The sequence below is a fragment of the Oryza glaberrima genome, chromosome 10 (genome assembly GCF_000147395.1).
Source record: "Oryza glaberrima chromosome 10, OglaRS2, whole genome shotgun sequence".
Taxonomy (NCBI): domain Eukaryota; kingdom Viridiplantae; phylum Streptophyta; class Magnoliopsida; order Poales; family Poaceae; genus Oryza; species Oryza glaberrima.
The window spans coordinates 7,753,720-7,814,667 of NC_068335.1; the positions used below are offsets into that span (position 1 = coordinate 7,753,720).

Below are 60,948 nucleotides of genomic sequence, written 5' to 3' on the forward strand. Positions count from 1 at the left end.
AAATATATTCACGAAAAATAACGAAATATTGTATGTTATAAACCAAACAAATAATTTATAGCAAGCGGTCTACATAATTTGGACATATTTGATAGCACTCAACCGAATATGGAGTTGGAGTAGCTCTATCATTTCTACTACTACGTATTTTGTGAAACAGATCCACCCATTTCATTCTTAACAAATTGATGATCACTACCGGACAAGAATCTTATAAGCTCGAGTCCGTTCAAACATAATATAAGTAGAAGGAAAATTGTAAGGAACTGTATTTTTTTTAATAAAGTATGTATCAAATAATTCATAAAATAATCTGGTGAATAATAGGTCTAAAAATGTGACTAGAGTAGTAGGGTAAATTGTATGATCGAGGAGTTGCTTTCAGAATACGTTTTCACCCGCTAAGGTAGAAAATAACAAGAAGGATTGCCCTGTTTCTAGCAAAGCGAAGCGTGTGCATCATGGAAACCAGAAATGCTTATAAAATTGTCCAGACCAGCCAAGCTTGCGACAATTGCAGTACAATCCCAACAAAAAATGCTTCCGATGAGTTAGATGACGAAGAGTTGAAACTGCAATGGTTTGGATATGGAAAGCAGAGCATGTGCCGATGGAGGAGTCGGAGTAGCACGGCAAATTTAGCAAGGATCGGGTGCGACTACTGAAACTTTCGAAATTCAGCAGATTTTTGGTGATAAAGAGCGAGTCAGTAATATTGTGCAGAATCTACCTACGGTGACATTAACAAGTAGATATTTAAACCATAAACTCCTACAGGTATTCGATGGAACACCATATAGCTGTACGGATTAATTATGCATTCGATCATGTAGGATCTCACTAAGCCGACTAGAGGGGTGAATGTAGTTGTGATGCCAACTACCTTGCACTCGCCAGTGCGACCGCTGAAACACGAGCAAACACAAACCAAAGATATCTTAAAGTAGATTAAACTTTATTACTTCTATTTATGTTTACAAAGTGCAACCACAGCACCACAAAAATCTCAACTACACTGAAACCTTAAATTTTCTCTAAACTCAATATGGAGATTATGGGTACCATATATCCATATGGCAAGGCTATCCGACTGGTTACAGGGAATATATCACATGGATAGAATAGGGACTCGGGTATTGTATTTAATTGTATATCAACGAAACATTGTAGGATCGAGCAGCAAGAACTAAGCCTACCAAAGGGGGTGGGTGAATGGTTTTAGTACCCCCAGACCAAAACTTTTAGCGGAATTAAAAGTTACCCTTGAATTGATGTTGATCGGTCTGACCGGAGTTGATCCGCCGGTCTGACCGCGCCTATGCCGTCAGTCTGACCGGTGTAGATTGCCCGGTCTAACCGTTCTGAAGAAGCCACAATCGTACGATCTGCCGCCGGTCTAACCGCCACTGTCCCACCGTCTGACCACCGCGATGCTGCTGGTCTGACCGTCGGTGTCTCGTCGGTTAACCACCGAATCCAAGCAAACATAAATCAAAGAACTCTCAAAATAGATGACAACTTTATTGCTTCTCTCTATATTTACAAAGTGCAACAACAGCACTCCTCACGAAAATCTCGACTAAACTTGAAACCCTAACTATTCTCTCAACTCTATGCTCTCTAAAGCGATACCGGGAGGCCACACTCTCTCTCTCTATTTATACATGAGGTAGGTAGCCTAAAGCCACGAACCAAACTTGTACAGGAAGTCCTAATCCCACTAGAAAACCTTCTCGTACAAGAGACCAACTTTACAAACTCCAATTGTACCAAATTTGGACTCCTTTCAAATTCGACTCCGCATCCCATACGCACACAATACCTCCATTGTATGCCATATGGAATCTTCACCAACCATGTGCATTGATCTTTAGCCTAAGTATTCTTGCATGATATCTGATCGTCCGGACGTCATCTTATCTCCAGGTTGACTCCCAATCCATCACTGGCAACACTCTCCCGAGGCATCAAGACAACCTACACGTGAATCAAATAAGAAACAATATTCCGAGTACAAGCTATCTCCAACTTGACTCATTGTGAGCAAACAACAGTATTACAAACGCGTAGTATCCATCTAGAAGTCATAATCACGAGTTATCCACGGATAACCAACGAAACAACCCGAAACCGAAACCGACACAGAGTCGGCCGGTCAAATCGCGGGATGGCCATTCTGACCACACGCATACCTCCGGTCTGACCGGCAACACCTGCCCAGTATGACCGGACCCAACAATACAACAGTCCCTGTTCATCATCTGCAAATCCAATCATCTCCAAAACCACTTCACCAATAATCTCTAAATATCAAAACCAATAACCTTAGATGCCAATTATTCATCATAGAATAAGAATCAAACACACTTTGATTTTACAAACATCTCGCAGTCTTGATTTGTAAAATAGTTATAGAGATTTAAACCGTTAGGAGTAAAATCTCTATCTTGTAAACTTGCCTCCTCCGACTATATAAGGAGGGAAGGTGCCTTTCGAGGGTATAAGTACACTTGAGATCGTCAGATCAATACCACAATCGGCGGATTCAATCCCCAAACAGGAGTAGGGTATGAATTCTCATCGAGAAGGCCTAAACCTGTCTAAACGCTCATCTCATAACCCATCTACTTTCCTTCTTGTGCACTAGCCCCTTTTTATATTGCCGAATTCTAGATTCGACAGTTGGCGCGTCATGTAGGGGTAGCGTCAAGTTTTTCGTTGACTAGTACGATGAGATCTACATCAGGCATCGACGACTTCACTTTCCATCTAGGGTAGGCGTACCGCTTCGGTAGCCTCGACTTCATGGTAGATGATTGTTGGTATTTCTTAACGACATTACTAGAAATATAATTCCCAGCAATGGTGCAAAAATACTCCTGGTATATTATGGTTACAGAGTTCATCCGCAAGCGCACGGATATACTATTGTAGCATTTCACCCGAGAGTATTCCAAGGGTATCGTATTTATTTAATCCCGTGGGAAGATTATAGTAGAGAAAACCGTACTAATAATTTATATATTACTTGTAATAATCATAGTCTAAGCAGGGGTTAATATAATCCATAGGGTAGAGTGAAACACGAGCATAGAACTACTCATTCTCATACTAAATAATGTAACCTAAGTGGAAAGAAAATAGAAAAGAATCTATTCCTATACTTCTAATATACATAATATACATAATATATATACATTCTAGTTATATGATTAATTAGCTAATATCCTCTTTCCGATGCCCTCCTAGTACTTCGAGAAGCCACCCCTGACTGTCGAGTTCCTTATGATAGCCCGTCATGACCATACAATCGAGGCTAAATACGGAGGAGTACCCTCCCTAGGAAATTAACTTAGGACTATATACACGCGTGGAGGAACACCCGTACTGAGCTGTCACCATCAGCGGCCCACCTCTCATCCGCAGCATATAACCCCAAATAATGATACCCAATAATCTAGACACCACGCCTAAACTACCAGATACTACTCTAATATCATCGTCATGACATAGAGTAATTGCATAAGCAAACATTATACCTGTACCTATGCATCTCCCAGATAAGCTAGCAGTATAATCAGTATAACATGAACATAATATAAAGTTGGCATTCATATACTCGGAAAGTATTTCAATACTAGAAATGTATAAAGAAGAGTATTCTAAATAAAGTACAAAGCTTACAAAAGATGAAAGGAGAGCTACTAGAGCCATACCCGAACTCTTCCAAAGGCTTCCAGACTCCGATTTCTATTTTATTCCTACTCCACTAGCTTAAGAACACTAAACTAAACTTGAGAGAATATGAGAGAGCTTTGCTTGAAGTGTGTGGAGGAAGTGAGAATGAGAGCTCTTTTCATCGCTTGAGAATGATGGTTGTGGCGGTTGGAATGGTCGGAAATACCCTCCAACCGTCATAGGGAGTCAATCTGAGCCATCCAGGAGAACCCTAGATCGAATGGTGCCGCGGCGGGTTCGACCGAACCATGGGCTGGGCCGGCATGGCCCAAATTCGGTAGGTGGCCTCCTCTATTGCTCCCATACGCAGACTTGTGAATTTTGGGCCAGTTCATCGTGTCAGTTCTGAGTTCTTGGCCCATTCATGCATAAGTCTGATTTGTGACATCGTCCGATTGATTTATCATCTGATTTGATGTCGATTCCCCTCCACTTTATGTTCTTTCTCTGCAAAAGGTTAGTAAACCTAATACTAGTGAAATATTATTATTCTAACATAAATATGCATTGCAAGCATAACTAGTTCTCCACTAATTTGGTAATATTGACGGTCGAAACTGATTGCTAATGACCGTCAAAAACGATTTCTGGAATATATCTCTTCTTGGCTCGGATTTCAAACCAGTCGGGAAGGGATAATCTCTTAGCTTCGTTCAGTCTCCCGAACACCGCCGGGATATACTCCAAGATTTTATCCTTCGAGATGGCTTCAAACCATGCGGGTGAGATGGCGACAACAACATCTCCTCATGCACCAAGTTTTTCTCAAGACGTGCCGACATACCCTCCGATAACCATGCGACTTCCACCCGTTCTCGCTTCAAATTTTGGATCAAGATCGCCTTCCTCCCGTAGGTCTCGATCCAGTCTAGCCTCAGTTTAGATTGGATCTGGCTCCAGGGAGGTCGGCGTCTTGCTCCAGCCACTTGGATCTTGTTTATCTACTAAGATCGCCGACTACCTCAACTCCTCAAAAGACAGCTTCTACGCTGAATTCCAAGCACGTGACCATGGACTATTTTTTCTATAAGCAATTTGCGAAGCAGTATGTGTCCCAGCTCAAGAAAATATCTGACGGAGAAGCTGGTCCCTCGGAACAGAAAAAGGTTCCAAGGTGCTTTTCAAGATCCGAGGACCGAGCTCAATCATATCTTCGGACTACCACTTGCCTGTGAGTCAAAGAGGAAGCAAAAGCTGACCGATAGGGAGATTAACACAGTTCAGCCGGAAGTACCACAATATTTGTGCTGGTCAAAGATTGCAATCAAGTTCGACCGCTCGAATCATCCTGACAGAGTGGTCCACCTAGGACGGTACCTCCTGGTTCTAGACCTAGTGGTTCGCAATGTCAAATTGAAGTAGGCTCTCATTGATGGCAAAAGCGCGCTCAATACCTCTTCTCCAAGACTCTAGATGAGATGCAAATCCCGAGAATTGAGCAAAAGCCGAGTTCTGCTCCCTTCCATTGAGTTATTCCTGGGCTTTTATCTACACCACTCGGCCAGATCACTGTTCTAGTCACCTTCAGCACTCGGGAAAACTTCCGCGCGGAGAACATCTCCTTTGAGGTCACCTACTTCGAAACTATTTACCACACCATCCTGGGACGACCAGCTTTAGCCAAGTTCATGGTCGTTCCACATTGCACCTACATGATGATAAAGATGTTGGGTCCACGAGGAGTCATATCTCTGCGCAGCGACGTTAAGCAAGCTGTCACTTGCGACAAGGAGAGCTGCGAGATGGCCTAGTCTCATAAGAAATCACTCGGCCAACAAGAGGTCCGACAGACCGCATCCACATCACAAGAAGGAGAAACCCCTCTCAAGAAGCTGCCCAAGTCGGGATAAGGCGACGCGAAGACCAAGAAAATCCTACATCATCCCTCTGATCCCTCTAAAACTATTGTAATAGGCGCCAAGTTGGATTGTAAATAGGAAAGCATGCTCATCAACATTCTTCAAACTAATAATGATATTTTTGCGTGGAAACCATCTCATATGCCTGGTATTCCAAGAGAGGTGATTGAGCACTCCTTAAATGTTAGATATGATGCGAAACCTATCAAGCAACGACTTCATCGCTTTGCACGAGATAAAAGAAATGCGATCAAGGAGGAATTGGCTAACCTGTTGGTGGTTAGATTCATCAAGGAAGTCTATCATCCCGACTGGTTGGCTAACCCAGTCCTGGTTTGAAAGAAAACAGGGCAATGGCGCATGTGCGTCGACTACATGGATCTTGACAATTCCTACCCAAAGGACCCCTTTGGTCTATAGTGTATCAATCAAATTGTTGACTCAACAGCCGGCTGCGAGCTGCTCAGTTTATTTAATTGCTACTTGGGTTATCACCAAATCAGTCTGCAAGAATCCAACTACTTGAAGGCTTCATTTATCACCCCGTTCGGAGCTTATTGCTATATTACAATACCTTTTGGATGGAATGTGGAAGCATATGTCGGCGATGTTATTATCAAGACCAAGCAGGATGACAACTTGATTGCTGACTTGGAGGAAACCTTTGCAAACATTCATGCTTTCAAGATGAAGTTAAACCCTGGAAAGTTTACCTTCAGAGTACCGTCAGGGAAGCTGGTTGGTTTCATGGTGTCTCATAGGGGCATCAAAGCCAAACCTAGAGAAAATCAATGCCATATGCAACATGAAACCGCCGAGTACTCAGAAGGATGTTCAGAGTCTCCCTAGGTGCATGGCGGCACTTAGCAGATTTGTTTCAAGACTTGGAGAGTGAGGTTTGCATTTCTTCAAGTTGCTTAAGAAGACAGACGACTTCTAGTGGACCCCAAAAGCTCATAAACCCTTTCAAGATTTGAAGAATTTCCTCACAACATCGCCAGTATTAGCTTCGCCACATCCACAAGAACCATTGTTGCTTTATGTGTCGGCAACTTCTCAAGTAGTGAGCATTTTATTGGTCGTCGACCGTGAGGAGGAAGGGCACATCTAGAAAGTTCAACAACCAATTTATTTCGTTACCGAAGTATTGGCTGACTCCAAGACGCATTACCCCAAGGTACAAAAATTGTTATATGGTGTTTTGGTTATCGTTAGGAAATTGGCCCATTATTTTCAGAGTCACTCAGTTACGGTGGTCACATCTTTTCCACTCGGAGACATTCTTCATAATCAAGAGGCTACGGGACGTATTGCAAAGTGGTTGCCGGAAATGATGGCGCTAGACATCACATTCAAGGCTCGGACTTCAATGAAGTCTCAAGTGTTGGTCGATTTTGTAGCCGAGTGGACCGAGTGCCAAGAAGAGGCGCCTGCGGAAAGTACTGGACTATGCATTTTGATGGATCGAAAAGAGTTTTAGGGGCTAGAGTGGGGTTGTTCTGATTTCCCCGACTAGGGAACGATTGAGCTATGTACTTGGGATTCATTTTTCTGCGTCACACAATGTGCCCGAGTATGAAGCTCTTCTTCGTGGACTACGGCTTGCTGTGTGTGACGCCTAAGGCCCGAAAACGGTATTGGGTCCATCTCATCTCATCTAGTTGAACCAGCAACTCACTGCGTTTTTTCGTCCTCGCTTTAACGCAAAAATTTCGGAATCGGAGTTGTAGTGGTCGGGCAGCCCTCCTATTTAAATTGCTCTCCATCTCTCCAAACTAGCAAGGTGGGACTAAATTTGCTACAGTGTCACGCTGACCCTGTGATGTTGCTGCTCGCTGCTTGCTGCACTGCTACTCTTGCTTGCTCACCTAGGTCGGCCAAGGCCCAAGGCGTGCTGCTGCTGGGCTGCTCCGTCGAACTCATCTATACATGTGCTTCAAATTTAACCAGAAACTTCCCCTATTAGCACCACATATATATGTACAATTTTTCGACGCACATACGTCATGCCATACGACCACTTCGGGATCATCCCATATGCACCATATGCCCGCGTACATGTTCATATATACATATAGTTGTAAGGGTCAGCTCTCATACCATCTATGACACCCAGTGCCTGAAAACGGTATTGGGTCTATCTCATACCACACCTAACGTTGTAGCTCACTGTCTTTTTTCGTCCTTGCTTTAACGCAAAAGTTGCAGAATCGGAGCTACAGTGGCTGGGCAGCCCTCCTATCTAACTAGCTATCCATCTCTCCAAACTAGCGAGGTGGGAGTAAATTTGCTACAGTGCCATGCTAACATTGTGCTACTGCCAGTCGCTGCAAGCTGCGCTGCTACTGCTGCTTGCTCACCTGGGCCGGCCAAGGCCCAAGGCCTACTGCTGCTAGGCTGCTTGCTTGCTAGCTTGCTCTTTGCCCTTTTTTTTTCTTTTTCTCTCTTCTCTTTTTTTCCCTTGTAATTATTTGCGGGGCATTACACTGTGTGCATAGGGATACGATGTATGATAGTACGAGGGGACACTCAGTTGGTTGTCAATCAAGTAACGAAAGACTGGTTGTGTCTTGATGACAATATGGCTGCACACTAATAGGAAGTTCGCAAGTTGGAAGACAAGTTTGATGGCTTGGAGCTGACTCATGTTATTCGACATAATAATGAGGCAGCTGATCGACTGGCTAATTTTGGATCTAGAAGGGAAGCTGCACGGTCAAATGTGTTCGTTGAACATCTTTACAAGCCGACTATTTTAAAAAAAGAGATTACCAAGGAGGGCCAAGCCAAAATAGTTTCAATAATTGATACCGACTGGAGGGCGGCTTTTACCAAATTTTTGACACAGCAAGAGCTACCTCAAGACTAGAACGAAGCTGAACGGGTTTCTCAACATAGCAAGCTCTCTGTAATGGTTGAAGCCAAGTTGTACAGGAGAAGTCCGTCTGGAGTTTTACAGAGGTGTGTTTCTCCCGAGGAAGGCCAACAATTATTGCGGGATATCCACTCGGGAATATGTGGCAGTCATGCTACAACATGCACTTTAGTCGGCAAAGCATACATACAGGGTTTTTTCTGGCCCATGACTGTTACTGATGCGGAGAAGATCATGCGAACATGTGAGGGTTGTCAGTTTTTTGCTAGATAAATTAACCTGCCAGCTCAAGAGCTGCAAACAATCCCGTTTTCATGGCCCTTTGTAGTTTAGGGATTGGATATGGTCGGTCCTTTCAAGAGGGCTCAAGGTGGATTCACACATCTCTTTGTTGCAATAGACAAGTTCTCCAAGTGGATTGAAGCTAAATCGGTTGTTACAATAATGGCAGACAAGGTTCGAGATTACTTCATAAACATTGTGCATCAGTTTGGTGTGCCTAATCGTAATATCACTGACAATGGCACTCAGTTCACAGTAGGTGTGTTCAAGGATATTTGCGAGGATTTCGGAACCAAGATTTGTTATGCATCTGTGGTGCAAGTCGAGCGCGCAAATGTGATGGTTCTTCAAGGTATCAAAGTTCGTGTCTTTTACAGGCAACGTCCCTACGCCGGTCGCTGCGTAGATGAGTTGCCCTCAGTTTTGTGGTCATTTCGAACCACACCTAGTCAAGCTACGGGTCAGTCGCCGTTCTTTTTAGTATACGAGGCTGAAGCTATGTTGCCAAGTGAAATGGAGTTTGAATCCTTGCGTGTTCGCAATTTCAACGAGGAGCGTCCTGAACAAGATAGGGCAAATGATCTGAACCGACTGCAAGAAGCACGTGAGGCTGCATTAATCTAGTCGACATAGGCATTATCACAATCACAACGTCAAAGCACGTACTTTTATAGTTGGTGATATGGTTATGCACAAAATTTAGATGACCAAGGATAGGCATAAATTATCACCATTATGGGAAGGGCCTTTTATAATCTCCGAGGTCACTCAGCAAGGGGCTTACCGACTGAAGCGTGAAGTCCGAACGATTGTGGATAATTCCTGGAATATAGAACAACTTCAACGTTTTTATGCTTAAATTATTTCTTGTATTTTCTTCATCTCGATTGCCGACGTAAAGTAAAGTAAAGTCGATTTCTTGTGTTGCCAGTCGGGGGCTATCAATAATAATGGAGTGTGATATTATTTTATTTCAATTCATTTTTTATATGGCTTATCATTGATTCTTTTTGGATTTGGATCTAGCAGATGAAGACTGAAAATCTTTTGATGCCTTCAACAAGTTCTAGGCTTGGAATACGATGGAGAGAAATTTTTAAGAAATTTAAAGTTAGATTTAAGACTCAAGGCATGGCATAAATAAGGTGACACTTAACAATTTGTGTTTCCAAAACAAATTCTTTACATCAACAAGACTTCATTCACAGAAGTTATCTAATACATCAAAGGCTATTTTTCCAGCGGACTCTTGAGCTTCATTAATCAGCTCCAGGGCTTGCTCATCGATGGTGCCATCAAGAAAACCATCTCCAGCAACATTTATATCCATTCGGGGATATAGTGACTTGAACATCGCTAAAGTTTGCCTTGCTCCCATGGTGGCAACTTCTTTCATGTTGTCGAAGTATTTCTTAATGATATTACTAGGAATATAAATTCCAGTAATGGCGCAGAAATAATCCTGGTATATTTATGGTTACAGAAGTAATCCGCAAGTGCACATATATACCATTGTAGCATTTCACCCGGAAGTATTCCAAGGTACGTATTTATTTAATCCCAAGGGAAGATTTATAAGAGAGAACTTTGCTAACAATTTATATACATCACTTGTATAATTAAAGTCTAAGTAGGGGTTAATTCAAATGTTTGGGTAGAGTGACACAAAGCAGAAGAACTTTGATTCTCTCATTAATTAATCCTAGGCTATGTGGAAGAAGAAATATAAAAGCAGTCAATTCATATCCTTCTAATATACACTTAATTCTAGTTTACATCTACTAGTATACAATTGTGCAGCCAATACCCCTTAACAGTGCCCTCCTGGTGTTTCAAGAGACCATCCCGGGTTGCTGAGTTTCTTACGACAACCTATCGTAACGAGGCTAAATACGAAGGAGTACCCTCCCCAGGAAATTGTCTTAGGAATATATACTAACGTGGAGGAATACCCGTACTGAACTGTCACCATGAGCGTCCAACTCTACTGTCCCGTAGTATATATGCCCAGATAATGATATTTAATAGTCTAAGAACCACGTCGACATTATTAAATACTACTCTATATCCACATGGATGACATAGAGTAACCAAATAATCGGACATTAAACCCACACCACTGCACCTCTCTGGTAGGCTAACCACACAATTGCAACAACATAGATATAAAGTAGAATCGATACTCAGACAAAGTAAAGTACCGAAAGTATATAAAGAAGAATATTCTATTAATTCCGATACAAATGAGGAAAGAAAAACTACTAGAGCCATACCCGAACTCCTCCGAAGACTTGAGGACTCCGAAAACTATTCTATACTACTCCACTTAGCACTAGAGCACTAAACTAAAATTGAGAGAGAGAGAGAGATCAAGTCTTGCTTGAGTGTGTGTTGAGAATGAATTGAGCTCCACCTTAAATAAGCAAGTATGACGGTTGTAGAGTATGCAAAATGTAGGAAATGCCCCGCAACCGCTATCAACAAGCAATCCTGGACGTCCACGTGTAAGGCCAGGCTGAAGCGATGCTACCAGGGTTCAGCCGAACTGTCCGAACCTGGGCTGGCCTAGCAGGCCTCCAGACATAGCAAGGTCACTGACAGGTGGGTTCTTATGACGGTTGTGGCAGTTATGGTGGTTTCTAGGACGGTTACTCCTGACATGTGGGCAATTCTTATCCTTAAGCTTGCTTAGGAGTGAGTTTTCTTCATTTCTTCTCATTTATGTGTTAATCTCTGCAAACAAATAATACTCTAAGTATAAGTGGAACTATATTACTCTAAAACAAATATGCATTGCAAGCACAATTAGTTCTCCTTTATTTTAAGTATATTGACAGTCGAAATTAGTCTATAATGACCATCAACAGGTAGGCAGCCTAAAGCCACAAACCTAACTTGTTCAAGAAGTCCTAATCCCCTAGGAAATCTTTCCGTACAAGAAACAAACTTTACTAACTCTAATCATAACAAATTTGGTCTCCTTCCAAATTCGACTATGCATCTCATACGCACACAATATCTCGTCGTATGCCATATGGAATATTCACCAACCACGTGCATTGATATTTAGCCTAAACATTCTGCATGATATCCTGATCGTCCGCACATCATATTCTCCTAAGTTGACTCCCAATCAATCACCAGCAATGCTATCTCGAGGCATCAAAACTCACCTACATATGAACCAACAAAGAAACCATATCCGAGCACAAATTCTTTCCAACTTGACTCAACATTAGTACATAATAATATTACATATGTATAGTATCCATCTAGCACTAGAATGGATACCCTCATCTCAATCGGGCGGTAAGCCCCATCTCAATCGGGCACAGCGTCCGTCACAGGCTAGAAGTCACTGATGTGAAGAGTTATCTCAATCGGGCAAACGGCCGTCACGAATGAATATATCTCAATCGGGCCCTAAGTAAAGCCCGTCACCGATAGCTTTGACCCAGACGACCAGTCAAACTATAGCCCGTCACAGATGACCTATCTCTATCGGGCCACAACTAGCGCCCGTCACAGATGGCTACTAACCTTTGTCGGGCCTAAACTAGAGCCCGTCACAGATGATACTCATCTCAATCGGGCCTAAACTATAGCCCGTCATAGATGACTGATGACCTCAATCGGGCCTAAACTAGAGCCCGTCACAGATGACTGCTGACCTCAATCGGGCCTAAACTAGAGCCCGTCACAGATGACTAGTGACCTCAATCGGGCCTAAGCTAGAGCTCGTCACATATGACCTCATCTCAATCGGGCATTTAGTTATGGCCCGTCACAGAAGACTATAATCCACAAAAGAAATAAATTTTATTTTTTGGCTAGCCTCAAGCCTTTGCTAGCCATGCCCGCTGCAAAAATGACAGAAACAAACACAGATATCCAATATCCCCAACTCCCCAGCATCACCCATTCATACATATGCATTCACAGACACAGCCATCAACATATTTCACACAACCACACATTCACAGCCATCTCAAATTTCACATCTATTCACATATTTCACATCCATTCAAATAGTTATCATATTTCACCTGCAAAACCGAGTTAATTGGATCAAATATTTATTTAGCAAGTCTTAACATAAACATATGAAATATATACATAAATATAAGCATCACAGTTACATCATCACAGTTGCATAATAAGTGTTCGTCATTGCCTAAACATAGAAGTTCAACATTGTTCATCATTTTAGTTTAAGCCTAAACATTCCTTTGGGGTTAATTATTTCGCGGAGGATGAAGCTGGCTATCTCCTCGCGAACCTCCTCAAAGCTGGTAGTCAGAGACTTGGTTATTGTGCCCTACATTGTCATAATTCCAGATTAGTTGATCGATCATATATAAGTACTAAAATGTAATTAGTCTATCACAATTTAGACCACCGACCTCAAACTCAGCCAAAGTCTTCACCTTTTCTCTATACAGAAGTCGCATGTTGTGGCACACATGGAATCCGCACTGGTCACCTATTTGTTGTTTCACCGGGAAGTCTTTTTTGTGGATGAGGGTGTCATGTCCTGTCTTCCTGAGGCCTCCTCTTTGCACGTATTGGGCCCACGCTTTATCTATCGCTAGTTGAATTGGGGTCCAATCATATGCGTTCTTATCAATTCTGGAGTTCAGGTAATGACATGTACTCCATTTAGGTGTTATGACCAGAAGGATCCAATGGGCACTGCGGCATTAATATAGTGAAAGTTAATTAAGTACTCAAGCTGTTGTGTATATTTAGTTAACACACTTACTATTGATTGTAGGCACACATAATGTACTCCTTGTCTCGGCGGGACCACAAGGTGTCGTAGATGTAGTTGACCATTCCTTGACGGTCATTCTGGAGATTTGTGACAGTGACCACTTGTGGATCAAGGAAGGCAACTTCCGGTGCATGCTTCTGACACCATTGCCAACTTAACCTACACATAGGATCAACGATCTTGTAAGCAAGTTAAACCGATTGTTATTACCAGAATGAGTTGGGCGACAATACTTACAAGGAGTAGCACTTAGGGAGGCTTGTGTCCACCGCTCGAAGCCTGTAGAGGTCGAAAAGATCCTTGAAGTCGATCACGATATAATTTGTTGGACCAAGGAATGGCTTTCCATCGTGCTGTCTAAGGATATCGGTAGCTTTACTTGGCTTCCTGGCGTTAGATTTCTCCATGTAGTATAAGTGAAGGTCCTTGCAAGCGGTGCCCATTGCGGCAAGCACGTCATCTCCAACCAATGGCATGTCTAGTTGGAACTCCTATGGAGCGACGTATTTCTTCTTGACCTCTTTGCCCTTAGTCTCTTCCTAGCCCTTGCCCAGATCTAGCTTTCTTGGAGCTAGAAGCGAGGCCTGCACCTTTCCTCCCCTTCCTCTCCCCTTTGCTTCGGGTTTATCGAGAGTAATTCTCTGAGGGGAAGAGTGTGCCTTCCTGCTCTTCTTCATCGGTGGGGGTTCATGAATCGCCTTGCTGTCGGCCTCCGTTCGGTCCTCCCCAAAATCCGTGTCGTACTGCAACTGCACATCGTAAGATTGTGCATGACGATCTTGAGCAGGAGGGGCTGAAGGAGCAGAAGCGGGTCTCTTTGGTGGACGACTGCCTGATGCAGTGGTTGGCCTCGCTGTAACACTGATCTCAATGAGGTCCTTGGGCCATTGGATGAAGGTACCACGGGCATTTCCTAGTGAGAGGACCTCGTTGTTCGGTGGATATTTCAGAGGGAATAGCTCGTATTCGGGCTTCACCGAGTCGACTTGAACTTTTGCGCAGTCGGCCCTGAGTTGCGCTCCATGCACTCTTGTCTTTGGGGTCGGCTTGTACGCAAGTCCCTCGGCTGCTGGAACAGTGAAGGTTGGCATCACCCTAACTATGAGGGTGCAGCTCGTTGGTTCCTGCGATAGATTAATCAATTTTTTTAGAATATTATATATCATATGGATTCGTTACGTCTTTCATGTATTGAGTAAGTTCACGGTTACCGTTATGTGGTCGACAGCGCTGTCGACCGATGTTGGATTTTCCGCCAACTCAGTTGATGCGCAACTGCTGTGTTTTTCGGTGGGACTTCCTAACTCTTTGTGCACAGCAGCAGCGGCGGCCTGGGGGATCTGTTGCTCTTCTCGGATCTCTTGCCTAATCTTGGCCCTCATCGACTCGAGCTTTTCTTCGAATTCAGATGTCAGCTCAACTCGTATCGACTCCCGGATCTTGGCTTCAAGGCGTGCATCTTTCTCCACCTTGTTGGAAGTCCGCTTCTTGTACTGCCATGCGTAGTCTGGAAATCCATACTTCCAGGGAACAAAAGACCCAACGCCCCGTGTCCGTCCACGATGTTCCTTGTTGCCCAACGCTTTCGTGAGGAGGTCGTCCTCGCGTCTTTGAGAGCAGGCCTCTTGCGAGGCTTGTTGCTCGGCAACCAACTCCTTCTGCATTACAATTTAGTGGGGTCAAATAAACTGCACGATGGGAAACAATGCGAACATCTAGTTTGACTAGACACTTACTATAGCTTCGTATACTCGTTGATCTTCTGCATTTGGCATGAAGATTGTGCCATTATCATGTTTCTGGTACCTAGCCCTGGCCCAGTTCCTAGCCCGAGGGTGTGGGATATCGCCAAACACGAGCGGTGTGCACGATTCCTCCGCTTCGTCATCCTCACGCTGTCATTCCTCTTCCTTACCGGCATATCCGGCGGTACCAAGCCGGTGCAGATGCTGGTTCCTGGTCTGGAGCAAGCGATATGCCTCACTTCTAGCTCTAGACTCAGGGGTCGACTTCTTCGCATGGAATTCCTCCCAGACCTGTTCCGTGATCCAAGGAAATTTCTCTCTTGGATCTGGATTTGCTGGGTTGTAGACGAACTCGTCGACTAGCTTAGTCTTGAAGTTCTTCCAAGCAATGCCCATAACCTTGAAAGCAGCCTGCCTGAGATGGTCCTCACGCTCCGCAGGATAATCAAAGCTCTCCTTGAACGTTAGCCAAATAATGTCCTTCTCTGCGGTCGGCACGAGCTTGAAGTTGTCTTGCAGAATACTGAATTTCTGCCTCCCTATGACCCCGCAGATAGACCTAAATCAGCTCAATATTTTCCTTGGAGATGTCGGCAACCCTACGGCGTCCACCGCTGTTATGCGGAACCGTTCCTTAGGAATTTTGTTCCCTGTCCTAGGAGTACGTGCCCTTGAGGACCCACTAGTTGTCGTCGACATTGGTTCGCCTTACTGAGACATTGTCTACTTTTTTCCAAAAAAACAAAAAAAACACAATTGAGTGCTACAATCTATTACAATCTATTAACCACGTTTCACAATAATTTCATTAATGCACCACATTTCATCCCAACATGAATAAACCACATTTCATCCCAACATCAATAAATCTCATTTCATCCCAACATAAATAAACCACATTTCATCCCAACATGAATAAACCACATTTCATCCCAACATGAATAAACCACATTTCATCCCAACATGAATAAACCACATTTCATCCCAACATAAATAAACTACATTTCATCCCAACATGAACCACATTGCATATAAATAAAGTTAAATGAACCACATTTCATCAATTACTACAATCATCTATCACAAAATTCATAAATGCACCACATTTCATCCCAACATCGACATGTCTCACTCACAGTTCAATCACATATCATCCACATCCACATTTCAATGACATGTCATTCACAGTTAGCAGAGGACGGCGCGATGGAGGACTCGCCTGAGGATGGCCGGTGGGGCTCGGTGGCGGCGGCGCCCGGGCTCGGTGGAGGGCGGCGCCGGTCGGTGGAGACGCCGATCGGGCAGGTCGGCATCGGGCGGGCGGCGTCGTGCTCGGTGGGGGTCGGCGACGTGGGTCGGTGAGGACGCGAGCGGCGACGACGAGGAAGGCCAACACCGGTTCGGTCGGTGTAAAGGCTCAGTGGCGGCGGCGGCTTCCTGCTCAGGGGGGGGTCGTCGGTGAGGAGGCTCGGCGGCGGAGGTCCGAATGGAGGGCCGAGGAGGCTCGGTGGTGACGGCGGCAGGCTTGGCGAGGGAGGACGACTGCGGCGGCGGCGGGCTCGGTGGCGACGGCGGCGGGCTTGGCGAGGGAGGATGACGGCGGCGCTAGGGTTCTAAGGAGGCGGGAAACTGTAGCGGGACTTAGAAAAATTTTCGATCTGATCTGAGAAACCCTAGTTATATTAGAGTGATGAGTCATCTCAATCGGGCTTTGCCGTAGGGCCCGTCACAGATGACTCATCGGTGACGGGCTCCATACTAATGCCCGATTGAGATGACATTCAGGCCTGTCACGGATGACTCATCTGTGACGGGCCCTAAGATAATGCCCGATAGAGATAGATTAATCTCTATCAGGCTTGAACTAAGGCCCGTCACCGATGACTATTTTTCCATTTCCCAGATAAGTCTTTATATTTGTGAGTACAAAATATATAGCTGTTGTATAATAATTCATTTTATTAGTCATAACACATTTTCGGATAGTAAATGATTTCAAATCGAAATATGATCAGCAACAAAATTGTAGAGGTTATCAAGATCTACAACTTTTATTTTTGTCATTTGTCTATATAACTTTGTTTCCAACAGCTCGAAATTGATTTTGACAATATGACAAATCTAAACAGCATTTGTAAATACTAAATGATTTGAAATGGAAATATGGTCAACAAAAAAGTTGATCCTCTCATCAAGATCTACAACTTTTATTTTGGTCATTTATCTAGATAACTTTGTTTCTAACAGCTTGAAATTGATTTTGACAATATGACAAATATAATCAACATTTGTAAATACTAAATGATTTCAAATGGAAATATGGTCAACAACAAAGTTGATCCTCTCATCAAGATCTAAAACTTTTGTTTTGGTTACTTCTTCATCCGACAAAGTGATAGTTATATTATTCACAAAAATCACATTTCTCTCATCTGGTTTATAAATATCAACACAGATATGTCAATTTTGTAAACATTGGTACTATCACTTTGTCGGATGGAGAAATGACCAAAATAAAAGTTGTAGATCTTGATTAGCTGTACAAGTTAGCTGTTTATGGCTTTCCCATTTAAAGTCATGTAATATTTACAAATGCTGTTTAGATTTGTCATATTGTCAAAATCAATTTCAAGCTGTTGGAAACAAAGTTATATAGACAAATGACCAAAATAAAAGTTGTAGATCTTGATAACCTCTACAATTTTGTTGTTCACCATATTTCGATTTGAAATCATTTACTATCCGAAAATGTGTTATGACTAATAAAATGAATTATTATACAGCAACTATATATTTTGTACTCACAAATATAAAGATTTATCTGGGAAATGGAAAAATAGTCATCGGTGACGGGCCTTAGTTCAAGCCCGATAGAGTTTAATTTATCTCTATCGGGCATTATCTTAGGGCCCGTCACAGATGAGTCATCCGTGACGGGCCTGAATGTCATCTCGATCGGGCATTAGTATGGAGCCCGTCACCGATGAGTCATCTGTGACGGGCCCTACGGCAAAGCCCGATTGAGATAGATTAATCTCTATCGGCCGTAAACTAAGGCCCGTCACCGATGACTCATTTTCCATCTTTCATTTGTTGTGAGTGCAAAATATATAGCAGCTGTGTAATAATTCATTTTATTAGTCATAATACATTTTCGGATAGTAAAAGATTTCAAATGGAAATATGGTCAACAACAAAGTTGTAGAGCCTTTCAAGATCTACTATTTTTATTTTGGTCATTATTCTATATAATTTTTTTCCCAACAGCTTAAAATTGATTTCGACAATATGACAAATCTAATTAACAGCATTTGTAAATACTAAATGATTTCAAATTGAAATATGGTCAACAACAAAGTTGATCCTCTCATCAAGATCTACAACTTTTATTTTGGTCATTTGTAATAAAACAAAATTAGCCATATTAATGACTACACATATCAAGTCTTTGCAATAAAACAAAATACTTCATTCATTACAATAGATAAGTACAAATGCATCAGTCACAAGGTTATGCCTTCGGTATGATCTGAACGAGCATATGGCACAGGCTCTTGGGGATCATCGTCAAGGTCAATGTGAGGTCTTGCATGAAGATTATGGTTGTATTCTTCTTCATCGACGACGTTGTCAACTCCTACAATTCGGCGCTTTCCATCCCTCACGATGTGCATCTTCTTGTTTGAAGGGTCTTTTATGTAGAATATCTGCTCGTCCTGTTTCGCAAGTACAAATGGTTCATCGGCGTATCCCACCTTAGATAGATCTACTAAAGTGAAACCTTCCTTGTCGGCTTTGACACCAGTGCGTAGATTCACCCAACGGCAGCGGAACAAAGGAACCTTGAACTTGACGTAGTTTAGCTCCCAGATCTCCTCAATGCGGCCGTAGTATGTGTTTGACCCAACTTGATCCTGGAATGCATCTATACGGACGCCGCTGTTTTGCACTGTGCTTTTGTCATCTTGTTTGACGGTGTAAAATGTGTATCCATTTATATTGTATCCTTACCATGTGTCTATGGTCCAAGACGGTCCCATCCCCAACAACTGTACTGTCTCATTTGGGACATCCGTGGACATTGTCACACGATTCTTGAACCATTCGTTGAACCGAGAATTATGTTCTCTGTTAATCCATGCATCAGATCGCCCCAAGTTCTTATCTCGGATTTTCGCTAAGTGCTCCTCAAAGTATGGGCCAACTTCTACCATAGCACAGCGTAATGAGCCTGCGCGTACGACGCTTGATCGGGCCTAATTCTTTTCCTTCCGATTGTGCCAACACCTGACAACCTTCCCTCGTGACGAGACGCTGGAACTCTGATAGGATCGGCATCGGACATGTAATTGACACAGAACTCAATAGCCTCCTCGGTCATGTAACCTTCAATGATGCTCCCCTCGGGTTTAGCTCTGTTACGAACGTAATACTTCAGAACTCCCATGTACCTTTCAAACGGCCACATTTCCCTTAGAAAAGCCGGGCCACATAGTTTTGTTTGCTTCACCAGATGAACAGGGAGATAAACCATTATATCAAAGAAAGACAGTGGGAAAAACATCTCCAGGTGACAGAGGGTATTCACAATATCGGTCTGCAGCCCATCTAGATTTTCTGGATCTATAACCTTCTATCCAATTGCATTGAAGAAGGCGCACAGACGTTGGATCATGTGATGCACTTTCGGTGGTAGAATGCCTCTGATAGCAACTGGCAAGATTTGTGTGATTAGCACGTGGCAATCGTGAGACTTCATTCCAACAAGTTTTAGATCGTCCAATTTAACATACTTACTTATCCTCGCTGAATAGCCCGATGGAACTTTAATATCCTTCAAGCATGATAACATTGCGATCTTCTCATCCTTCGACAGTGTGTGGCAGGCTGGAGGGAGGTACACTTTACTTGTCTCTGCATCTCGTATGGGCTGGAGTTCGCTGCGAATATTCATGTCCTATAGATCAAGGCGCGCGTTCAACCTGTCCTTTGTCTTCCCGGGAATATTCAACATCAGGCCAACCAAACTCTCGCACACATTCTTTTCTACATGCATGAGATCAATGCAATGACGGACATCAAGATCTTTCCAGTAAGGTAGCCGCCAAAATATGGATTTTTTCTTCCACATACCCTTCTCCTTTGTCTTGCTACATTTTCTTTTCTTCCCAAACTCATTGCTTATGTCCTTGACCATATTGTGGACCTCATCTCCGGACAAATCTTTGGGAGCAGGCTGAAGTTCTCTCTTACCATTAAAAATTTTCTTCTTTCTTCTAAATGTGTGACGTAGCGGGAGCTACCTCCGGTGACCCATGTATACCATCTTTCGTGATTTCTTCAGTCACCGGCTTCGTGTATGTTCTTTGCAATCGGAGCATGCCTTCTTTCCTTTTATAGTTTGTCCGGAAAGATTACCGAGTGCAGGGTAGTCATTAGTGGTGCAGAACAATAGAACTCTTAGCTTGAAGTTCTCCTGACCATATGCATCCCAAGTTTCCACACCTTCTTTCCAAAGAATCTCCAGATCGTCGATAACAGGCTCCAGGAATACATCGATATCATTGTCGGGTTGCCTTGGACCTTGGATTAACAAGCACAACATAATATATTCCATTTAAAGCATAACCATGGCGGGAGGTTATAGTTCGCAATAAGAACTGGCCAAGTGCTGTGAGTACTACTCATGTCACCGAAAGGATTCATGCCATCCGTACAAAGACATCCTCATGTTTCTAGGGTCGGCAGCAAAGTCTTTGTGTTTTCGATCTATATTCCTCCATTCAATCGAATCCGCTGGGTGTCTAAGCATACCATCATTCCTTCTTTCCGTGGCGTGCCAACATACTAACTTCGCTTCGTTCGGGTTGGCAAAGATTCTCTTGAAACGATCAATGATAGGTAGATACCGCACAACCTTTGCCAGACCACCCCTCTTTGACTTATTTCCTTCGTCAGCACTTTTCTTTCGCTTGTATCGAGAAGCCTTGCAGACAGGACAAGCATCCAAGTCCGCATATTGCTTGTGGTACAATATGCAGTCGTTGGGACAAGCGTGAATTCTACGGACCTCTAACCCCAGTGGACACAGAACCTGCTTTGCTTCGTATGTCGTCTCGGGCAATATGTTCTCAACAGGAAGCATAGCCTTCAAAATTCCTAAAAGATCTGTGAAACTCTTGTCTATCCATCCACTACTTGCCTTCAGCTTCATTAGGTCCAAGGTAACTGACAACTTAGTGTGTTTTGCTTTGCATCCAGCGTACAAAGGCGTCTCGGAATCACTTACCAACCTGCTGAATTTCATTCCATCTCTCTCATTCTGGGTTGGGTCCTCAACGTCACGTAACATGTCTTGCAGCAGATCGTGATCCACATCAACTATTTCACCGCCCAGTGGAGAAGGTATAAACATGTCATGCTCATTTTCATCTTCCTGATTATGCGCACCACTTCTGTCTGCTGCTGCTCCACTTCCTGATTCTTGCTCTTCATGCTTCACCCAACATGTATAGCCCTCCATGAATCCTCGTTGTATCAGATGACCGTGTACGTCCTCTCCGCTATCAAACATATTCTCGTTCTTGCAATCTGCACATGGACAACACATGTAATCATTGTTTCTTCTTATCCGATCCTCCTCCGTGGCGTTCATAAAATTTATTACGCCCTTTCGGTACTCCGTAGAATGACGTTTCAAATTTTTGGCATACATCCAACTTCGATCAATTGCTAAAAAAAAAACAAATTAGAGGCACATATTATAAGATCAGTATTGCAAAAGTAAGACGTGATGAAATTGCTCAATTAATGATTTATATTACTCACTTGATTGATCCATTTTGATCACTTTTGGGAATTTAATTTCTGTTTTTCTTGGAAAAGGGACAAAAAATCGCCCCCTACAGCCTCCCACCAAAATAGTGAACAGTGGGATACAGTTACACTAGGTGGTGGGGGGTATTTATACTGTGCAACAAATATCTGTAACGGCCCTAAAACAATCAACCGTGACGGGCATACAAGTAATCTCTATCGGGCCTTAATAAAAGGCCGTCAAAAAAGAGTGTCATCTGTGACGGACAATAAACTTATCTCAATCGGGCCTCTAGTTGGAGCCCGTCACAGATGAGCCCGTCATCTATGACGGGCTCATCTGTGACGGGCTTCTTTTAGGGCCCGATTGAGATATGGAACCCTCATCTCAATCGGGCCTCAACTATAGCCCGTCACAGATAAGTGTCATCCGTGACGGGCTTTAGTTTTATGCCGATATACCATGGCTGTGCGACCATATCTCAATTAGGCGAAACTTCGGCCCGATTGAAATTACTTCCGTGTGACGGCCCGCAAATTCCAGTCTTGTTATGGGCCGTCACAGATGTAAGGGTCACAGATGGAAGGATCTGTACTAGTGTAGAATTAAACCATAAACATGAATTGATTAGTAATATAAAAAAACAAAACCGACATAGTGTCAACCGGTCAGACTGCCGGACCGTTGATCTAACTAACAGAACCTGTTCTATCTGACCAGACCAAAACTGACAAAACTCTGTTCACTGTCTGAAAATCATACATCTGCAAAACCACTTCACCGAATATATATCTCGAAATATCAAAATCAAATATCTCACACTTTAATTACATATCTAACCAGATTCATCTCATCCTTTGTATCAAACACATGCTTCTATGCCTTTGAGCTACTTTCTACGATGTTATATCTATAATACGACCCATGCATGTAGGCATTACTCTCTGTCATTATCTTCAGAAAAAACACGTACATATTGCAAGATTGTTTTCGACTTGTCACGGCAAACTTAGCTGCAGCAACGACCATCACGAGAGGAGAAGCTAGCATCACGTCGCGATGCCACGGGGGCATTGCCCGATTTGACACCACAGTTCTGCACCATTTAGACCAAAACGAAATTGATTTTTTTTACACAGAAGCTGGACTCATTTCCGTTATTGAATAAGAAAACAATTCTGTGTGCTAGAATTTTAAGGTAATGCTTACATGAAAAGATTTCAAAACATCCTATATTTTTCCATTGACAAGTGGTACGTTTTAAAAATAGTTATTATAGGTACTTATTAACTACTGTAAGTTTTACGAAATTTCATCACACAAGCGTTTTTCTTGTTTTAATTACCAACATCAGTAGCCTTCTGTTAAGTGTACTCCATTATGGCCATGCAAAAAGTACAGCATATCCATAGGGCTTAACGGAATGTACTTAACGAGGATAGTTATGATGCTAAAAAGGAGAGTAAAACATTTGTACGGTAGCATTTTGTAAAGATCACATTCGTCGATTACTATCACACTAAATAAAACCGATCAGCACTATAGGTGCCGGAACAGTTAAAACCAACAGCTATAGTGCTTTTCCTCCTCCGTGGACTGAAAACACATAAAACCGACACTTTTAAGCAATTATAGATGCCGGTTCTAAAGTGCATACTAAAACATTGAATTCCTCAATATAGGAAAATGCAAGCAATTGAAAACTAACCTCGTCTGATAAATTAATAACTCCATCTTCGATTTTCTTGTGTACAGTTCTAGCAGCTAGGATGAATGCCTAGACAACAACAAAAAAAAAGAAAGAGCGTGGCTTTAAGATATACAAGTCGGGCAATTGCACCCAAATTAAGACAATAAGGATAAAGCATCACCTTCTCAACATTGTGAGCTGTTTTTGCTGATGCCTCCATAAAGAGGAGACCATGCTCCTTGGCGAACTGTTCACCTTCTTGATAGCTTACAACACGTCTATGAGATAAGTCGCATTTGTTTCCGATCAGAATTATTGTCATGCGGGCACTCGCATGCTGCGTTGCATCTTCTAACCAGCTTGCAAGATGATTAAAAGTCTCCCTCCTGATTTGGTCAGTCAAGCATAAGAACTAATCTACGCAAGAAGTAATAATTAATAAAACACCACAACAGGTACATTGTCAAACCATCTTATAAATACCTGGTGATATCGTAAACCAAAAGGCAAGCAGCATTTCCTCTGTAGTATGATCTAGTTATGCATCTGAATGCTTCTTGGCCAGCCTGTAAAATCAACAGATCAAAAGTATGAGAAGGAGAGGAGGCAATTCCAAGCATATAATTGCATTCCAGATCTTAGTTAGGTCTCCACCCACAGGTTTGTTGATCATGCAATACCAAGATTTAACATGTAAATTTGTAAATAAAAAACACAATCGGGTAGAAATCATGCACGTTATACCGATCAGGCCATTAATCATATATATTGCCACGGTGTGGCACGAGAAAACAAGGTAGCTACCTCAACAGTTCAACCAAGCCATTAGCATATATATCTTTGTGATATTGTGATATTTTTTTCATAATTATAAAGTAGACACGCGCACGCACCACTACTCACACATCATACTATATCCACAAATTCACCCCAAGCACACGCTCAAATTAAGAGACATGATATTTTAGATTGATGTACATTGGGAATACAATTTGGTGGATTAATATTTATTATTTATGGGTAAATATATTACTTTAGGAATTGATTGCTAAAGATGCACTGTAGCAGCCACATAAATTTGCAAGCGGGATTTTAAAAAATAATAATAATAAAGCTTATTTTTAAATCTAAGCCTTCTAATTGACTACGATAATAAAAGGTCATGGCGTGGTAGAAAATTAATATTGTAGCTAAAATATTTAGATTTGGAAACAAGTTTTCGGATGATTGTTTTTAAAATGAAAAAAGCGAGCTGGTACACCTTTTACGAATGGCAGAAGCATCGGCATAATTCGCCAAACCGAAATAAGTTATGACTAAATAAGCCAAAACTCATCACTAGCTACACGATTGAAAGGTCAAATTGGTACTATGTCCACTTCGATCGAGAGAGTATAACATCACCAAATCATGGGCTTTTTAATAGCGCAAAAACTATCGCAGGAACCGAACAACAATATATAGAATTTCAAGCAGAAGAATATCGACCGAGGGCTAGCTAGCACGCACTACTGACCGTGTCCCAGATCTGGAGCTTAGTGTTTTTGCCGTCGACGGCGACGACGCACGCGCCGTACTCGACGCCGGTGGTGAGATCTTCCACCTCCCGGAACCTCTTGTCCGTGAACTGCAGCAGCAGGCACGATTTCCCCACGCCTGCAACCAAACGAACCAACACAACACGCGTCTTCCAGTATGAGCTACCGATCGATAACCAATCGATTGAGTGTGGAGATGCGCCCCCGCCGGTGGCGAGTTGATCGATCGACACGGATCGAGCGAAGCTGACCTGCGTCGCCGATGGTGACAAACTTGAAGCGGTATGCGTACGTGCACGACATCCTCGATCCCAGCTGTGTCGCGTGACAATCGAGGGAGCTAGCTAGCTATCACCGGTGTTCTCTTTCTTTTCTCTTTTTCTTGCTTCCGTTTTTGCTTGAACTGCTAGGGTTTATAGAGAGATTAATATCAGAGCCTTCGACGAAGTGCAATAGCAGTTGTTGGCGTTGATTAATAGGAGTTGGAGACGATCCCGTCCCGCACAGTGGCCGCCGAACAAAGGCCAGTCGGATCCACGTCCGACTCGGTGATTACCGATATTTCAGGAATTTCGATACCCAGATTACTTCGGCACTTCTCTATCTCTATCTCTATCTCTACTATTATAAAAATTAAAGATGTTTTTGCCGGTATATTGGTACATCATCCGTGTATGAGTCGGTTTTTAAGTCCATTCTCTTTTGGAAATACATATCCGCATTTGAGTCGGTTTTTAAGTTCGTTCACTTTTAGTAACTAGTAATATGCACGTGCTAAACGCTACGGTGCAATTCAATGTTTCTTTAATAACTTCTAAAATTTCATGTTAGCAAAAAAAATATTTTTATATGATATGTGCATTGGAGCTTTAATTCAATTAATATCGTACATGAAATAAAGTTCACGCAAAGTACAATAATATGATATTATGTGAGCACAATAAATATTGATAAAAATTAGTTAAATATAAACAATTCAGAATACAATATACGAGGCCAATATATGTTTTAATAAAAGAATATGCTCAAAAAGTATAGATTTATTCCATTAATTTGTTGCGACTGCAAAAAAAAAAAAAGATAAGGTCACAACCAAAGTTTAGACAAGTTCAGAAATGGAGTTATCTCATAATCATTCCAAAGCTCACTGAAAACTTCACAAAATCCAACTAATTTACAAACATTAAAATAATTACATTTGTTCTCAGCAACTTTCCACACAAACAATATTTGCAATCAAATAATTGTAGCTCAAAATTGTTAGAAGTGATGCCATAATACCTTTAATTGCCTTTGTCTCACAAGTCACAACGCACATCTAGCTATCTATGCCTTAGTGTGAGCTCACCAGCAAAACGGCTTCCAATGATCCATGGCACACAGGGCTATCCAGGATCAAGCACCTCATCAAGTCATCATATTTCCCAAATCTTCCCTTCATGCCTGCTGTTGACACGATCACTTGTATACATTAGAACAACTTGCCTGTTGCTTCCCAATTTTCCCATTGTGATACTTGCATGTTCCAAGAATAAGCTTCTTTCAGTTGATGTCGGCTGTGCAGCCTGTGACACACAACTGATCGAGCAGCATGTACGTGTGTTCATCAACTGTTGTAAAGTACAGTGTAATTAAGCACACACATAATGTGATGTATGCCACGAAACAATCTTGATAATCGTCACATTTTAATAGAAATTCAGTATTTTCAGTCACTGTTCTTGATAGCTTCCTAATGAAAAATTTAAGCTCCTCAGTTCATTCAGGCATGTAATTCAACAAGCATTTGCTGAAAAATTAACTTTCTCAGGGGGCATAATTCAGGCATGTAATTTGACAAGCATTTGCTGAAAATCTAACCTTCTCATGGGACTCAGTACGTACCTCCATTCGGTCTCTAACCACAAGAAGGAAACTCATTGCAAATATAATTGGACATGTCACAGTTTGCTCAATGTAAGTTGTATATGTATCTGTACTCAAAGAATTAATATTGCAGGGACATTATGCAGAGACATTAAGTAGCATGAGGCAATTATGCAGTGACATTACACACTTTTAACTACCTTTGCAATCAAGCCGCAGGAGAAATGATTGATACCTATTCGTGCACTTTCACATGGACCATACAGACGTTCGGTGGAGGTGTAGCGGCGATTGCTTCCATTCTATATAAGTTGTCAGGATATGAAAATAACAAAATAAATTTCCAGATTAAATCCCAGTCAGAATAATAAAGGCCAAGAAAAAAAGAAGGATGCAAAAAGTACCTATCTCACTGTTTTGTTCGCCGATGCAACTGGTGACAAGGTGATACAGCTTCAGCTACCGAATCCCCCTAGTATATTAGAGACAAGTAAATGAATTTGGATATAAATCAGACATACATAGAAGTGAAAAACTGAAAATCACAAGCAGCTCGCAGAATAGTAAATCCACGTGCACAAATGCATAATTTTTTACCAATGAGTCATATTATATATCCAAAATTTATATACGAGCCATATAGAATTATACATGAGACATATTGAGCATAGATTAGAATTTTGTATACCTTATAAGATAGGATAAACCAGATCATAAGTCATGTCGGAGAAGTTATGTCTTTTTCTAACTTTTATTCTGATGCATGGTATAATCCCAACAGCATTCAATAGTCTCCTCTATCATCAATATCAGTTTGAAGAAAACAGGAAACATGTGTAGACTAATGGCATCTTCATTTGGCTGGGCAATGAAAATCCTAAATGATAGAGCAGACTGGACAGTGAAGCACGAATTGATCATCGAACATCAGTTTCTTATGGACACAAGGTCTCAACTAAATTGCAAGCTCAACAAACAAAAGAATCAATATCCTCTCAGTTTTTTTTTGACATGTACTTCCGTAGTTCCGTATTATACGCTATCTAGCTTGATAAAATTAAGTACATAATTCAATTTACTGAATCTAACATGAAAACAGTCAATCACCTATCCAGGAACCGACACACACAAAAAAATCAAGATAGAAGTAAAAAGAATAGTAAAAATTGTCTTTTTTACTGGAAGTAGAAATTGTTGTTACCATGGTTCCCTCTACAAACTGGAGTAGAGGACCTCGGGTGCTAAAGGATAAATGGGATCTGACAAAGCAAGGTGTCTGCGACTACCGCAACTTCGTTGCTAGTTTGTACTTCTTCTAGGTGATGGCAATGGGTCAACAAAACAGATGTGATACTATGTACATCCAAATTGACGTATATAGTATTTCTATTTGACAACATAGAATGAGGAAAAAACAAAACAATAGAAATTCAGTTGTCAATATAGAATCCTAGTAGTAATATTTAGTGTTCTTGTATGCTGCACATCGATCCATTTAAGGTTGTTCACATAAAGTAATAATGTTCCGGGATACCAAAGAGTTTCAGGCCTGCTGTCCAATCATTTGACCATATAATTGGATTTATGCTACCGGCAGTTAGCGTGGGTTGTAATGACAAAAATACAATATGGCGACATATCAGGGATGGGGGAGGAGGGGATCTGTACCTTTCTGCAGCGGAGTAGATTGTTGTCGGTGGCGACGCTGATCGGTTATTAGTAAAATGTGATGGCTAAATATAAAAGGAAGGGCATATAATTAATAAACTTAAGTGTAAACTCTAGGCCATATAAATCAAGATACGGTCGTGAATGTAGCAGTACTTGTGGTGAGGTAGGGAGCATACACGGTATCAGCGTGGGAAGACGGTGACGTAGACCTGCTGCCTTCTTGGCCGAGGCTGTTCTGGACTGTAGAATTTGAGTTAGAAATTGTCACTGTGAACCAAAAAAATTAACCTTTGACTGAAAATGGAAGTCCTAAGAGTCTCAAATTCCCTCAATTGGCAGTGTAAGATTATACATTATACAAACATCTTGGAGAGCAAAGAACAGTGACAATTCTAATATAGAGTCAGGAACAGCAATAACCTTAATGTATCTATTAAAAAACATATATACAAAAATCAGTAGTAACCCTGTGGTAAAAACAACTTTAGAAAAACAACACCCATAGAACCATACCGGGAGAGCCACTATTCACATCATCAAATTTGTTATAGTCAATTCAAATGGTGGTGGGGAGGGAGGAGGAGGGCATTTGTACCTTTTGAAGATGGCAGTGGAAGAGGAGGGCTCCCCGGCGAACGGGCACCGCAGTTCAGCGAGAGCGACCTACGCAGTGGGCGACAGGCTGGACGACAGCGCTCGCTCCAATGACGGCTGCATGCGGCGAAGGGGATTCAACGACGGTGGCCATTGTGGGATCAGTGGCGGCGCGGAGGAGATCGACGAGGCGGGCGTCGCTAGCGACTCTTTGCGGGAAAGATCAGAGGGGATCAATGAGGCGGGCAACACTGCGACCTTTGCAGGAAATATCGGCGACCTGAAATTCCCAAAACTGAAGTGCTCACTTTCAGTGGATGGTCGCAACAGTAGTTCCCCCCTCACTTCGTTTACCAAAAAGGACTGGTCTGCAATCCACCTAAATGAAATGAAACCAAATCAGCAAGAGTTAAAGAAAATAAAATACTGGTTACCTCCTAAATGCAGTATGAGCATTTATAGAAAAAAAAACACCATTCAATTTGGATGTTTTGACCTTTAATTTCACAATTCAGACACTAACATAATGAGATGGTTTAAATATTACTACACAAGATGATGTCATATACAGTGTACAGGAGACATGGTCAAATGCAAAATCAGTAGTATCTTTCGCCCAAAATTGAAGGCAGAAGCAGAATTGGATAATGATAATGCAAAATTTTATGCTAACGATAATTCAAAACTTTATGCCTTCATTGGATTGACTCACAGCACATACAACTATTATTTGGCCACAAATAAGGTAGATGCAGCCAGTACAACAACATAAGTATGTATTATTTTTTATCTTAAACATAAGTACGCGTTTGATGAAATTAATCTACCCTGCACAGTCATGTACCCAATAAATTTATCTGGTAAAATCATAAGCATTACATCGATCCATCCATCCATCAAATGCATGGAAAGGAAAACATAATAACCACAATCCTCCAACTTTAATTTAAGAGCCCAACATCAAACATCGATCCATCCATCCATCAAATGCATGGAAAGAAAAACATAATAACCACAATCCTCCAACTTTAATTTAAGAGCCCAACATCAAACATAAATTTTCAGGTTTTGCCGTTCTTTTGAACCCTTCAAAATTATGATCCAACCAATTAGTATATAGTGAACAAAAGTAGTACTACATGATTCAGTGCAAACCAGCACAGAGCAAGCAGCTTATCAGCCTGAAGAAAGCAATAGAGAAACAAGGTGCTTGTTGTGAGGGCTGACCTAAAATTGGATGCTCTTGAAGATGATCTCGTTGACGTTGATGCCGATGGCGGAGGGCAGAGACCGGTGAGCCACGGAGGGCGGAGTTTTCTCCCTGGCGCCGGTGGCTAAGAAGATCAGTTTGTAGGTTTTGTTAGTAAGCCATTTTTTGTTTGTGAGCATTGATATTCCCTTTTGTCATGGTTGACCAACTGTATATAAAATGAAACTACACACGTTAAAGATTGACTCCATTTGTTAGCCTGTGATCCCGTTCTAAACATGTATATAATACCAGCACCACCAAACATAGAAGAACAGGGACAAATCATTCAGGGGTAAATTAGCATTGATTCAGTGATGCGATCATGAACAATAATTGATTTAGTCCAAGGCTTTCACCATCTATTTCACACTTGCTTAGCTGTATTTTTATATTATGAATATCATGTATTCATGTTATTTAGCACTTAAGTACATAATTATTACGATGGATCGTTAAATGATTATTGCATTGTTGTGAGGGATTATTGGAGTTGCGAGATAGTAACTGTGTGGAAGGGAGGCAGAACAGAAGAGAGTCCTAGAGAACAAATGAACGTTCTCATTTGTTGACTTACACATAAGTAGACACATGATTGGCCATATAGTTGGCGCGCCAACAAACACACTGATTTTCTAGTTCACCAATAAATGGGACCTAAAAGTGCGATCGATCGCCCGGGGACGGGGTTAGAGATCAATCCCCCTCCTCCCTCCCTCCCTCCACCTGGTTTTCTTTTTTGGCACCGCATTACTTTCCCATTTTAGTAAATTTATGTAAAAGTTTACACATCTAAAGTTTAGAGACCAAAAGTTTATATATCCGATTCAAATTTGAATTTGAATTCAAATATTTTTTATATATAGTATTTCTATACATCTAAAGTTTATAGACCTAAAGTTTATACACCTTAAGTTTATATACCCGTTTCAAATTTGAATTTGAATTCATATATTTTCTATATATAGTATTTTTATACACCTAAAAGTTTATAGACCTAAAGTTTATAAGTCAAAAGTTTACATACCCGATTCAAATTTGAATTATATCCGATTCAAATTTGAATTTGAATTCAGATATTTTCTATATATAGTATTTCTATACATCTAAAGTTTATACACCTAAAGTTTATAGACCCAAAGTTTATAAGTCAAAAGTTTATATACCCGATTCAAATTTGAATTTGAATTCAAATTTTTTATATATAGTATTTCTATACATAAATTTTTCTAACTTTTGTTTTTTTAAAAGTTTTTGTGGTGTACTGTAGTAGGAAGAGAAGAAGGGGAGGAGGAAGGGAGAGAAGAGGGAGGAGCATAGGGGAAGGGCCAGCACTGGTGATCACTTGGGCCAGCGCGGGGCGATCACCCACCCGCGCATTAGCATTTCCGCCAATAAATTAAGCCTAAGAAATGACATTCTAGATAATTGAAGTGAGGTGCAGGGACAGACCTTGCCCCCGGGCACCTAGGCCACGACCCAGGGCGTGGCTGAATTGCTAGTATACACCGCCGTTAAATAGGAATGAGTCCACTTTGACTCCCTCAAATATTGTTCAAATCTTATTCGTATCCCTCAACCATAATACTAAATATTTTGGTCCTCCAACTATTGAAATGGATACAAAATAACTCACTTGGTGCTTTTGTGGGCATTTTACGCTGACGTGACTCTTTAATCTTGTAAAACCGGCTAAGTCAGCATGTGAGGCCCACGTGTTCAGTGCCTCATCTTTTTCCTTCTATTTCGTTTCTCTCTCTCCTCCCATCTCTTTCTCTTTCTACCTATTCTCTTTGCCCCTGCATCTCCCCTCTTCGTGCGACATGGTAGCAAACGAGAGGTTGCGGTCGTCGAGCCAGGGAGGACGGCGGCCCACTCCGAAAGGCTAGGAGGTGGGTTCCATTGCAGGTGTTGGCTTACTCCCCATCTCCTCCTCACCTCGATCCCTTTCCCAACCACTCCCGTCCCTACCACGGCTACTGCCCACCTGGCCATCGCAGCCTACATCACGATCTCTGCGCTGACTTCAACACCGCCGCGGGAGCCCTCTTCATGCGCACTGGCGGCCGTGTGCGCCATCGGTCGAGGGAGGTGGGGACACCACGCTCAAATTCGATGAGGCCGTGGGAGGGTGCCTCCATGACTTTTGGTTGGAATGAAAGGTGGCTCACTGTTTGCGAACTCATTTTCTATGTCATATATATTCTTGTGGGTTTGGCTTCTGGCATCACTCTAGTACATGTGTTCTAGTGTGCAGTTTACTCTTCTTTCATAGGACTTTGTGCTTCCCGCGTGCGCGGATGAGGCGGATGGTGGCCCTCGTCGCGCTAGGCCTCCCTCGACCTCATTCGCCTGGTGGTCTGTGACCACATCGGCAACCAGATCAAGGCCCTCGTCATTCGCGCACATCTCCTCTCCGCATCCGTCGCCATCAGCCCCACCTCCCTCTACGCGTGAGGCCCCATCAGGCCCATCATCCGCGTGAGGCCTCATCCACGACGCGTGGGCCCGCCCGCATAAGGCTGCGCCGCCACGAGCGCCTGCGTCACCCTATCCCGTCGCGAGTCGCCATCGCATCGCCATATCGTCACCCCTAGCTGAGACCGTTGGATAATGCGGCGTTTCTTCCCCAGCTAGCACTCCCTCTCCTGAAACCCTACCACATAGGCAAATCATGCCGCATTGAACCCGAATCCTAGGAGGATCAACCCTTATCTGCGTCGTCCACCTCAATGCCCTTATCCGATTGCCATTAGGGCTCTAGCTCATCTATTGTGTGTTGGCATCCTTATCCTCCACAGTTTTCTTACATCCTAAGCCAAGCCCGGCCATAAAAACCCCATCCTTCTCTGCCTTTTTCCAGTCATGCATTCCATCGAACACCTTGCGATCACCCTCTCACCACCGCTAGAGATCACCATTGTGAGGCTCCCCAGCCAGAGCTGGAGGTTGGAGGGAGTGGAGGAATAGTCTTGCTGCCGCCGTCGCCATTGGGGAAGCCGGGTAGCCACTGGACGCCGAGGAGCACACGTCGAACACCTGCGAACGTCGCCGACCGCTAGCCACCTCTGCTTCGTCCGCACCGCACCACGCGTCTTCGCCCTTCGTCGTCCGTCCGTTCCATGGTAAATCCTCGCGCCCTGAGAAACCTCTTGTAGCATAGAACTCGCCGGCCCCTTCAATTTGGGATGTGCACCGTCGTAGCTGTGCCGCCCCGGCCGCCGTTCCGCCGCCGGCGGGATCATCGTGGACAGACCACCCCAGAGGCTCCCCTTCCCATCTAGCAAGCAGAACGAAACCCCCATACCTCGTAGACGCTCGCGCACCCATCAATTTGGAAGGAACCTAGCTCTACCGCCCTATCCCCTTGCAACCGAGATCGGCCATGGCGTTGCCCTGCCGCACTGCTCGCCCTCGCTCCGTCACGCGCCGCCGCCGCAGACGGTGGATCGCCGGAGTTCCTCCGCGCCTTCCCTAGCCGCCGCCGTGCCGCCCCAGCCCCGTACCCGCCGCGCCCTGCGGAGCCGCACCGCCTCGTTGCTGCCTGGCCGGAGGTAGAAGACGATGGGGAAACGAACGAGAGAGAGAAAGAGAGCAGCCGAGCCACTGACAAGCCGGGCCCACTCCCCATTTTTCTCTAAATAATTCGGTAGAAAAGATAATAAGACCCCTGACCCCACCCGTCAGTGACTTTGAGCAGTGGATAGGTTTCGGATCAAAATAAATCGGATATGAACAGTACTGTTTCGCAATTATTCAAATTTGAATATTTAAACTAGCATATCTTATTCATTTTAACTTGGATTTGAGTGAAATTTAAACCTAAATTAATCTAAATTCATAAGCTTTCCAATAGTATCCAATAAACTATTTAATTAAATATATTTGTATTATAAACTAATTGATATCAAAACGGTGAATTATGGTTAAATTTGAAAATATGCAGATGAATAAAATTGGTATTGTACAGTAGATTAGATGGAGTAGTAGTTATCTCTAACATGCTTTGTCACTGTAGCACCCATTTAAACTAATTAGGAGTATTCTTTCAAATTAATTAGAGCATAGAAAATACTAGTGCCATTTAATAATGTATGTCCATACATAATTATACACACGACTTCCAAACTATATAAATGAGGTTTAGCCTCATATTTTGTAACTAAAATATGAATACACATAGATGAGTCTTAAACTTTTTCAAGGTATAATAACAGAGCTAGTTGTATTGGCTCACTTAAAAAGATAATTAGTCTGTCCAATGTCATGTGGAGTAGTATATACACATAAATTAGTTGACACTCATTAATTAACCAAATAGAGCCATCCTGACCACTTGAACAGTACAATCTCCAGTAAAAAGCTCCTGTATAGTAACCTACTCATAAAACCTACTTAGATCACCTATATGGTATAGCTGGTAGTAAATTGCACATATTCTGTAAATGATCCTAGGTTAATATATTCTTGCACCCATATACTGTATAGTTTTGTGGTAAGTGGCAAGTGTTTATATAATAAATAATCCAATATTAATTCATTCTTGAACTCGCATATGTGCGGTACATCTGTTTACACATACTGTAACACAGTCACTTACTGTTGCGCCTATTTAAACTACAAATTATACGATAAAATATCAAAATTAGATGAAATACTAATTATAAATTTTAACCTCACACAATTATAGTTCAACTGTGACTTAGGATTATTTATTGTAAAATTATGCAGTGAGATAATCTTTAACTACAGACATTATGGACCATGCCAGTCTAACTTACAAAGCACGATAATTCGTTGGGACTCCTATATTGTAATATTTGTAGGGCCATGCGTTGACAATCCATCCTGTTAGAACTAGTACTGCTATAATTAGATTATCCACTAAGGCATTAGTAAACCTCCGGTAGGACATCACCCTCTAATTTAGATCAAAGCTAGCTTAGCCATGAACTCCCCGTAGCCATAATCGAAAGATAATTGAGCCATAGTCCTGAGTATTGAGTTTTGGATACGAACAACCTGTAGTTTAGACCTTTTAGTACCATATAAATCATTAGCGAGCTGGTATAGTATGAGCAACCCTACATCCGACTCCAACAATTATATTTTGTTTGTGCATATTTTATTGTTATTTGAATATTGGTTTTTCTCGCGTATTATAGAAATTGTATATCGGTTAGTCGTGAGGCAACGTATGCAGCTTCCAGAGGTAAAGGTTGATCAAGATTATATCAAGAATAAGAACTTTCCTAAGCAGGCAAGTCATCACTAATCTTTAAGCATGTTGAACCCATTGCCAACTTATTTTGGATTTAAAATAAAGTTTGCATGCTATATGGATATATGTGAATGCCCTACTTCGCTATATGCCATGCCTTTGATATTGATGATCCATGCAATCTTTGTAATCCATGATATCGTGTGTCCTTATTCAATACTTGATAAATGCTTAGCCATGCTACTTTAGAATCATGCATATTCATATTTATCAAAATGCTTTATGCTTGGACAACTACCTTAGGGAAGGTAGTTGAGATACGGCATGTGGAGACATGAGCACCACATTGCCATGACATTGGTGACATGATTTGTGAAAGGAAAAATGAAACTAAACAACTGTTTTCGACTGGGGCGGCTGGAGGACTTGGGTGGTGTCCAGAAAAGGCTAGTGCCGTCCCTGGTCAGTTAAGGACCGAGCCATGAAGTTAAGCATGAAACGACCCCCGTACAACTGTACTTCTCGTGTGGGTATAGACCTAGCGGAGTAAATAGCCGAGCGGAGGCGGTACCTAAGCCATAGTGGTTTTCTTGTTGTGTGTGAGGCAGGGCCTACGGTGGTGCAGCCATTGGTAGGACCGCGAGGGGCGGGTGCCTACAGTGGTGTCGCCATCAGTAGGACTACCATGTTCAAACCTAAACTTAACTATAACTTAATGAATGTGTGAGTCTTTCCCCCTCGGGAGCGCCAGAACTCCTCTCACTACTAGAAACCTTGGACGCTTAGAGTGCATGAGGACTAAAGTTCATGGAGCGGGTACTACCAAAGTGAGGTTATTGAAAGGCTTTGCCGTGTCAAGTCTCATTCGTTGGGACGTAGGCTCATATGTTGGGCAAGTCGCGGAGTACGGGTAAAGTGTGCATCCACTGCAGTGTGAGTAAACCAATCTATTCGAATAGCCGTGCTCACGGTTATTGAGCACCGGGACATGTATTACACTTGGCTAGACTCTAAATTCTTAAAATGATGGGTGGGATATTACATGATGATTTTGTACTGGTGGATCAACTTCTCAAGATGCGAGAAGGGGTAGACCCCCACAAAACCATGACGACCAGTGGCAGGAAGCTATCATTGGGAACACAATGGATGGTGGACAGAACCGTCGCTGTTTAATGAACAATGGAATTAAAACTTGATCAGTTTATGCTAGGTCTTAGGTTTGTGAAATGATATTTGAAAACTCAGCTTTACGCAAAGTAATCATAACCACTCTTTGTAATACCCTTACATTACTGCATTTTGTGTGGTGGCTTGCTGAGTACTTTTGTACTCATTGTTGCTCTATATATATCTTTTAGCGGAGTGTTGAAGAGAAGCCCTTGTTAGTACACTTGCGCAGCTAACAAGATGATCGGAGTGCGGTTCCATTCTAGGTCTCGTTCCCCAGTCGACTGCTTGTGGCATGTCAACCGGGCCCTTGTATTATTTTGCCTTCCGCTGTTGTTCTCTGATAGTTGTTGGCCTACCTGGCCCTAATGTAAGCATTTAACTCTCTTAGCCTGAATTCATTCGTGATATGTTGTGATTCGGCTATGTATGTGTGTACCAACTGCTGATCCTGGGATTGGTACTGATAAACACAGAAGATTTCCGATTTCCAAAATCGGGGGTCGACATTGACAGGGCCAAGTAAGCTGGCAGGTGGACAGCTCACATATCCTGGGAGAGCCCAGCGTCATAGAAAGATTTGAGAGCGGCGGGGCGACACGAGTAGTGCGAGGTGAGAGGTGGCTCCATCAGAGAAGTGGGGCTGGCGAGCTCGAGCACCGGTGTGGCGACGGACCAGCGCGTGGAACAAAGATCATGATATCTTCTTCTAGCATGCACCAACATCAGCTCCAAACTGAGAGAGATATTCGAAGATATGCCCAAGATATTCCAACAATTCTGAGCAAAAGGACACATGAAATAAAGATGGAGCAAAGTTTCAGTTGAGATAGACAAACATAGCACATAGTTTAAGTCACAATTCGGATGTGCATAGTGCTTATGATCAACATGTATTTTGTGTTCAATCTATCCCTCAGAAGCAGCCAACCAAAAACTTTAATTTTCGAGGTAGCTCTACTCTTCCATAACCAAATGAAATATTGCGGTGGCTGCAGGGCACTAAAGTTTAAAGCATAAAACTTCTAAGATGAATATTTCAAATTCCCCAGATATAAGCCCATGTATCATATTCCTATGAGATGTTTACCTCTTCTAACATCTGAGATAAAGACTGATACTCTTCAAAAGCTTGCTGAGAAAGAGGCAAGTGAAAATTATCTTCCAATTCCAGATTGAGGAAATTATGAACCGAGATCATTGTATTGACAGCAAATAAGTATTGCCTCGGTATAGAGACAGAGAGTGGAGGGTCATCACTCCAAACATCATTCCAAAAGGAACAAGAAACACCATCTCCAACTAAACATCTAGTAACTCCTCTAAAAAAATCCATTAGATTGTAGATATCTCTCCATCAAAAAGAACCCTTAAAAATGGACATAGGAGGAACACCATTTCTATAATATAAATTCCAAATAAGCTTAATCCATGGCAATTCTCTTCTATTGTAGAATTTTTCCAAATACTTTAAAAGCAAAGCTTGATTCTGAATTGAAGGATTTAAAACTCCCAAACCTCCCTTAAGTTTTGGCTTACAAACTTTATCCCAAGCTGCAAGATACTTCCTATTTGAATTCACCTCAAAACCCCTCCAAAGACATTGTTTTCTTGCACTATTAATATTATCAATAACTAATTTAGGCAATTTCAAAGTGCACATATAGTATGTAGGTAAAGAGGAGAAAATTGAATTAACCAGATTTTTCAGTTTCTAGGGACAATTTTCATTCAAATTCTTCCCCTTCTGATTGCTCGTTATCGCTTTTGCAAATGTTGGGAGTGGAAGTCTATGGCTTAGGTGGCTGAATCAAGCTTAGGGGGAGAGAAGAGGAAGAAACTCCCTCGACCAGATCCTAAGGAATGAATAGATTCTTTTGTTTAAAGTTCTGGCTACCTCTGCTTGTTTTTAGTGTTTGGAACCGGAACAGCGTTGTGAACCTATTATGTTTCTGTCATGGGCAGAGCACTCTGTGTTTATCTGGTTTACTTGTCTTAATCCAGTTTATGGTTACTTTCTCTCTGCCTTTTGCTATGAATAATCAGTTTAGATCCTGGAATGTGATGTGCTGGAATGTAAAGGGAATGAATGTTGATGCCAAGATTTTGATGATAAGGCAAAAGGTTGAGGAGAGTGGTTGTCAGGTTTTATGTTTGCAGAAAACTAAGAAACATAATTTTACTCTTGTTGATATCAAAACTTTTTCCCTAGCGTTTTGATTCTTTTGTGTTTGCGCCCTCTAGAGGTGCTTCGGTGGCATTCTAGTGGTTTAGGCTGTTGACGGTCGTTAGTTATCAGTTTTGACCGTCAATATTCCCAAAATAGAGAACTTGTTATGCTTGCAATGCATATCCATGTTAGAATAATAATATTCCACTAGTATTTGGTTCACTAAACTTTTGTAGAGAATAATCATAAAGTGGAAGAGAATCGACATTGAATCAGATGATAAATCAATCGGACGATGTCGAGAATCAGACTTATATATGAATGGGCCAAGAACTCTGAATTGACACGATGAATTGGGCCAAAATTCACAAGTCTGAAGTGAGCAACAAAAGAGGAGGCCACCAGCCGAAATTGGGCTGGATTGGGCCGTACCCTGGTTCGGCCGAGCCAGGGGGTTCGGCCGAACCTGTCGTGCAGCCGTTGGATGCAGGGTTGGAGGTGGACGGTGGATTGCCTCCCTATGGCGGTTGGAGGGTATTACCGACCATTCCAACCGCCATAATGTCATTACCTGCCTATAAAAGGAGCTGACTCTCTTCACTTCAAGACACACCTCAAGCAAAACTCTCTTATATTCTCTCAAGTTTAGTTTAGTATTCTTAGGCTAGTGGAGTAGGAATCGAGTAGAAATCGGAGTCCGGGTATAGCTCTAATAGCTTTCCTTTCCTCTTTGGTAAGCTTTGTACTTTATTTAGAATACTCTTCTTTATACATTTATGGTATTTGAATACTTCCCGAGTATATGAATACTAATTTTACATTATGTTCATGTTATACTGATTGTACTGCTAGCTTATCTGGGAGATGCTTTGGTAGGGTATAGTGTTTGCTTATGCAATTACTCTATGTCGTGACGATGATATTAGAGTAGTATATGGTAGTTTGGACGTGGTATCTAGACTACGGGATATCATTATTTGGGGTTATATGCTGCGGATGAGAGGTGGGCCGCTGATGGTGACAGCTCAGTACGGGTATTCCTCCGCGCGTGTATATAGTCCTAAGTTAATTTCCTGGGGAGGATACTCCTCCGTATTTAGCCCCGGTTGTATGGTCATGACGAGCTGTCGTAAGGAACTCGGCAATCAGTGGTGGCTTCTCGAATTACCAGGAGGGCATCGGATAGAGGGTATTAGCTAGTAGCTCGAGCCCCAGTGACTAACATCGTCCCGTGCCGCTTCGCCACGTCCTTGCCGTCCTCCATCGCTCCTGCCGCGAGCGCCGCCGTCGGCCGTTCCCACCGTCCTCCGCCGCTCCCGCTGCAAGCACCGCTCGCCACCGCCGCCTTCCACCTCCCTGCCCCCCTCCACTCTCGCCGAGGGAGGGCTGGACGATGACGAAGACGACGGGCAGCACGGCGGCGTTGGAGTGAAGATAGAGATAGAAGAGAAGAGAAGAGAGATACGATAGCTGACATGTGGGCCCAAGGGCATTTTTGACATTTCATAAGATTTCTCTCTCCTCTTTAACCAGAAATTATTATTCTAATTGGCGCGGTGTCCATTGGCAAATCACCACGTTTATGGAGTTCGGACGGTGTTCTTCGGCTAAATATATAAGTTAAAGTTTCCTGTACCAAAAATTTATCTAATTATAATGATAGCTATAATTTCCTAATTTCAAAGTTTTTCAACCAAAAATCTTATTATTACCACGGACTCCAAAAGGAAAGAAAAAGAGAGGGTTCCTCCTATTCCGCCGCCGCCTGAGAGATAGAATCATAGAAGGAAGGCTCGCCGTCTCGCCGGCGCGTGCGTTTATCTCTCACCTCCGATAAGGCCATAGCCACACCGGATTCTGCAGGGTTCGCATCTTCCAAGTCTGCCATTTCCAGTCCATGGCGGAGACCGCTCTGGCGACGGCATTGGACATCGCCGAGCTCCCTTTCTCGGATCTTCTCCTCCTCATCTCACCGGATCTTCCGGACGATGGCCGGCGCGGCCGTCTCCTCACCACCGTCGCTACCTCCCTTGGTCGCGGCGGGTCCGGTTTGCTTGCCATCACCAACGTGCCTCTCGCAGCCACCCTCCGCCGCCGGCTTCTCCCGCTGGCTCGCCGCCTTGCCGTCATGGACCACCCCTCCCGCTCCCAGCTCCTCAAGGTAACCGCACTCTTCATCCTCTTCTCTCCCCCTTCTTCTCCCTCCTCTTTGGAAGCTCCAAAACCCCTATGCACTGATCTGATTCACCCCCATTTCAGAAGCACGGTTTGGGTAGCGACGTGCCTATGAAGAAGCTGGACCGGCGCGTTTCCTCATTTGCGCGGCTTTTGCGTCATTCAGGTGAGTTCCAATTGCTGGAGTCGATGAAAGAAATCGAGAGCATCAAGAACGACCCTGATTATCTGGAGAAAGCTTTGGATGGTGTTGTAATTGGGGAACCCATGGGCGATGGTACCGAGAAGCTTGGTGAGCTCGTTGAGGAGCTTGGTCTTTGCATGATGGAACTTGGGATTTTGGTTGCACGAGCCTGCGACATTGTTACTGGTGGAAATCAGTTGGAGAAAAGCATTACTGACTTTGGGACCGCAAAGGCAAGGCTCATTCACTACCACTCTGAGTTGGATAACATTATTATCAAGAATAGTAGCAGCAAGAGAAAAGTTCCGATAAATAAAATCGCAAAGGCAACAGCTTATGAGTCATGCTCTCGAAGGTCTGCATCATCACAAGGATCCTGTATTAGATCAGAATGTGCTATGACGGACACACTAAAGGATTCCAATGATAAGTCTATTCATGGTCAGGGTAGTGTTGTTTCTCTCACAAACTTATGGCAAGAGTGGCACTATGACTATGGGGTCCTTACTGTTTTAACAGCACCATTATTCTTGTGCTCCACAATGGGAGAAGATTGTTCCATCAGCAAAGAATGCTCTCCTCCTGACGAGCACACGTACTTGCAGCTATTCAATAGGAGGAAGGTATTCTCAGTGAGATGCTCTCCAGAGAGCTTCATTGTGCAGGTCGGGGAGACAGCAGACATCTTGTCAGGCGGGAAGCTGAGGTCTACACTTCATGCTGTGAGTAGACCATACGGCTCAACAAACATCAGCCGGGAAACTTTTGTGGTCTTCTTACAGCCATCATGGGACAAAAAGTTGCCTTACTCTGGTCACTGTTTTGCTGGTGATGATGAACCTAGTGAAGGCGATGACTCAACATTCAGTGATGGGTCAGACATGTTTTCGAGTGAGCATACATTGATGCAAGATATTTTGAAAAAGATCCCCCCTCTGTCATCAAGGGTAAAAGAAGGGATGACGTTTGCTGAATTTTCTCGACAGACAACGAAACAGTATTATGGTGGTGGAGGTATCCAACAAAACAATTAAAAAGCAGTACTATGGTAATGAAATGCAACCTCTTGGAGGCACCTACGCTAGTATTATGTATTGATTTATTTGGTTGTTCGTAATGATGGGATGTTGAGTAGTACTCCATGCGAAATTAATGACATCATGGTAAATAGAGTATTACTGTCCTTTTACCCTCTTTTTTTGTTTCCCAATTTTCACATCATAGTCACTGCTTCTCTTTTTTCTTCAAAAAAGAAATCTGACAATAGTTAGAATTATTTCTATTGATTTAAGGGGGAACATCATTTTGTCTTTGAATGAGGAGGGCAGAACAGCATTTCCTTTGTATCTTATAAGTAAGTATGCCTTTTTGGTTTCTTGAGATGAAATGTGTCACGGAGTCTACTTCTACTCCTTCAACAGTTGAGGTTCCGTTGAAGCGTACCGGCACGGCAGCCCAAGCCCAACACGAGATATATGGGTGGAGTGTGGGTCTAGTAGCTATCAGCTGGGCCCAGAGTCAGTGAGAGAGAGACCTAATAGTGTTGTGCTATAAAAGGTCGGCAGAGGAGAGAGAGAGAGATGGCTTGTAATAGAAACATATCTCAACTCAATTCAAATCTTCTCTCTTCCTGCTATCAAATCCTTCTCTGAACTCGTCTTCTTCCTCTGTTCCTGCCCCCAATTCCTGTCTGAATCTCGAATCTCGCTGACGGATTGTGACAAAATGTGATATATGTTGTGTAATTGTACAAAGAGAGTATTCTGATTATGGCCTATGAGTAATTACTCTTTTAGTTCTTATTTTCAATCAATGTCCCATAATATTCTCTGATCACGCAAATAACAGTTATCTACAATGAAGATTGAAAATTGGATATGTGTGACTACTTTGTATTAATTTAATCAATTCAATTGACATATAATTTGATTTTCTGATTGAGGGATAGATATTGTCTATATGGTTTAATTGGTACTATGACCCCTAAAACAAATTATTCAACAGTGGCCAATCGAATGAGATGTAGGCCAGATACACATTACTTGCTGAGAGCTCCTGTACTAATCTGCAACCGACTTCAAACTTCTGCTGTCGGCATTTCTGCTGCTTGCTACATGTCAGTCCTTCACCCTGTTTTATCATAATTTTTTTTTTCAGCTACCTTTGGATTGAGGCCCACAGGAGATCTCTGCATGTCACCTAGTTATTCCAACTGCAGAAATGAGGACGCTTGCAAAGCAATTATCAATGGAATGATTCTTCAATCAGTAAAATCAGGTAGGGAGCTTGATCAATTTGATTTCTCTAGTTTGGTGTCTTCTAGACTGGTGTTCAATGATAAAGTGCACTGATTTTCATTTGCTGCGATTTCTGGTGCTCCATGTTCAGGTGTTCCATGCTCATCATCTCAAGTCATGGAGAACGTCTTTGGACATTTTATTATTTGGCACTACCGCAAGCACCAGACAAGTCCATAAGGTATGATTTATTTATTTCTTTCTTGTACTTATCCATTGCATAATATTAAATTTTCTTTCCTTTCCACGGTTTAATATTGATGTAGCATTTACACAACATGTATGGTTTGGACACTGCTTTTATGGTTGTACTCTTATGCAGCATTCCGTATTTTTCTGTGAAGTTTTACAATCTATTTCCTCTGTGATGTTTGAAGTAAATGATTTAGGTTTGATATCCATTCCTTTAGTTTCTTCCTTGTGATCATTATGCCTTTAGTTACTTAAATCATGACCAGACGTCACGTTGATAGGTATGTTCTTTTCCTTTTCCAAACTGGCATTTTTGTTGTAGAGCTCAGTTTACGTAGGTGAGGCGGAGCCCAGACATCTGGTTGTATATTATAAAGGGAGGTCATAATTACAAGAAATGAAGTAGGGATAGGAAGAAAATATATGGAAAAAGGCATCTATTCGATCTACCCAACTACGCTTCTTGAAAATTTAAAGAAAATGGAACTCAACCAAGAATCGAACTACTTTACATCAACAATTGTTTGTCTATCATCAATTCTATTCTGTACCAACATGGTGCATGGACATGTCTGACTTTGTATCATGATGCTGCAGCCGTATCACCCCTGTCGTGTAGGAGCGGATGCCATCCTCTGATGATGATAACTGGATGCCATGGTAGTAACTAGGACTACGGCGAGGCCAACACGCACAGTCTAGCGGGAGCTGGAGCACCTTGACAGAGCAAGCCTTCTCCAGGTTTGGTGTGGCATGGAGCCGAGAAGGGAGTTCTATGGTGAAGTTGCCATTCTCATCAGTTACTGTGAATACAGAGTTAGCCATCGTCTTTATACCTCCAGTTTCACAGGCCACTCCTACTGTAGCTCCTGCTTGAGGAAAATCACAAGGTTAGCTCATGATTCCCTTTGCATAGTATTTCAGCACCAAAAAGAGGTTACAACTATGTATAAATTAGGTGTTTAGCTTGTAACTTTGTTATTTTATAGTTATGATGGCCTTTTCTCATATGTAATGAACCTCAACCATACATCAGAACAGAAAAAATTCAAGTGGTCGGCATGCACAATGCTAATATCCAAGTAGAATAATATCATGAAAAAACCAAAATAAATACATGGAAATGAAGAGAAGATTTCAATAAGCCAACAACAAATCCATTGAGTGCAAACTGTGAACACTCCAACAACCTTTTATAAGCTGAATCGTAAAATATGTTGCCGGCATTCATTTTACCCCTGACTACAAAACCGTGCAAAGATCAGCAAAATTGTCTAGATAATCCCTTATTGTGGTTTTGAAGGTGGTATGGCACTGGCACCTGACATGCATCTGTTTTCTCATTAAAAAAGATTACAACCAATGTAAGGTGCAGTTATCGAAAGGAAGTGACCAAGAGAGCAATTCGATAGATGGATACACACACTGCTCTGGACCCTAACACATTTAATTTATTTTGTTTGCTAACTCCGTGCCGCATTATCACACACTTTTTGTACAAAAGTAACAAAAAGTCACTCAAAGAAAAGGTGAAACAAATCCCTTTTAACACCACCATTAATGGGGATTATTTTGAAAGCTTTAGTTTAGTCCCTCTTTGGTATTTGGATGGCTATATGATTAAAAGGGTAAGAAGGTTATATCCTTCTTTTTATTTCAGGGGGGGTCGGGGGGTTCAAACATACTTTTTCATACAGAGAACATAGATCTATGGTGCTAGTAAATAATCTAATTGGAATATATGGCACTGTTCTATCCCCAGATGAACGTTTCTGATAATTGTGCCTAGCTTTGAATGAGATTGGATGTTATCTCTTAGGATTAGTTTGCCACAGCCACACCCAATACAGTTACAATTTTGCTATCTGTCAGTTGCTACTCCCTCCATCTCCTCCGTTTCATATTATGTTTCATATTATATGATGTTTTAACTTTTTTCCTAGTTTGACGGAATTTATAGCAAAACTATGCAATATTTTTAACACAAAACAAACATACTATCAAAATCTATTTAATGGAACTAATTTGATGTTTTAGCTGTTGCTATTTTATCTATAAACTTAGTCAAACTTAAAGAAGTTTCACATAGAAAAATATCAAATCTTCTTATAATATGAAATAGACCGAGAAGAAAAAATGTCAAATCGTCTTATAATAACTTCCACAATAAATAGCTACACTTTACTGCATGTTTTAATTTTTTTTCTTTTGCAAGGTTCCGACAAAGTACACATTTTATTTGCAGCTATAGCTTATTTTTGCCTTGAATGAAAAAGGTAAATATGTGAGTTATTGAATGTTTTTCTACTGATTGGAAAAATCGCTGACATGTAAGAGAAGTTCAATACTTCATGAGTTGATGGTCCACTAAATTTTTATTTATATATAGTTTCTATTATAACTTGGAGTGAGCATACCATCGTTGTTTTCCCTTGAGCCATTGCCTTCTTAATTTTTCTAGAAGGAAAAAGTTTATTTTACTCCCTCAAATTATTCTGTAGGTACACTCCATAAAGTATTTTTTAAAATTAATATACCCCTTGATTATTGAAAATGGCTAACTTTACCCCTTAACAATATTTTTCTATAAATCTAAAAATATTTAGGGTGTGTTTAGTTCACGCTAAAATTGAAAGTTTGGTTGAAATTGAAACGATGTGACGGAAAAGTTGGAAGTTTGTGTGTGTAGGAAAGTTTTGATGTAATTGAAAAGTTGGAAGTTTGAAAAAAAAAAGTTTGGAACTAAACTCAGCCTTAATTTAAAATTTGGTGGAATGATAGGTAAGAACATTCTCAACTTTTCTATGTAATTTATAATCACTGTATGCGTATGTTAGAATCACCGGAGACTTATTGACACAACAGGATTTAAAACTGCATGCAAATTAGTGTGTAAATTTCTGATTTATTTTTCTTTTTAGCAGTCTAGCACCATGCCTGTGCATTGCAGCGGGCTCATATGAGAATGATTTTTTTCTGAATTTATTATTTCCCAGTTCAGCTGCAAGAATTGAAATGCTCGAATGACGAGAACATATTGAAACGACGGCGCATACGTGCAGACAGCACCTCTTTGTCACAAAAATAGAGAAACCACTAGCAATCTTTCTAGACTTCCAGTGCGAATCACAGTATGATCGTTGACGCAGACGGCTAATTGACGGTGACAACACAGTGCGTTGCAACCAAACGCACTCGTTTAGATATGTAACAGGTGAACGATCCTCCATCAATCACATATCAAAGTGTTCTGGTTCAGGCCGTTCATCTTCATCATGTGTCATTCTCAATATTTCACATTTCTCAGCATCTAGACCAACAGATCCTTCAGAACCAACAAATTTGGAATAAAATTTGGGAAAATCAAACTAATTCCATTTTTTTATGGAGGCCCAAACTTGTACTGCCCATAGAACCAACTACAGCCAAGGTGAGGTGGCGTCCTTTCGATTACATCATGCTAGTCGGTAGACTTTTGACCAAAGAAACAACAGAATTTGGCGAACAAATCAGACCCTTATCCGTCAACAAGAAAATTAGTTCAGATAACGTTTGACCGTACAAATGTTAGTTGCAACTTGCATTCAAGAGTGTTGAACTGGAGCAGATGTACCTAAGCGATTTTTTTCCTACTTGCTTTCGTACGCTCCGCTGACTTTTTTTTTTTAAAAAAGAAGGGGAAGAAAATAATACCCAGGTGAGTAAAAACCGATGGCGAGGGCTACCATATAGGGCTAGTTTTACGGTGGATACGCTGTAGTTAGTTGTATTTATTTTATGCTATTGTATAAATGCAAAGAAAAGAAGAAAACTGTAGCTAGTTTGTTTTTCAAATATATAAAATATTGTAATCAATGCTGTTAGAGCATCACCAACAGATTATCTATAATTTTCTCCTAAAAATTTGTTTTTGGGTTTCCTAAACTGAAAATAGGAAGTGAAAAAACTCCTCCCTCCAACAGATAGCCTAAATTCAATCCCCAAAACTTAAAAGTGGGCCCTTCTGTTAAACTACCAAGAGAAAATTCCGTTTTTTTTCTTTCACACACAGAAAGATCGCTATTTCGCACACACGGGAACAAAGGAGAGAGGCGGGATTGCGTGATTGGGAGTGACTTTCGTGCCCGCATATAAACGGAGCGAGGAACCGGGGGAAGGGAACTCCAAAACTCGGGTAGGAGAGTAGGGGATTTGTTGGAGCTGATTTTTGGACTAAAATCCCTCAAAATTAGTTTTGGAAATCATATAGGTAGACTGTTGGTGATGCTCTCCCTTTGGTTTCATATTATAAGACGTTTTGGCCTCTCCGTCTTTTATTTAGATTCACTAATATTCATATAAATTTAGACACATATATAATTTCATGCATAAATCTATTGAAAACCCCAAAACGTCTTATAACGTGAAACACAAAGTATTTTGTCACATAATTATCTGTTTTGTTAACAGGAATGCATGGAGCTACCAAAATATTTTGGCAGTGCCAACATGTCAAGATTTTGGTGATGCACATTATTTGATACTGCTCGCAATCGTACAAAATGTTGGCATCAATTTGGTAGTACATCAGACTCCCCGACTTTACCATTTTTTCTCTTCGTCCTGTAAACAAAACACTCCAAATTTACCAAAACTTTTGCAATATACAGGATTTGACTTGCAATATTTTGATAAGATTCACATTGGTTTCCTGCATAGATGCTTTTGAAAGTTCATTTTAGCTTTTTTTTTACTGCAAGCAAAATGAGAAATACCATTAGCGTATAATTAATTAAATATTAACTATGGGTTTATTTTTTTTAAGAAAATTTCAATACAAAAGGTTGTTTAAAAAATAAACCATTTACTCCCTGCGTCCCAAAACGTAGCAACCTAAGATGGAATGAGACCCATCTAAGACTACGAATATGGTCTCATCCCAACCTGGTTTCTAGTTGCTACAGTTTGTGACCGAGATAGTAATCCATGTGTCCCAGAATATAAGAAGTTAGTTGGACACGGTTATTAAGAAAGTAGGTAGTAGTGAGTAGTTGAGGGTTGTGATTGGATGAGTAGTGGAGGTAGGTGGGAAAAGTAAACGGTGGAGGGTTGTGATTGGTTGGGAAGAGAATGTTGGTGGATAAGTTGTTATATTTTGGAACAAATTCTGGGGGCTAAAAGTTGTTATATTTTGGAACGGAAGGAATACTAGTTTGGAAAACGTTCATTGTTTTATACTCTCTCCGTTTCACAATGTAAGTCGTTCTAGCATTTTCCACATTCATATTGATGCTAATGAATCTAGATACATATATGTATCTAGATTCATTAGCATCAATATAAATGTGAAAAATGCTAGAATGACTTACAATGTGAAACAGAGGAAGTATAAAGTTACGAAAACATAATGAAGAACACACGTGAGCTACCTACCTATAGGATCAAAGTACGCCTTCCATGACGGCTAATCATGCTGTAATACATCCAGCCTGCAGAATCTGCCAGGGGTCGGAGGAGGTTACAACGTCGCCTTGCTCTCTCTTCGACAGATGAGATGAGACCTGTACCAGCCGCCTTGCTTGCCTTCCTTCCTTTCTCTTCTCCTCAGGACCTCAATCCATCGGCCCTAACCGGCCAACAACCGCCGTGAAAACGACCGTTCGCCTTCGATATAATTGATGGCTGATTTCGGCAGGAACGCTTAATTAATCAGTTGCACTATAATCCTTTTTAATATGTGGTGTTTTTAGTAGCAATTGCTTTTAGAGTTCAGTACTCTGGTGGTTCTGTGATCTATGATTATATATTTATATTCTGATATCCCAACAGCCAGATCGATCATGGAGGAATCGTCCCAATTGCATTGGTTTTTTTGGCAAATTGATGAGATTGTCAACTCGTGTATTTTACGGTGGGTTAGCCAGCCTACGTTGGGCAGAGGTGAACGCTAATGTTGTTTTCAGGTAGAATTTTTGAACAATATGTATCATGATCAGTCAGTCACCCTGTAACATAACCAGACACAACAAAGGAAACTTTGATATGGTCTGACCACGACAAATGAACTGAACAGAGCCATTAACAAGCTATATATAATTCTTAAAAGGGCGATTAATAACTGAACGTAATGAGAGTAAATAAATTTAAATGCGCGCGACTGATGCTCACCTGAGACGTAGCAAATATGAGCAAATTCAATATCAGGTATAAAGACGTATGTACGTAAAAATATCATAATTTGCGGGTCAAGCAGAGGGGTGGAAGCAAGAGAAATAAAAAAACGCAAAATTATCAAGAAAAATTCCGGTGAGCAATAAGACTAACCTGGCAGCTCGATGCTGAGGAGGTCGGAGCCGGGTGAGCGGAGGGAGAGCTCGCAGACGACCTTCCCGGACACGATCACCGTCGACACCAGCTCTTCGCCGTACCCCGCAATGCGAACGAGCTCCGCCGGCGAGAAGTAGGCCTCCATGGGCATCACCGCCGCCGCCGCCGCCTCCGGCGCCGCCGCCATCGCGGCACCGAGCAGCAGGAGCAGTAGCAAAGAAGAGGACAAGGAGGAGACCCTTCCAGTTCCAGGCAGCAGCCGCGGCATGTCGGAAACTGAAACTCTGTTTCTTTCTCCTCTGCTCCGCAGGCTGCAGCCTCTGCTTGGTTGGATTGGACCAAACTGGAGCAGGGCGGGGGAGTCGGCCGCGGGAGTAATAAGAAAGGAGGAGGAGGTGGTGCGTTCGGTTGGTTTGTCACGTTGACTTGGAATGGAACGGCGTGCTCGCCATGTAATGTACCTACGCCGCAACGCGTGGGCGTGTCTGCGTGCGTGCGTGCTGCGTTATAGTGCGTTCGGCAAGTTGGTCAGCCGGGCAACCGAGTGGTTTAGATGTCGTGCAGTGGTTCTGGTTCCGATCCGGTGGTGGCATTTACCAAACGGGAGTCCCTAGTTTGCTCGTGCGCTCCCGGCGTACGTTTTTACGGGACTAAATGTACTTAGACTTTATAGATAATTACAGTTTGAAATAATGACGGTAGTAGTTAGAATTTTTTTTTCCGTGAGATTTTTTTAACTAACAAATTGAAAAGAAATCTATATCTTAAGTCAAATTTTCAAAATTTTAAACCCATATTTAAAAACTTTCAACTCGAAATTTATTTTTTAAGTCAAATATAAAAAACTTTCAACTTTTCATCTCAACATTGAAAAACTTTCAACTCAACCTTGAAAACTTTCAACCCATATATAAAAACTTTCAACTCGACATTTGAAAATTTTAACTCAAATTTGAAAACTTTCAACTCGAGATTAGAAAACTTTCAACTTGGATTTGAAAACTTTTTAACTCTAGATTTGAAAATTTTTAAGTTAAGATTTGAAAATTTTCAAGTCAAGATTTAAAAAAATTTCAACTCAAAACATTTTGAAGAAAAACACGTGTGCTAAAGATTAAAAAAGAGTAATCAGAAAAAAGCTAAAAAATCGCCAAAAAAACAAAAAAAAAGGTGTGGGGAGGAGCCACCAGCTGGCGCGCGCGCCAGCAACGTTGCTGGCGTGCACGCGCGAATTAGATTTTGCGTTACCAAACGGGATTGCTTGAAAACATTTCCGACAATTTTTTTTTCTCCAAAAACCTTTTAAATTACTTAATATCGGATCGTCTTGATATTCATGCATGGGTGGGAAATTTCTTTTTCATAAGTAGGCGCGGGTTGTGGAGTTGGACCCCCAACCTACAGGGACAACTCTCGCGCTGCAACCATCTGGCTACACATGCATTTTATTAGTTGCATACACTTTAATAATTTTATATTTGTAATCTTTTTTGAAAAAATAACAAATGTTTTATGGAAGAATCTTTCCATCGGGCACCCGATGCCCCTACAAAAATCGGTCGGTTAAATATTCCAGTTGGCCAACAAGTGAAACAACAAGTTATATAAGGTTAACAAAAAAAATCGGCAACTAAAGCATTTAAAAAAAATATGTAACATGGTGAAGATACACGTTGTGGGTGAAAAGGGAACCAGGGTACCCCATTTCCCCGATAAATTAAGTGATTGTCTGTGAAATTGGTGTTGGAGGCATGTCATGAGTACCTTCAACTGAGGTTGCCAAAACCTGATGGATGTTGACGGCTGTTAAGTACCAATTTAACGCCGTCAATACCTGTATAAAACCACAAAAGTAAAACATCCAATGTAGTGGTAGGGTTTATTTCTAACCATTTCCACGAGTGTTGGTGTATATATGGATATAGGTGACGAACCACCAAAGTTGAGACAAAAGATACATAGAGAAGGAGGTGAATTAAACTTCCATATTCAAGCCTATGGAGTTTTGGACCTACAAACCTAATGAAACACATTCAAATGGGCAAATTGCAAGTACATTTGGGCTGAGGGGTTCTCCACCAGAGCCCACGAGAAAATTCGGAGCAAAACGGGCCAGCAAAGGTTTGGCCGAACCAAGTGGTTCGGCCGAACCCGTAGCTGCGCCGTTCGGTCCCAAATTTCACAGGCCGGGAGTTAGCAACTTGCTATGACGGTTTCTACCGACTTTACCTGAATATTCGTCATCAGCTGAACACATGGCAAGAGGAGAGTGAAGATGCCATTTAGATGCTTAGCATCTCTACATTCCCAAGGCATCTCTCCACCTATAAATACCCCTCTCTCCCTCATTCGCAACACACCAAAGCATGAGCTGAATTACAAGAGGCTCTAGTGTACTTTATTGTATATTAGAATAGGGAGAGAGTAAAGTAGAAGGAATTGGAGGAATCCCGGAGTTGTCGGTAATCTCCTCTTACTTTTGTATCTTGTTAATTATTCTGCTTTAATAGAATATCATTCTGAGTAATTAAGATTTACTTAGTGAGAATTACTTCTTGATTAGTTCCTAATTAGCATACGGGATCATTGTTCACTATAGTCCATTTATTTATAGTGATTGCTTTAGTAATCGACACTAGAGTAGTTATTAATTGCGTAGACACGGTGTCTGGATAATTAATCTCCAGTGGTTGCTGCCTATCCCATAGTACGTTTGAAGTGGGTGTAGAGGTGGTGATAGCCCTCGAGAGCACTTAAGTCCTCCCTGTCTAGGTATGTAGTAGAGCGACATCTGAGAACAGCGGGTAGGATTAAAGTTAAGCTTTCCCTTGACACTGTTTCTCATTAGGAAATCCTCTTTGCCCTCTGCCCACATTAGCTTTGTGTCCTTGGATGAACCAGACGATGGCATAATCACACACGTTCCCTTGGATTTGATACCCTTGAAATACTCTGTAGGGGAAGTGCTACATCGGTATATCCATACGTTTGCGGATTCTATCTGTGACGTTAAGAAATACTGACAATTTACTTGAGCGAAGCGCCAACCGAAGACCAAGGCCTTTGCCTTGGGCGAACCCATCGCCAGACGCCTAGACACGTTCACCACCATGCCACTTGAGAGCCCATAAAAAGCCCGTTAGGGAGCCCAGGATAGAATAGATACTACCTACCCTCATAAGTGATGTGCCATGGCTACCATTGATACAACCGTTGCTCACATCAAGATCAAGATGCCTAAGTGCTGGAATCATATTCGAACACCTATTACATTGCTGATTTCAAACGTCCGCCAAATATGTATACGAGCTCCGTTTTGGGTCCATGAGTATTTGATGGTAAGCTCTCGGAGTCCTCTTTCTAACGGATCCAGCCTCATCTCCAAACTCCATCTTTATTGGCCGCAATCATAGAACAAGGTGCTGCATCACCTATAATGGGCCTATGGGCTTGTAACTTTAGGGACTTGTCGTGGACGCGTTGCTCCAATGGGGTCGGCTTTCGGGACATTGCTAGTGGGGAGGCGTGGTGAGTGGCGGACCTTCTTCCAGTGCCACCATGGGACGCACCCGACGATGGCACCGTCGTAGGTGGGCAGCTCGAAGGAGGCCGCCTTGGAGGGGTCGAACAGGGAAGGCAACGTGCTGAGCTTGATGGCTGGGACGCGTCGGCGTCGGTGTCAAGGTCCATGGAGTCCGCGGCCTCCTCCACCTCGCAGCGCTTGCGCTTCCCGTGCTCGTAGCGGAGGCCCTTGTTCGGTCCTCCCCTCCGCCCGCTATCACCGCTCCAGCCTTCGCTCCTCGCTATCCGCGAATGGATCAAGGTGAGGAGAAAGGGAGAGAGATGGAGGATGAAGAAGGAAAGGATAGAGGTTGACGTGTGGTTCCACGTGTCAGTGAGTCTCATAATATTTTTTAATGATTAATGGGTGTTGACGCGAAAAATTTGGTCGTTAACAATGGGTCATACATATTTTTTTAATTCTAATGCCACATAAGCGTCACCTCAACACCACGTAGGATGGAAACTAGGTTAGCAATGCCAATTAGACACCACATCACCGAAACCGCCCTCCAAAACCAACAAGGGAGTCACATTGCACCGTTTTAATAGTTGGGATGTCGATATATCCCGTATTGTGATTAAGGGGTATGAATCAGATTTGGCCACTAGTTAAGGGAGACAATGTGAATTTATTCCGAGAGAAAAAGAGAGAGATGAAGAAAGAAAGTGAGACTTTGGCTGTGGGCCGAGGTTGAGAGGGGTGGACTTTGGGCAAAAATGGCCCAAAGGGAGAGAGGATCTATTTTTAGGTTTTCTATTTCATTTTACTCTGAAATTGGTTTTTGTTGCTTAATAAATATTTCCGGTGCTCTAAAAATTCGAGTACAAATAGAGGGCTCCTTTTAGACCATGGAGAATTTAAGAAAAATACTCCAAGCCACATTCAAAATTTTCTTGTACGCATTTTAATATTTGCCATTTTATTTTAGACTTTTAATAATTTATATTATTCGTTTTAGAAAGCGGTTTTTAAAATGGGATGAATTTATCAGGATGTGACAACTGTCACCATCAACGGCCTACCTCTACAAATCCGTGGCATATAGCACCAATTAATGATATCTAATAATTTAAGCACCGCGCTTATATTCTAAATATTACTCTACACCTCTGCAGATGGCATAGAGCAATTATAAACAAACACTAAGCCAATACCATTGCATATCTCTAGTAAGCTAGCCACATAATTAATATGAGACAAGTATAAACTAAAGCTAGTACTTGAATAATTATGTGAATAAAGTAAAGGACAAAAACTATATAAAGAAGAATATTTCTTGAATGGATAAATTCTTACAAGAAAGTTAAGAGCTACTAGAATCATACTCGAATTCTCCGGAAGACTTGAAGAACTAAGACGACTATTCTAATTCTAACTCTATTAGCACTCAGGGCCGGTCCTAAGATTTTGGTGACCTAGGGCAAAACTAACAGCGGAGGACCTTAATATAAATATCTAAATAATTATTAATATAATTTTTTCAAAACTTTTTGACCATTATGTCTTCTGTGATTCTATCAACCTCTTCTGCATGCTTATCTTTTTTTTAAGCCTGGTGCATACTTTCTCACTGACAACGTAATATGAGAAATAGATAGATAGTTGAAATGAATATTAGTGGTTGAACTCATAAATTACAAAGCTACATAAGGACTAAATTAATTCAAATATATCTTGCCAATTATCAGTCCATGCTTTATCGCTGTTGTCTATTATTATCGCAGTGAAATATCTGGCACATAATGGAGTTTGTATGATGGGGGGTGCTATCTCGCGCGTACACGTCGGCTCCTCTACTGGCACGCATGCCAGCTGGTGTCCTCCCTCCCCAAAGCGCTTTCTTTTTTTTCCTTTTCTGTTTCTCTTTCCAATTTGGCGCCCCCTTCTCTCGGTGCATTTTCCTTTTCTTTTTACGCGTCTTTTTCTGATTTTTTTTAATCTTCAGCACACATGTTTCCAAATCTAGGTTGAAAGTATTCAAATGTCGACTTGAAAGCTTTCTAATTTGAATTGAAAGTTTCGAATCACGAGTTGAAAGTTTTCAAATTTTGGCATGAAAGTTTAAATTTCGAGTTGAAAATTTTAAAATTTAAGTTGAAAGTTTGCAAATCTGAGTTGAAAGTTTTTCAATTTTGTGTTGAAGGTTTTCAAATTTTTGTTGAACATTTTAAAATTTTGAGTTCAAAGTTTTGAATTTTTAACTGAAAAGTTCATATTTTGAGTTGAAAATTTTCAAATTTTGAGTTTAGAGTTTTTAATTTTGAGTTGATAGTTTTAAATTTCTAGTAGAAAGTTTTAAAATATGGGATATGGTTTCAAATTTTTAGTAGGAAGTTCTAAATTTCATTGGAAAGTTTCAAATTTTACGTATATATATTTTCAAACTTTTATTAAAAAGAAAACAACCTTAAAAAAAAGAGAAAAGCTTACTTTAAACACGGTCATTATCCAAAGAGATAATCCATGAAATGCCATTGTCAAGCGTCTAAGTCCCAGAAATGCCATCGGCAAGTATGAGTTCCAAGAAATGCCATCGTACAAACGATTTTGTCCCAAAAATGCCATCGCCGTTAGGGTTGCGTCCATTCCGTGCCGTTAAATACACTATTCATCCTATAGAACTTAACGGCGCAGAATGGACGAAACCCTAACAGTGATGGCATTTTTGGGACAAAGTCGTTTGTATGATAACATTTCTTGGAACTCACACTTGTCGATAACATTTCTGGGACAGACGCTTGTCAATGGCATTTCATGGATTATCTCTTATCGAAAACAAATCCCATTAGTTACGTTAGATGTGTTAGATGGTAACTATCCACTGTCATGGCATGTACAGAGGTATAGTCTAATATGAACTCTCTATACTAATTAATGTCACTAGAGACTATCCTCCTATAGAAACAATGAGATTTCTAAACCATTAATGCACTAAATATTTTTTTATTATACTTCTTTCCTTTTCTACACTCTCATGCAACAAATTTTCCGTTAAGAAATGCTAAGAGTCGACTCTGAGCCGTTGTCATGCGTAGCAAGATTTTTCTCATTTCTTCTCTCTCTTTCTTTCACGCCACCAAATTTACTTGCATGATAACGAAGAGAGCCTGTTATTAGACACCATTATACATGCCCTTAGGTACTGGTGAAACTACAGAAAAAGAACATGAGGTCAGGAGCCACGTGCCTCGTCACAGTTGGAACGAAAACCACGTGCGCGCGAGTTCTTTTACCAGCGTGTACGCACGAATTAGAAAATCTATTGTTTGATTGCATCCATAGATTGGCCCCTTATGGCTTTACCACTTTCATGAACGGACCGTGTTGATTTAGGGCTTTGAGGGTTTTTTAAGTGCAATCAAACAATCTGAGGAGTAAATATTCCCGTATGAGGCATAGTAGGGGATGGGCCTCGTCACCGAATCAAATTCGTGTACAAGTTTATCTCTCTAACCTAACCCTAGAATTTTCCGGCTTCGATTCCTCTCGTTTAGAGATTAATCTCCTTTCCCCATGCCTGTATAAAGGATCCCCTAGCCGTCCTCCTTCGTTTGTCTCAAGTCCTAGCTATCGCCGTTGCTTCTAGCACCCTAGCCGCGTCTACCCTAGTGCCGCCGTCGTTGCCGTTGCTCCAGCCGCGCCGCGTCACCGTCTCAGCCGCTGCCTTCGGTCACCGTCGCCGCCATCGGGATCACGAGGAGGAGCCGCACACCGTCCACCCTTCGGTCGAAGCTCAGCCGAGATCGCCATCGCCTCGACCTCGTCACCGGCCGTCTTCCGTCGGCCCATCTAATGTCCAGCGTCGCTAATGATCGCTACTCACTCGCGCGGGGCGGCTTAATGTTCAAGATCGCCAGCACAACAGCATGTCCGTCGTAGCAGCTGCTACATGCCTACGCTCGGCCGGGGGCCCTGGGATTCGGGGGCCTAGTGCGGCGGATAGTCTAGTTGATATACAGTGATTGCTTTGTTTTATCTAAAATTACTGGATTCTTGTTCTGTTAGCATGAAAATTTGTTGAGGCATCTTGGTATACTGAAGGAAATCATCCGTTTAGCATTGAATTTTGTGCTACTGGCAGGAAAGAAATCAAGTTACATGTGTGATTTGGCATAACTTAATAATAGCATGGTAAAGAACAAGATTGAGTGTTTGATTTGGTAGAATAGCCTGTTTGTTCGTAAGCTCCAGCAGTTAACAGATCGTAAGCTCTTCTTCACTGAAAATACTCTGGTACATGGCTTGTAACTTCAGTTTCATTTTTTTCAGTTAACAAGATAGGATGGCCCTTACACTACTGACAAAATGGTAATTTCATTTTCAATCCATCATTTATCTATCCGTACTATCATTATGGCTTCTTGCACACACTTGATCTTTTCTTCTAACATATTTGATGAACCCTGAGTTTCACTTGACACTCAAGGCTGTTGTTGGCCCGATCTTTCGGTGAGTTGAAGGTAACTACGATTTGGGAGAAACGTTGACGACTCGACCCAATCTTTCGGTGAGTTGAAGGTAACTACGATTTGGGAGAAACGTTGACGACCCGACTACAACCGTACGAGACGTTGTTGTGTTGTGCCTTAGCGATCGATACACCTCTCCGTGGGTTATTGATCTTGCCGGTGCAAATCAACCCTATTCCTGCAAGCAAATCGGAGAAACAAGTAAGAACAAGATAAAAGCAATCTGATATTGCAAATGAGAGTTGAATACAACTGATAAGTTGGGGTTCCGAAGAACAAGCAGACGGACGGTCTAGCCGACACGCGCGCTGCAAGCAAATAGCAATGGCTAAACTTTAATCTATCAAAACCCCAGAAACCCTGAAGGGGTACCTACCTATTTATAGGGGCGGGAGGATGACGAAAGGGTGCCAAGGGTCGTTCTCCACCTGGTTGGGGCGCACCCCACATGGGCCCCACTTGGGCCGGGGTCCCAAACAAAGTTACAAGCCTAGAGGCTAAAGACAGGTGACGCAGCACCTTGTTTATGTGATTGTGGCCAAACGACATGGAATTTGGTGATGAAGCTGGATCGGTTGGAAAGAGGGCTCCGAGAGCTTTCCATCAAATACTCATGGGTTAAAAACGGAGGTCGTATGCTGATTCGGCGACTGTTTGAAGTTAGCAGTGTAACAGGTGGCCGAATCAGATTCCAACATTTGGAGGACTTTCTTGATATATTCTTGTTCATCCATGACATGAGCAATGGTTGTATCCGTAGTAGCCATGGTCACATCAATATTCAACTTAGGATGTGTTTAGTTCCACGCTAAAATTGAATGTTTGAAGCAATTGGAATGATGTGACGGAAAACTTGGAAGTTTGTGTGTGTAGGAAAGTTCGATGTGACGGAAAAGTTAGAGGTTTGAAGATAAAAGTTGGAATCTAAACATGACCTTATTGTATTCCGCCACACCTTCTTAAGCAAGGAGATGAATTTTCCATTATTTTTTTGTGCTCAATGTAAGTATTAGTAGCTGAGCACACTTGGTATCATTAAGATTTGTTAAAACCAGATGATACCCCGCACGTTGCTGTGGAATACTCATGTGTAATATGTAAACTTAAAAAGTATATCAAAAGTACATTTGTGTAATAAGAAAATGCGTGATTCATATAGTACAGAAATATTATGTGATAGTCTGAAGCATCAAAGTACCATTCATGGGTGCAAACGACTGGTGATGCTGTGGTATAATCTAATGCATATATAGATTAGATTATTAAAGGAAATAGTTTTTTTACAGTGAATTATATTATTAAATCATGTCTGAGTGGAATAAACAGATTAAACTGTAATTATTTTTTTTAGCTCTAGGCTAGTGCCTTAAAACTAATTAAACTGCCATCTAAAGTACTAACTTCGGTCTGTGGAGTTGGAGCAGTGCAGCAAGTCTTCGGATGAAACACCGTGTTAAGATGACACAAAAAGTAGGTGCCTACAACATGTAGAACATACGGCAATAACAACAAAACAAAGTACAATTCCATGAAATATTTTCATGTTTTGAAAGGGTCAGTTTTACCTCATACTTGAGCACTACATATATATTTTACTGACTAAACAGATATATAACTGAAATTATTCCTAATACAACATTGTGCCTTAATACAATTTTAGTGAACTAAAGAGAAAATGTGATATCTGACGGATGACTCGGAAAGCAAGGAGAAAGCAATATGTAGCATAAACAGAAATTAATGACCATAATATCAATAAACTTACCATATGGGGGTTAGAAAAACTGAGATCTAGAAGTTGGCGAGAAAAAGTTTTAAGCACCGGGATAATCAAATTATTATATGCATTACTGCCGATGGCGATCAAGGGCATTTCTGTTTTGAGGTTGATCACATCAGCTGATGCGATTTACATTCTTGGACTACATTGAAACCTCAGACAAAACAAAATCCGAAGAATAAAGTTACATCAATCACGAAATTGTAGCTTACAATCCTGAACTTATAGTAGAAACATCATATAGCAAGGAAGGATAGCATGCCAGATCCTGGAATCAATATATGTACCTAAATTAAGTTCATTGTTAAATAATCACACATGACCTTGCAATTGCAGTCTATGATAGTATACACATGAAAATTCTGACGGTGTTTTTATAGAAGAAATACTTAGTACCTCTTGCAACGAAGATATCGTAGGATGATTATATAATAATATCTTGAAAGCCAGTGACCATGAACGAATATGAGGTACCGATATATTGGGATATTTTCTTGATAGAGGAATCATATGGAAAAACCCAATCAGTCACTGCTTTGGATGGGAATGTTATGGGTAGTGACCTCAGTAATAGCCCATAACTGCTGCTACAATGATAGTAGGCAATAGGAGTAGGAACGAACTGCTCAAGGTTTAGTGGGAGGGAGAGGCCGTTTCCAGTGAGGGTGGTGAAGTAGGAAAACAATCGAAGTAATCAGAGCAGACTATTATGCTGAGGAAG

General features: G+C 41.7%; 3 protein-coding genes across 4 annotated transcripts; 1 reads left to right on the forward strand and 2 right to left on the reverse strand.

Moving 5' to 3' along the window:
* Positions 1-9,952: 9,952 nt before the first annotated feature.
* On the reverse strand, positions 9,953-25,621 carry LOC127785799 (ras-related protein Rab-2-A-like). The gene is made up of 6 exons (XM_052313189.1): positions 25,570-25,621; positions 25,297-25,436; positions 24,264-24,346; positions 23,962-24,166; positions 23,799-23,867; positions 9,953-10,216 (listed from the first exon to the last, which is right to left on the reverse strand). The coding sequence occupies exons 1-6, from the start codon at positions 25,619-25,621 to the stop codon at positions 9,953-9,955; spliced, it is 813 nt and encodes a 270-aa protein (XP_052169149.1).
* A 15,404-nt stretch (positions 25,622-41,025) lies between these two features.
* LOC127752665 (uncharacterized) lies at positions 41,026-44,843 on the forward strand. Of its 2 annotated transcripts, XR_008012388.1 has the most exons (5): positions 41,026-41,420; positions 41,519-42,666; positions 43,776-43,895; positions 44,007-44,096; positions 44,705-44,843. XR_008012388.1 is itself a non-coding variant. In XM_052278072.1 (2 exons), exons 1-2 carry the CDS (start codon positions 41,157-41,159, stop codon positions 42,650-42,652), a joined length of 1,398 nt encoding a protein of 465 aa, XP_052134032.1. In that variant the 5' UTR covers positions 41,026-41,156; the 3' UTR covers positions 42,653-43,769. The 2 variants fall into 2 exon arrangements, 1 of the variants encoding a protein (XP_052134032.1); XM_052278072.1 differs by lacking the exons at positions 43,776-43,895; positions 44,007-44,096; positions 44,705-44,843 and having other exon boundaries at positions 41,519-43,769.
* On the reverse strand, positions 44,124-50,832 carry LOC127752666 (uncharacterized). The gene is made up of 2 exons (XM_052278073.1): positions 50,411-50,832; positions 44,124-44,976 (listed from the first exon to the last, which is right to left on the reverse strand). Exons 1-2 carry the CDS (start codon positions 50,679-50,681, stop codon positions 44,648-44,650), a joined length of 600 nt encoding a protein of 199 aa, XP_052134033.1. The 5' UTR covers positions 50,682-50,832; the 3' UTR covers positions 44,124-44,647.
* Between the last annotated feature and the right edge of the window lie 10,116 nt (positions 50,833-60,948).

What these genes read in the sequence shown, in the direction of transcription:
- LOC127752666 (XM_052278073.1), bottom strand. Translation starts at nt 50,681, where the DNA reads ATGCCGCGGCTGCTGCCTGGAACTGGAAGGGTCTCCTCCTTGTCCTCT. An exon ending in CCTCAGCATCGAGCTGCCAG is followed by an intron (nt 44,977 to 50,410) that starts GTTAGTCTTATT and finishes TTCCTCAAGCAG; the next exon opens with GAGCTACAGTAGGAGTGGCC.
- LOC127752665 (XM_052278072.1), top strand. Translation starts at nt 41,157, where the DNA reads ATGGCGGAGACCGCTCTGGCGACGGCATTGGACATCGCCGAGCTCCCT. An exon ending in CCCGCTCCCAGCTCCTCAAG is followed by an intron (nt 41,421 to 41,518) that starts GTAACCGCACTC and finishes CCCCCATTTCAG; the next exon opens with AAGCACGGTTTGGGTAGCGA.
- LOC127785799 (XM_052313189.1), bottom strand. Translation starts at nt 25,621, where the DNA reads ATGTCGTGCACGTACGCATACCGCTTCAAGTTTGTCACCATCGGCGAC. An exon ending in TTGGTTTACGATATCACCAG is followed by an intron (nt 24,167 to 24,263) that starts GTATTTATAAGA and finishes TGACCAAATCAG; the next exon opens with GAGGGAGACTTTTAATCATC. An exon ending in CAGCTCACAATGTTGAGAAG is followed by an intron (nt 23,868 to 23,961) that starts GTGATGCTTTAT and finishes GTTGTTGTCTAG; the next exon opens with GCATTCATCCTAGCTGCTAG.